At 52.4% G+C, this 69,288-nt stretch overlaps 3 protein-coding genes across 3 annotated transcripts in view; all 3 read left to right on the top strand.

Moving 5' to 3' along the window:
* KRT8 (keratin 8) overlaps nt 1–235 on the top strand; it is a 7,636-nt gene extending 7,401 nt beyond the window's left edge. Inside the window, exon 9 of the mRNA XM_043564028.1 lies at nt 1–235. This exon is cut by the window's left edge and continues 190 nt beyond it. Within this exon, the coding sequence (XP_043419963.1) occupies nt 1 (1 nt within the window). The 3' untranslated portion in view covers nt 2–235.
* A 36,737-nt stretch (nt 236–36,972) lies between these two features.
* Nucleotides 36,973–45,182, top strand: KRT78 (keratin 78). The gene is made up of 9 exons (XM_043564026.1): nt 36,973–37,346; nt 37,773–37,987; nt 39,030–39,090; nt 39,567–39,662; nt 40,735–40,899; nt 41,254–41,379; nt 44,139–44,359; nt 44,636–44,670; nt 44,752–45,182. Exons 1-9 carry the CDS (start codon nt 36,981–36,983, stop codon nt 45,021–45,023), a joined length of 1,557 nt encoding a protein of 518 aa, XP_043419961.1. The 5' UTR covers nt 36,973–36,980; the 3' UTR covers nt 45,024–45,182.
* A 5,399-nt stretch (nt 45,183–50,581) lies between these two features.
* On the top strand, nt 50,582–62,509 carry KRT79 (keratin 79). The gene is made up of 9 exons (XM_043564025.1): nt 50,582–51,239; nt 53,969–54,189; nt 55,500–55,560; nt 55,685–55,780; nt 59,636–59,800; nt 59,962–60,087; nt 60,726–60,946; nt 61,499–61,533; nt 61,810–62,509. Exons 1-9 carry the CDS (start codon nt 50,763–50,765, stop codon nt 62,010–62,012), a joined length of 1,605 nt encoding a protein of 534 aa, XP_043419960.1. The 5' UTR covers nt 50,582–50,762; the 3' UTR covers nt 62,013–62,509.
* The last annotated feature ends 6,779 nt before the right edge of the window (nt 62,510–69,288 follow it).

The following is a 69,288-nucleotide window of genomic DNA, read 5'->3' as shown; positions in this document are numbered from 1 at the left end:
AACAACCACTGTGGTCTCTCCCAGCCTCCCCGCTCCAGTGGCTGCCATAGAGCCTGTGGGGGAAGGAGCTGTGCAGGGGAGCATCGGGAACGGGAGGCCCACCTAAGCCTCGCCCCAGTCCTCGGCCTACCCTTAGGGGGAGTCCACTGCCCTGGGTACCCCCTCTTGCCCCCAGCTAAAAGCCAATTCAAGAGTCTTTTCCCAAATAAAGCCTCAGATGGCTCTGCCAATCCCACTTGGCTGTGTGCAGCCCGTGTTAAGGGGTGGGGTGGGGTGAGGTGGGGGAGAGGTGGTCGGGAGGCCTCTCTTGGGACTCAGAAGCTGGGGGGAGGGGGTCCTGGAAAGTAGGGGGCGCCGGGGAGGAAAGTCTGGCCTTCTCTAGGCTGTTCCCAGAGAGACTTCTTTGCTGAAAGCCAGATGACGCCTTGCCCATTAACATGCTCTTAAATACCCATTTCATTTTATCTGTGCAACAAAGCCTTCGAGGCCAGCAGAGCAGGTTTTGGGTGGTATTATCAGGAGAGAGTTCAGTTTCCTTTCTATAGCATCACAGGACCGCTTGCACATAGGGCCAAGTAACTGGCCCAGCTAGAAAGAGGAGGGTCTGGCATTCGAACCCAGTTCAGTTCCCAAGCCTCTCCTCTTCCTCCTCAGCCAGGCACATGGCATTTTCTCGGTGGCCACAGATGTCTTTTTACCATCGTGATTCCTTTGCAGCTGAGGACCAAGGAGTCCTGGTTTTCCCATCCCTTCAGAAGCCCAGAGTCCATTTCTAGTAACTGGGTGTGTGTCACACCTGCAATTTTTAGAAGCCAAGATCGTATAGGACTTGGCATTGATAAGTGGGCTCTTCCTGTTCCACTCACGGTTGCACCCACCCTACAGTGGTCTTTGCCCCCCCCCCTCCCCGCTTTCCACCCTTTTAAATGCACTTTTTATATTATAGACACAGCTGAGTATGCGAAGGGCGTGTGCGTTCTGTGTTTGCATGTGGAGGGTGTGCTGTGTGTATATGGGTGTGGATATATTCTGTGGAATGTGTAAAGGGGTTTGCCTGTTTTTGCTGAAATGCAGCCTCCAAGGTCTAGGGCAGGACCAGAGGTTTAGGACACAGCGAGGTGGGGCAGCGCATCCCTGGCCTGTGGTTTCACTGCCACGACCAGGGAGTTCTAGGCTGATATGTTGGCCGCCTAGACTAAGTGTGGACAGGCCCTTATTTACTTTCCGAAACACCAAGGGAGAATAAACAAGACAATACAGAAGTGTGGACAGCTGGCACTGGAAGTTCAAGTTCTGGTCCTGCTTGTGGGTCTCCAAGATTCTGTCCCCAGACCCTTGGTTTCCCAGCCTCTGGACTCTATCTTGCTACCTCCCTAGCCACCCACCTCAGTGAAGCTGCTTCCAGACTGATTCCCCTCATTCTAGTGCCCCACCCCTCCCGGGGCCAGGGTTCTGGACTCTGTTGCAATAAAGGACTTCCCTCTTCAATGATAAAACTAAGTACCATTATTTATTTATTTATGTATTTATTTATTATTTAAAAAAAATTTTTTTTAACGTTTATTTATTTTTGAGACAGAGAGAGACAGAGCATGAATAGGGGAGGGTCAGAGAGAGGGAGACACAGAATCTGAAACAGGCTCCAGGCTCTGAGCTGTCAGCACAGAGCCCGATGCGGGGCTCGAACTCACAGACCGTGAGATCATGACCTGAGCCGAAGTCGGACGCTTAACCAACTGAGCCACCCAGGCGCCCCACTAAGCACCATTATTTAGAACAGCACTGGGGTGCCTGGGTGGCTCAGTCTGTTGAGTGACTTGGGCTCAGGTCATAACCTCATGGTTCGTGAGTTCGAGCTCTGCGCCGGGCTCTGTGCTGACAGCTCAGAGCCTGGAGCCTCGGATTCTGTGTCTCCCTCTCTCTCTGCCCCTCGCCCGCTCGTGCTCTGTCTCTTTCTCCCTCTCAAAAATAAAGAAACGTAACCAAAAAATTTAGAACAGCATCGTCTCTCTAATTATTGTGGCAGCAGCTTGAAGTAAATTCATTTTTGTTGCAACTTGCAAATGTATATATACAACGCTAACCAGCCTTCTGCTCACGTGTGACTGACTCACCAGGTCCCAGGAGGTGGCAGGGTAGTGTTAGAGCCCAGAGCAAGCCCACCACGAAGTGAAAGGGACCTCTTGCCCACTGAGGCCCTGAGTCAATATTTTCTATTGTGCCCCCCCCCCAATCCTTCTTGAAGCTAGCCACCCTTCTTATTATTTTTAAAAAAAAAATTTTTTTTCAACGTTTATTTATTTTTGGGACAGAGAGAGACAGAGCATGAACGGGGGAGGGGCAGAGAGAGAGGGAGACACAGAATCGGAAACAGGCTCCAGGCTCTGAGCCATCAGCCCAGAGCCCGACGTGGGGCTCGAACTCACGGACCGCGAGATCGTGACCTGGCTGAAGTCGGACGCTTAACCGACTGCGCCACCCAGGCGCCCCGCCACCCTTCTTATTAAGCCCTGCCCCCCCCCCCCGGGACAGTGGGCATGCAGGGGGCAGCCAAGGGTCCCACCAGTAGCCTCCTGGAATTTCCTTCTACACCCCAGGTGTTTGTTCAGGGAAAGACAGAAAAGCTTCGGGGAGAATTCCTTTTCCCTCCCTCCCCCTCCTTCCTGTCCTAGTTGCCGTGTACCTACTATGTGATCAAGGTCACTCAGGAGATAACAAAATACCAGAGCTTAGACAAGGACACTGAGGAAGGATAGAAACGTTACTTCAATACCCACTTGAGGGCGGAGCTTGTCCATCACATTCCAGCCCTCCGAGGGGCCTGGGTATTAAAACCCCCATTTTATGCACAGATTTTGCATAAGGTTACCCTGTAAGTGATGGAAGTGATGTCTGATGCTTGGACCAGCGGGCGCTTTTTTGACGATACTCGATTTTTATCATATGTACACATGTCACACGCAGCTGAAAAAATTTAAGCTCGTTTTTGTTTTTGAGTAGATCTAAAGGTCCCCCCCACAATTCTAAGTACAAACGGCCTCCTTCCTCACCAGCCACCCGGTTTCTCGCCCAGAGGGTAACTAACATTACCTGTTTCTTGTAATTCATCTCAGCTAGAGTTTATGTACATATTAATTCCTTAGGTACATACATATATACAGGTGTACTTTTCTTTCACAAAGGGTTTTACACTATATGTAGTATTGTATGTCGTGCTTTGACATTCAGTCAGTGCCTGTTCTTCCATATCAGCATGCAAATTGTTGTCTTATGCTTTTTCAAAGCTGCATAATATTCCGCCTATGGATGCTATGTATGTATTAGTGTCAGGAAGTAAGTAAGCAAGCAAGCTCTATGCCCAATGTGGGGCTTGAACTCACGACTCTGAGATCAAGAGTTCCGTGTGCTACCGATCGAGCCAGCCAGGTGCCCCATATTACAAAAAAAATTTTTTAATTGAGTTTTTATTTATTTATTTTTTCAATGTTTATTTATTTTTGGGACAGAGAGAGACAGAGCATGAACGGGGGAGGGGCAGAGAGAGAGGGAGACACAGAATCGGAAACAGGCTCCAGGCTCTGAGCCATCAGCCCAGAGCCCGACGCGGGGCTCGAACTCACGGACCGCGAGATCGTGACCTGGCTGAAGTCGGACGCTTAACCGACTGCGCCACCCAGGCGCCCCTAATTGAGTTTTTAATTTTAATTCCAGGATAAAGTCTCATATTTTATTTAACCAATCCTCAAATTGTGGGTCTTTTCAATCTTCTGCTATGACAGCAAAGTTGCAGTTAATGACCTTGGATACATGGCATACTGTACATGATGAGGGTATCTGAATAATTCCCGGAGTTGCTGAGTCAAAGTAAATGTATTTTAAAATTTTTTTTTTAAGGTTTTATTTTTAAGTAATCTCTACACCCAGCATGGGGCTTGAACTCACAACCTCAAGATCGAGAGTTGCATGCCCCACCGACTGAGCCAGCTAGGCACCCCTGTACGTTTAAATCTTCCATAGATATTAGAAAAGAAGCTTGTGTTTTTTAAATTTTTTTTTTCAACGTTTATTTATTTTTGGGACAGAGAGAGACAGAGCATGAACAGGGGAGGGGCAGAGAGAGGGGGAGACACAGAATCGGAAACAGGCTCCAGGCTCTGAGCCATCAGCCCAGAGCCTGACGCGGGGCTCGAACTCACGGACCGCAAGATCGTGACCTGGCTGAAGTCGGACGCTTAACCGACTGCGCCACCCAGGCGCCCCAGAAGCTTGTGTTTTTATAGGACTGAATTTTAGTTTTCTAGAAAATCTATGGGTATAGAAGGCCCATGTTTGACTATCCCAGGGAAATCAGACATTGCTCCTCAACTCTCACCCCTCCAGGAATAAAATAATGAATCTTCCAAGCATTTGTGGGCCATTCTTCATACATTGTCGTTTCAAGGTTTGCTCTGCCCTCCGAAGGTGATCTGGGCTAAGATGGCCTGTGATCACCTTAGGTGATCTAAAGCAGGCTCAGGAGGAGGTCCGGACAGAACTAGGGTGCAAGGTGGTGGGAAGGGAGGAGGCCGCTGGGAGAAGTACCCCGTGAGGAAGAGAAGAGGGGGCTGGAGATCAGCTGGCCAGTGGGCCAGCCACAGGCTGCTTCTTTGCATATCCTGGTCAGTGTTAGCTGCTTTGCCTATCGGGCACCCCTTCTCCTGTTCTGGTAACAGAACAAAGACTCCGCCTACCTGGCCACTCCCACTGTATCCCCCTTCTTTTCAGGAACTGTCCTTTCCAGCTCTGGCCTGTGGTTCTGGTGGGCCTGCCAGTCACAGTACCTCTTCTCTGGGCCCACGGAGGGCTGGAGTCAGCCTGGCCAATCAGAGAACAAAGCCTTTGTTCCTTTTTTGCTGAAGTGTAACATAGATGTAATAAAAGGCAGAAAGGGCTTGATGGATTTCTGCTTATCTTCCCACATACAACATAGAACATTTCTTGTATCATAGAAGATTTCCTTGGACTCCTTGCCAGAGTGCGCTTTTTTTTCTTTTCTTTTTTAATGTTTATTTATTTTGGAGAGAGAGCACGAGCAGGGGAGGAGCAGAGAGAGAGGGAGACACAGAATCCAAAAGCAGGCTTCAGACCCCGGGCTGCCAGCACAGAGCAGGACAGTGCGGGACTCGAACGCACGAACTGCGAGATCAAGACCTGAGCCGAAGTCGGACACTTAATCCACTGAGCCACCCAGGCGCCCCCAGAGTGCACTTTTAAAAGTACAAATGAGGGGCACCTGGGTGGCTCAGTCAGTTGAGCATCTGACTTCAGCTCAGGTTGTGATCTCATGGCTCGTGAGTTTGAGTCCCGCGTTGGGTTCTGTGCTGACAGCTCAGAGCCTAAAGCCTCCTTCTGATTCTGTCTCTCTCTCTCTCTCTCTCTCTCTCTGCCCTTCCCCTCTAGTGTTCTGTCTCTCTCTTTCTCTCAAAAATAAATAAACGTTAAAAAAATTTAAAAAAAAGTACAAATGAAAAATAAAAGTACAGATCAGACTTGGTTACTCTCTTACTTAGAACCCTCTAATGTCGGGGTGCCTGGGTGGCTCAGTGGGTTAAGTGTCCAACTCTTGATCTCGGCTCAGGTCATGATCTCATGGCTCGTGGGATCGAGTCCTGCGTCAGGCTCTGCCCTGAGAGCGTGAAGCCTGCTTGGAATTCTCTCTCTGCCTCTCTACGTGCACACACGCACCTGTGTGTGTGCCTCTCTCTCTCTCTCTCTCTCTCCCTCAAAATAAATAAACATAAAAAAAAGAACTCCTTGATGTAGACACTCCCCACGTCCTGCCTCGGCCCACAGTTTGAGCCTGCTTGGCCTCTGCCTACTCCTCAGGCCTCCTCCTGGCCACTGTCTCCTGTGTTCTCGTTGACTCAGTGATGTGGGCTTTTTGGTGCTTGGTCACACTTCCTTCTGCCCAGGGCCCTTGCACACGCTTGTTCTGTCTTTTGGGGGACATGTTGCTTTTCTATGCACACATAGCAGTTTCCTATTTTTTCATGGTGCAGCACAATGCAGCTTCTGCAGGAAAGCCTTCTAGACACGTGGGCTGGGTGGGCTATTTCTTTAAAAAACAATTTTTTTTTTAAAATGCTGATTTATTATTGAGAGACAGAGAGACAGAGCATGAGCATGGGAGGGGCAGAGAGAGTGGGAGACACAGAATCCGAAGCAGGCTCCAGGCTCTGAGCTGTCAACACAGAGACGCACGCGGGGCTAGAACTCACAAACCGCGAGATCATGACCTGAGCCGAAGTGGGACGCTTAACCTCCTGAGCCACCCAGGCGCCCCGGGGCTATTTCTATAATAAGTTCTCAAAGTATCCTGTACTTTGTCCTTGTAGACTATCACCCTCTGCTCATCTGTAGTGATGCCTTACTCATGTCAGCCGTGCCTGTTAGACTGGAAGCTCCATTGGGGCAGGGACCACATCACATCTGCCCAGTTTTTCTTTATCTTCAGTACCTAGCAGAGTATCTGGCATAATGTAGGTGATCAAGAAAAAAAAATTATTAAATAAAAGAATAAGTGAGCCATTTCCCTATTGATGGTCATCTGTTTTTTATTTGTTTTCTGCTATTTTAATCCTTTAAAAGTCCTTCCTTAGGGCTGCCTATCGGGCTCAGTCAGCTGAGCATGTGACTCTTGATCTCAGGGTTGTGAATTCAAGCTCCCTGTTAGGCATGGAGCCTACTTAAAAAAACAATGTCAGGGCACCTGAGTGGCTCAGTCGGTTGAGTGTCTGACTTTTGATTTCGGCACAGGTCATGATCCTAGGAGTCGTGAGATTGAGCCCTGCACCTGCTTGAGATTCTTTCCCTCTGCCTCTCTCCCCCACTCATGTGCTCTCTCTCTCTCTTTCTTAAAAAAAAAAAAAAAAAAAAAAAAAAAAAAAAAGGTTAAAAAAAAAGGGTGCCTGGCTGGCTCAGTTGGTGAAGCACGTGGCTGTTGATTTTGGGGTTGTGAGTTCAGGCCCCCACTGGGTGCAGAGATTACTTAAAACTAAAACCTTAAAAAAAAAAAACCAAACAAAAAAATCTCTCCTTCTTTTAGGGGAAAAATGATCAATTTGCTCATACCTAGTCCAGAAACTGCTGATGTAGTGGTCTTTTTTTTTTTTTAAGTTTATTTATTTATTTTTGAGAGAGAGCGTGCGCGAGAGATAGAGAGAGCAAAAGTGGAGAAGGGACAGAGAGATAGGGAAAGAGAATCCCAAGCAGCCTCCCCCCACTGTCAGCGCAAAGCCCTACTCGGGGCCTGAACTCATGAACCGTGAGATCATGACCTGAGCCGAAATCAAGAGTCAGATGCTTAACCAACTGAGCCACCCAGGTGCCCCTGATGTATTGGTCTTTTGAAGCATGTCCCTTAGGGGCTCCTGGGTGGCTCAGTCCGTTAAGCATCCGACTTTGGCTCAGGTCACGATCTCGCTGTCCGTGGGTTCGAGCCCCGCGTCAGGCTCTGTGCTGACTGCTCAGAGCCTGGAGCCTGTTTCAGATTCTGTGTCTCCCTCTCTCTCTGACCCTCCCCCGTTCATGCTCTGTCTCTCTCTGTCTCAAAAATAAATGTTAAAAAAAAAAAAAAAAAAAAAAAAAAAAAAAGCATGTCCCTGCAAAGTGGCCTCGGCCCCACATCAGCAACTGTGGCCTTCGGTAAGTGCCTGGAAAGGAGTGGGAAAGCAGGCTTGGGACCAAACTTGGCCTAAATGTGCCTAGCTAGCAGTGTGTGCCTGGTGCCTGGAGGTTGGGGACGAGGATGGCAGAACTGAATCCAAAGACACCTACGACGACGACGGGGTCCTTGCCTTCAAACGACTTCCAGCTTACCCGGGAAGACAATACACAACCCAGAAAAGTCAACTTCACTTGCTCATTCAGCAAGCCGCTGGTCACCTGGGAGGAGGCAGACGGTCAGACACAGGGTGGAAGAGGGCTGGACGTTTGGCACATGGCAAGGTGAGAAGTCGCTGTGCATGATGGACTCAGTGATGATTTAGGGAGCATGGACCACGGGTGGTCCCCCAATTTGCGTTCTCTCCCCCTTTCCTCAGTAGTTTGGATGCCATTTTTAGGTGGGCACATGGCCACATAGACTAAAGACTGCATACTTCTGCCTTCCCTGCAGTTAGCTGTGGTCACGTGACAAAAGGATAGAAGTGGAGGGTGCAACTTCTGGGAAGTATCCTAAAAGGGAGGGAGTGTGAACTGCTCCCTTCACCCCTCCCTTCTGCTGGTGGGAATGCATACGAAATGGCTGCAGTTCAGCAGCTATCTTGGACCATGAGGTGACCTGGGGAATGAAAGCCATCCTTAGAGCAAAGGAGAGATGAGACCTGGGTCCATGGCACCATGGGATGCCATACTAGCCTTGGACAGATTATTTCCATGTCTGGACATTGGGAGAGAAATAGACTTCCATCTGCACTGAGGCATTGTTATTTATTTATTTTTTTCTGTTACGCATACCTGAAGCCAATCTTTTTTTTAATTAAAAACAAATTTTAATGTTTATTTATTTTTGAGAGAGAGAGAGAGAGAGAGAGAGCACAAGCAGGGAAGGGACAGAGAGAGAGGGAGACACAGAATCTGAGCTGTCAGCACAGATCCTGATGCAGGGCTTGAACCCACAGACCATGAGATCAGGACCTGAGCCAAAGTCGAATGCTTAACCTACTGAGCCGCCCAGGCGCCCCCTGAAGCCAATCTTAATACAGTGAGCATATTAGCCTGACTCAGGGGTATAGCTGCCAGAGGACCCTAGAAGATGATCAGAGAGGGGGCTGGCTGGGGTAAGCAAACTGGCTTCCAGCCCCGTCCTGCCTTTGACCTGCTCTGGAAGGTTTGGAAAATCTCTGTCTTCTCTAGGCCTCAGTCCGCTCTTCTTGAACGGGGTTGTTGGACTCTTTGGCTGCTAAGATCTCTTCTTCCCCTGCCATTTTAATCTTCTGGCTATTTCGGTGAGCCCTGGAGGCCCGGAATGCTGCGCTGGGGAAGTTGTACTTGATCTGAGAAGCAGTGGGGGTCACTGGGGATTTTTCCCGGTGGTGGTGGTGGGGGGGCAAGAAGTGAAGTGAAGGAGGAAGTGCTTTAGGAAGATGAACCTGGCAGCTCCTGGCAGGGACGCGTGGTGACATGGGGTGGGCACCGGGTGAGCGTCAGAAGGCCGGCTCTCCCCCTCACAGGGTCTGTGGACACCCTGCCTGCCCTCTCCGAATGCCAGTTTGGTGCTGGTGACATGGGAATGATCAACACCGTCCCGGGGGGGTTGGAGCTGGAACTCGGTAATGAACATGAAGGTGTTCTGTGAGCCATACATGGTGGTGCCTGCTCTTTCCCTCAGGAGACCTTTCAGGATGAGTCCTCTCTCTGCCTTCCCTTCTGTGTCTGTCGCTCACCCCCGTGACCCACTCCCCAATAAGACCGGGGAGCCCCACGAAGCATGGCGCTGGCATTATGGCCGAGGGGCCCTCAGGCAACTGCCCACTCCGGTCCCCTCTCCACCTCCACGCCCCAATTTCGCCCTCTCGTGTATCGATCGGGCTTCTTCGCAGATGTCAGAGAGCTTACGAAGGCTTCACTGGGTCTGGTTCTCACACGTTCTCTGTGAGGAAGGGTCACGTCTCATTTTACAGGCGAGGGACGGGGTCTGAAGTCAGGGAGGGAAAGTCGTTTCCTCAGGGTTGCCAGGCTGTTTGGTGGCAGAGAGTGGATTGGAAAAAGGAGCGCTAAATCTGGATTATTATTTGACCTGTCCAGACCCTTCTAACCTGGGGGGGGGGGGGGGAGGGGGGGGAATCTTGTGGGTTAAGAGGAGAGGACTGTGGAGTAGGCCAGGCTGGTGGGCCGCCGCGGGGCTGGGGGAGGGGCAGCTGGGCTTCTGTGACCTTGAGGCCCGTGCGTCACTTCGGGCAGGCTTCAGGTGCCCCCTGGCGGGCACTTTGGGGAGTGCGCAGCCAATCCGTTTCCTCGCTGTAGCCTGCTTCTGGCTTCTGGATGGTTCCCCTGACGCTACCTTTCCTTCCAGCTGCTGGTCTACCTGTGGGACTTATTGTAACAGTGAGAACGTGAGCAACTTGGAGGATTTTTTTGGTGGAGGGGGTTAAAAATTCAAATGCCAATGGGGGCCAGACAGCTAAGGTAAAAGAGGGAAGTTGGTCTGGGGTGAGAAATTGTGGATAGTCACAGGTTGTTTGCACATAAAAATTGCTGGGGTAGGGGCGCCTGGGTGGCTCAGTTGGGTTAAATGGCTGATCGTGGCTCAGTTGGTTAAGCAGCCGACTTTGGCTCAGGTCATCATCTCACAGTTCGTGAGTTCCAGTGTCGCATCGGGCTCTCAGCTGTCAGTGCGGAGCCTGCTTCGTATCCTCTGCCTGCCCCTGCCCCCCGCCCCTCCTCTGCTTGTGCTGTCTCTCTCTCTCTCTCTCTCAAAAATAAATAAATACTAAAAAAATTGCTGGAGGTATTCTTCACATTCACAAAGAACTATGCTTTCCCACTGTCTTTTTGGAAACATGCCGGCTGTTCATCCTCCCACTGTAGACTGAAAGATAAGCATAGGATGGGTTACTTTTCTTTCTCTATCTCATCTTTTCTCATTTTCTCATTCTTTTCTCTATTTCGTCTTTACCCTAAGATGGCCCAAGTATAGACATGGCATCGGACACTCAGCTTCAATATGGGGACAGCGAAAGGGCATGGTGAGGACTGTGGCAAACCAGAATTACTTACAGTACCTGAGCCAGAGGCACCCCTTGCCAGGCGTTTTGACAGCCCTGCTCTGTTATCCTCTGCCTGTGCCCCTGCATCCCTGGTGGTGAGTCCGAGGGGCCAAGGGAGTGTGCCCACCCACAAAGCCTGGGTCTCCCCATCCTGTCCACATGGCCCTAAGCTCACTTCCAGGAACTGCTTGGGCTTCTTCCCTGGGTCCTGCTCCCTTTGCACCTAGTCCTGGCGAGGGGATGGCTGATTTGGGGGTGGGGGAGTCTCTAGAGCTGCCCTGTCCCACCAGGCAGCCGCCAGCCACGTGCGGCCGAGAACTTCGAATGTGGCTAGTCTGCATTGAGATGTGCTGTAACCATAAGATACACACCAGCCCTTGAAGACAGTGTGAGAAAAGATGAATATAAGATATGAATAATTTTACATATTGGTTACATGTTGAAATCATATTTTGCATATATTGGGTTAAATAAATACACCATGCAAGTTATTTCTACCTATTTCTTTTTACTTTACGAACGTGGCTACTAGAAAACTAAAAATTCAGGGGAGCCTGGACGGCTCAGTCGATTAAACGTCTGACTTCGGCTCAGCTCATGATCTCAGGGCTGGTGGGTTTGAGCCCCACGTCGGGCTCTGTGCTGACAGCTCAGAGCCTGGAGCCTGCTTCGGATTCTGTGTCTCCCTCTCTCACTGCCTCTCCCCTGCTCGCACTCTGTCTCTCTGTCTCCTTCTTTCAAAAATAAATAATCACACACACACACACACACACACACAGAAAACTAAAAATTCGTATGTAGCTTGCATTTGTAGTTCACACTGTATTCCTGTTGGGTTGGTACAGCCAGCCCTTGGAAGAGTTGTCCTGGTGACCCCTCCAAATGTGGGGTGAGGTACGGGATGGACCTGGGTTGGAAGGGGAGGGGAGCTGTAGGCCTCCTTTTGTACCCTTTGGTGCCTGCCCAAGTGTTGGGGCCAGGCCCTGGGCAGCATCTTTACTCAGCCCCTGCCTGCTGTAGACATGCAGGGTCTAGAACTTTTATCCAGAATTTTCAGAACTTACAACTTTGCAACAGAAATTGGAAATCGGAATTTTGCATGAAATCTGATTTTAAAAAGTTTTTATTTTATTTTATATATATAGAGAGAGCACAAGTGGGGGAGAGGGGCAGAGGGAGAGAGAGAGAATCTCAAACAGGCTCCCCACTCAGCAGAGCCCGACGAGGGGCTCCATCCCACAATCCTGAGATCATGACCTGGGCCGAAATCAAGAGTTGGTATGCTCAACTGACTGAGCCACCCAGGCGCCCCATGGAATCTGATTTTTCAATGTTGACAGCTAATTCAAATGTTTAGGAAAAAACAGTCTAAGAGCACACAAGCCAGGGAAAACACAAGCCAGGCTCTGGTTCAAAGTGGGGAGACTGAGGTCAGAGAGACAAAGTTGGAATTGGTTCCCACAGCAAAGGAGCCCACACCACCATGCAAGGGACTGTGGGAAGCAGAGAAAAGGAGCTGGAAAATCTCCAATACCAGTCTCCACCCCCATTTGCCACACTTTGAGTCCAGTATTGATGTTAGGGGCCAGTGCAATGGTGGGGACCTAAGGGACGCAGAAAACCTTGGATTTTCATTGTTCCCTGAAGCCCACTGCTTAGCCCGTCTGGACCTTGGAAGACTGGGCACTAACACTGGGCCATAGTCTGAGGGAAGGTTGAATTTGAGCGAATAGAAGGTACCTCAGATGTCCACTGGGGGGCAGCAGAGGAGTAGGGAAGAAGCCCGTCCACACGCTCCTTAGAGCTGAGTTGGCAGGACTGCCCCGCCCTCCCCACTCCAGGAGCCAGACGGGGGAGGCCCCTGGGTTGCAGACCACCACAATCCCACAAGGTGCTCTCCTGCAAATCAGAGGACGCTCCCATCCTCCTGGGGGATTCAGCCCTGGGCACGGCTTGGTGAGTGGAACTTGGGGAGAATTTCAGTCCCCACTTACCTATGTCTTACACACTGACAACCTGGGGCCAATGCTGTGGTGGTGGGGAGCTGGGGGCCGAGGGCCCCCAGGAGCTGAGTGGGGTGTGTCCCCTGGTACAGGGCACTGGAAGGTTGAGTTCCATGAGAGAGGTGGCAGGGGCTCCCCTAGAGGGCGCCACACTGCCAGGTGCCAGTCCACTGGGTCCTGCCTCTCCAGTAGGTGGCAGGCTCCAGGTTCTGTCAGCAAAGCCAGCGGAGGCCAGGGTGGGAGGGCTATGCTGAGGAAGAAGGGCTGGCTGGTGAAGCTGGGGACAGGACCCAGGAGGATGTGCACAGCAGGCGTGGGGAAGGGGGACGGGTCTTGGTTCTGGAAGAAGGGACATCTACCCCATCAGGACATGGCTGCCCCCCCCCCCCCCCCCCCGGCCTGGTCAGCAGCACAGAGCCCTGGTACTCTTGTTTTGGAGGCTAAGAGAGGGAAGTCACTGAGTGTCTCAGCAGAGCCAGGGTGAGGACTTGAGTGTCTGTGCTCCCAGGCAGTGCTCCTGTCCCCACAGCACTCCTTTGGGTTGATTCTGATCACGTCGCCCCCCCTGGCCAAATCCCTTCATTGAAGACAACCGAGCCCCTGAGCTTGGCACTCAAGGCCCTGCCTGCCCTGGCTGAAGACCATCTCTGCAGCCACAACCCCTGCCATTCCCCACCCCCACCATTGCAGGTTCCTGGAGGAAGCTTCCTGGCGCCTCTCAGTCTTTGTGTGCGCTCTCCCCCTGTCCGCGATGTGCATCTCCTGTCCGGCCCCTCTGAGGCTGGGCTCCCTCGCTGCCCTGCACTCCACCACGTGGCCTGTGCACTGTGTTGCAGCTTCCTCAACAGATGGTGACGTTGGTGAGGGCCGAGTCGACCTGGAATGCATCCTGTGTCCCCGTGCCTGGCACAGAGGGAGCGATCGTAAATATCTGTTGTTTCAATGAAAGGGAGGCCTCGCCCTGCCGGCTGCAGCCTCGCCGTCACGGAAAGAAAACAGGCGTGTGCGTGCATGCGTGTGCATGTGTGTATGCGTGTGTGTGTGCACTTGTGAGCACACATGTATGTGGTGCAGCATACACACAGAGAGCCTCGGGCAGCAGAGATAGGGAATAATTCATGGGGGAGGCTGTACGTGCACAGGCACAGACAGGCACAGACAGGCACAGGCAGATGGCATCGACCCGGAAAGACACAGCGCTCTGTACGCGGTGGGGGATTTGCTTTTTAACCAATATTGTCTTTGTTGTATACCATACACACAGGGGCGCTCATGCCATAAGTATATAGCTTGATGGGTTTTCACAAACTGGGCGCCCTGATCGCAAAAAAGCAGGGCAGCCCCAAAGCCCCCAGTGGGGGCTTTTAAAATGCCTGTTGCTCGACTCTCAAGCCAAGAGAGGGAGGCAGAGAGGAGCGTGGAGAGGAGAGAGTCTGGGCCTTCAGATCGCCGCCTCTCCCGCTTGCAGGCTCTGGGCCTCCCAATTTTGCCAGAGGAGCTTTACTGCCTTTTGGACCCAGGCCCCGTCCCTGATGCCTCTGCCACCATTTTGTCACTGTCCCTCTTCCGTCAGCACCCGGCCTGCTGGGCCCCTGTGGGGGCCCCTGCCAGAGCCTACTCCTTTTCCTTGTCCATCTCAGGTACCAGAGGGTGTCTATGCTCAAATCAGCCCCCTGGCCAGTTTTGCTTCTCTTCCTCATGCCTGGGGGGGGGGGGCGGTCTGTGAGAGGGCATGGCTTCTGGGATGACATCCCCCAGCCCTCTGCCCTGGCCTGACTGATCAGAGCTGCAGAACAGGAATAAGGCAGGGATCACACGAAGCCCACCCCGAAGTCTCGGAAGTGCAAACACAAGGGGTGTGTGTGCGCGGAGCCCTGCGCCCCCAGAACCAGCTGTCTCGGGGCACAGCTGGCATGACCGTTCGGGACGATTATAAACACCCAGCGGTCTGCGCGAGTCTGTGTGACGGGCCACGCGCAGGGCACTGTTTTCGACCGTGTATATTTCCCGAAGGCTGCCTGAAACCCCGAAGGGGTTCTAGGTGACTGGCAGTGCCGGGGCCCCGGCTGTGATGGGCAGGGAGCAGACGACTGAGTGGTCGCGTGTGCGCGGCTGCATGTCGTGGGGCCATGAGACAGAGCGCTGGTTGTGTGTGTGCTTGAAAGCCCGCGAGTATGGACAGATGCCCGCGGGATAGGGGACAGTGTGATGGAGCTGTGGCTCTGGGTGTGTTTGCTCACTGCAGTCGGGAAGTCACTGGTTGCTAGGGGACCCAGGATTGGTGAGGGTCAGTCAGGGGCACCTGATCATCTTCAGGTCAGTCTGAAGGAGAAGGGAGCAGGGCGTTGTGGTGGGGACTCTGGAAGGGCTGTCCCTTTCCCCTAGGGTCTTGCCAGCAGGCCCTTCCTTGTAGCCACCCCCCCCACCCCCCACCGGCTCTGGGGATCAGGAGCTGTGCCGACTGCCTGCAGAAATGGGCTAGGTGGAGCCCAGGCTGGGGCCCAGATGCTGAGGTGGCAGGCCTAGGAGGAGGAGGTGGGGCCAGCGACATGCCAGAGCGGCAGCCGGGAGCTAGGGCGCCCTGCCCTGTGCTGAGCTGGCAGCTGGCGCTGGGAGCGGGCGGGGCCCCACCCGTGCAGGCCAGGGCAGGCCAGGCAGGGTCTGTCTCAGGCCAGGGAGGGGAGACAGCTAATGGGGCAAGCCTGGGCCTTGTTTGGTCAAGATGCAAGCTTGAGGGGCAGTGGTCCCTGCTGGGGGAATTAATTCCTTGTGTGAGGGGGGCGGTGTGCCTGCACCCTCACTCCTATTGTATGTGTGTTTGATTTACGTTATGTATTTGTGTGTCTGTCTTGCTGGGTGCGTGTATCCGTGGGCCGTGGGCGGTGGTGTGTGTGTGTGTGCGTGTGTGGCTGGCACCCAGGCATGTGTGCGTGAGGGTCTTGCTCGGATGTATCTGTGGACAGGCCGTGTGCCCGCACGACTGCTTATGTCATGCTTGTGGAAGACATCTGTGTAAGGCAGGGCAAGCTTTCTCCAAGGCCTGTGTGTGCGCGCGCATGATTCACGAAGGTTCTAGGTGCAGATTGCCGAGGGGCGGTGGTTGGCAGTGGCCTGTCCCCGGTGAGTGGGCACAGAGAGTGCAGGGCGCTGGGCTTCCTGGGTTGTTTGTTCAGGACCTGGAACCTGCTTGTTTCTGCAACAAATCCACATGTTCTTCCTGTCCCCCCATCACCCCCTTTTTGGGAGTTCTGACGGCGTGTGTGTGTGTGTGTGTGTGTAATGACCTACAAACCATTTACCATTCTGTGTAACCACTCCACTGGTTATACGTGTTTGTAGCAATCCTAAAAACCACGTGTGCCGCGTGCAGCATGTGAAATATACGTGTGTAAGTGTGACACATACCCCTGTGTGTCCATGTGCAACAGCCCCCACAAAACATCGGGTATGTGCGTGTGTGTGTGTGTGGCTCCCGTGCAGTATAAGGATCTAGCTGACCGTGTCCCTCAGCCTTCTCTCTGCTGGGAACCTGGCACATACATTCTGTTGCTCCTCCAAAGCCCACGTACCCTGACACTCAGCTTCTTTCTGTTCCGCTCCCTGGTCCCCACCCCACTCCCTCTCACAGCCCTCAGGGATCCTTCCCTGGGATAGGAAATTCTGGGCCCTTCTGTGAAGTCAGTGGTTTCCCCCAAGTGTGCCATGGTACAATGGGGCCAAGCGGAGGCTGCCGCCAGCTCAGGGGTTTAGGGAGCAGCCACAGCCAGCGGCAAGAGCATACGTTTTGCCGCCAGACATACCTGGGGTCAAATTCAGACTCTCACAAACTATACGTGTGTGACTCTCTATGCCTCAGTTTCTCCGAGGCTTATCTTTAGAGTTGCTGTGAGAAGCAATGGATGAGAGGGCTTGGCACACAGTAGTCTCTGGATATGGGTCCTTTTCTTGTCAGGGATGGCTTTTTTTTTTTAATGTTTATTTATTTTTGAGAGAGAGAGAGAGTGCAAGTAGGGCAGGGGCAGAAAGAGAGAGGGAGACACAGAATCCGAAGCAGGCTCCAGGCTCTGAGCTGGCAGCACAGAGCACGACGTGGGGCTCGAACTCACGAACCATGAGGTCATGACCTGAGGTGAAGTCTGATGCTTAACCGACTGAGCCACCCCGGCGCCCCTCAAGGAATGGCTTTAAAAGCACTGTGAGATCTTGTAGGTAAGGCCCAGGGGATGGAAGGATGCTTTGAACCTCATGTGCAGGGTAGCATCTGGTCTCTGACCTCCAGGGGCCCTGTAGCATGGAGGTGGGCAGAGCCGGAGCCGGAGAACTCTCCCAACATAGCCTCTGACAGACTAGTCTGGGCCTCTCTGAACCCAGGCCTCAAAGAGGCGTGGAGGTGGTGTCCAGGATGTGTTTGGAGGGCCTTGCGGGGGGGGGGGGGGGGGGGGCGGTGCAGAGATGATCTTGAAAGGGTGGTAAGGGAATGACACTCCAAATGGAGACTCAAAAGAGTACCATAAACATCAGCGGGACCCACAAAGATCTGGGAGAGGGAGACACAGACACTTCCAGAAGGATAGGCACGGCTTCCCGTTTCAGAAGGACAGAAGTCCCCACCACCCCAAGGGTAGACACTCGGATCCCCCAGAAAACCAGACACCAGACTGTGCGCCCTACAAAGGACCCAGTTTAGATGTCCCGCGCGCTCTCCCTGCTGAGTCAGGCGGGCCTAGCTTAGCAGCGGGCAGGTGTTGGCTGGAAGCTACTGGGCGTTCGTCCAACTCCAGGGGTGGGGGATGGGGGTTAGGGTGAGTCACCGAGAGGTGCCGGCGGGAGCTGCCCTGGGCCCTGGGGCCGCCGTGGGAGCGCTGGGGCCCAGCCAATCACCGGCTGCCACCCGGCCTGGAGCTCTGGCCCCGCCCCCGCGGGGGTGGGGGGTGCGCTGGCTTCCCAACTCCCAGGGTCCTTTGCAGCCCAAGGCACCTTTGATGAGACACCTGGCCCGATCGTATGGTCAGTGCTTCCGGAGGGGGGCTGTAGGAGACAGCACTGGGCTCTCAGGGAAAAGAGCTCCCAGCCGGAGTCAGCTCCTGTCCCAGAGGCCCCCTTCCTGTTTTCGCAGGGGTTGGTTAGGGAACCGGCCAGGGGTGGGATTGCCCCCTTCTTGCTCTGAGTCCTTCCCAGGTTGTCTCTGCAGGGCACTCAGCCTCTCTGGGGAGGGGACAGACTGCCCTCGTTTCCCAGGCTAAGGGGCTGTGCACTGGCATTTCCTCCAACAGTCTCCACGGCACAATTCCTTGGCCCGCAGTCAGGCACACGGCTGTATTCAGAAAACACAGGCATTATTTTCTAGAGGGTCATTGTTCCCGAGGTTCTGGTGGCCCCAGCTACTGAGCCTGGCTTGGCTGGGGCCTGGGCCTTGACACAGACCCACGTGCAGACATGCATAGACTCCCTGAGCAGGTATGACTGTGCAGATACATGGACACATACAGACAGATGTGCAGATGTCATGTCTCGTATATCTGAGAAAACACACACACACACACACACACGCACACTTTGAGCACAAGAGGCAGGCATCCCAGCTCTGTCCCTTACTAGGGACTTTGGGTCAGTTATCAAATCTCTCTGTTTCCCTACCTGTGAAATAGACATTGCTAGAATACCTTCCTTAAGGGTCGTTGAGAGAATTAAAGGCAATAAGAGGTGGAAAGTGCCCCATGCATTGTAATAGTTCCATAAATGGCAGCTATGATGATCACTGAGGCCCACACGAATATACCCACACAAACACGCTTAAGGACACATACCAAGGCACGCAGACACATCAAACCTCAGACATCGATACATACATAAGGACCAGGTGTGTTTGCACATAGATACACAGACACAAACAGCACCCCCAAGGAAAACAGCAACCCCCACGACAACCATAAAAGCAAGTTTTACTGCTCTGGGTGTGATGGGAACAGTCAGCCCTGCTGGGTGGGGGGCGGAGGCCTCCGCGTCGGGCGGTGCCTGCCGAGCTCCTGCTCCCACTCAGCCCCAGGGAGAGGACGCTTTCATTCTTCCAACACGCCCCTCTCTGTCCCCCTAGAGCAGTCACCCTATGCTCTCTCCACTGTCATCTGAAATCAAACCCCACCTTCTCCTAACAGCCTGAGTCCCAGGGTGGGGCCCCCAAGGATTTGGGCTCCGGGTGGTTAGTGGTCGGGCATGATGGCCTGGCTTCCTGGGGAGGGCTTGGGGGTTGTCAGGGGTAGCCCTGTCCCCACCACGTCTCTGGGCCGGTGGGTTCTGGAGGGTAGTGGTTGTGGGGATTTGGCTGCTGGGTCCTGGAAGCAGCCAGAAGTGGACCACCTGCAGCGGGGGACACCCCTCTGGACTCAGGTCCCCTTGGGCTCTGGACAGGATTCGGATAGCTTCTCTCTACTTTTTTATTTTCTATTATGGTAAGAACTCTTACCATGAGATCTACCCTCCTAACCTTTACATGTTCAGTACGGTATTGCTAACCAAAGGCAGAGCCGTGTGCGACAACTCTCTAGAACTTACTCGGGGGCCCAACTGAGCCACCCTCTACTTTGCCTTGTGCCCCCTGTCCCCAGCTCTTGCCTGTCTTCAACCCTCCCCTGGACCGAGGACATTGGAAAATGGGTCTTTAGTCTCAGGGAAAGCTAGAAGGAATCCCTGACCCCAGCTTTGGGAGTGAGAGTCCTTCCCTGTGGAGTCATGGCCACCCCAGCCTGGTTTTCCACTTAGTGCTTTGCCGTTTCACTGGAGTCCCCTCTCCTCATGGATGCATTAGGATTCTGGATAATTTTAGTACCCCAGGCTGTCGGAGCTGGAAGGAACTCCCAAAGTTACTGAGTCAAAACTGGAGATGCAGGGCCTCATGTCTGAGGTCACACAGTGATTCTGTAAGGGCAGCAGTGGGATCATCCAGAGGAACCCCACTTCTAAGTGCTTCTGTCTCCCCTGCCCCTCCTGTCCATTTTCACAACGAGCAGGTCTGAGCTCCTTCCCCGACCCCCTGGTCCTAGGAGCTGTGGTTGGAGACTAGAGCAATGGGGGACTCAGACTCTGTTCTCTGGAGCTCCAGCCTGATGGCGGAGGAGGGTGTCAGATCCAGGGAACAGAGGCACATGCCACAGCTGGGACTTGAACATAAACACACACCAGACTGGAAGGGTCTCACAACCCCTGGGAGGTTTATCAAGCAGTTGCCTGGAGGAGGGTTTTGGGGGGCATGGACAAGTCCAGGGGATGGCCTCCAGACAGTGGGGCTGGGGGTCTTGAGGGAAGATGGATGAGGCTTGTTCTATCCACTTAAGGAGTAAATCTCTGCTGCTTCTACCCTGGGGACTAGAATCCGGGGATTGACTGGGTGACTCTTTGCTTCAAATGTTTGGCGCAACTAGAATGGCCAGAGAGAGGCTTGTATGTCTCACCCAGGCCTGGACCTGGGCGTAATGCCCTGTAGTGTAGGACACTGGAAACGTTCAGGGATTGGTCTCACTGGCGGAGCTGGGAGCAAGGAGATGATGGTTCCACCAATTCCTTGCCAACTGCCACTCGCCTGCTCCAGAAAAAGCCAGTCCAAACTTCCTGGAGGCATGCTGGCCCTTGGTTGTGGCCCTGTCCTGCTGAGGGGTTTTCAGAGGACTGAGAAAGCCTTTCAAACACCCAGGCGTTCAACAGACCCCTTCCTTCCCTGCTCTCAGATTTCCTGCCCCTTTCTGCCCCCAGGGCCTGGATGAGCCAGAAGGGTGGGGCTCCCAGTTGGCAAGACTCAATTTTGCTGGCTGGGAGTTTTTCAGGGTGCTAATTAAAAGGAGCCACCCAGAGAGAATGACTTCACTTGTTCACACACACACCCTTCTGCCCTGCCCTCTCCTCTGCCCCCATTCACACGCCCAGCCAAGGCAGGGGCGGCAGGCAGAGGGAGCCCAGCGGCGAAAGCAAGGGTTGTGAGTATGTGTAGATGTCAACAAGCAAACTGCAGGCTCAGAGCATTTTTGACATTTTTTTTGAGAGTCAAATGTTGCAGGCACTGCATTTCTCCGTGGCTCCCCTCCCATCGGAACTGAACTGGCAGAACTGACCTGGACGGGAAGATAGGTGTCTCCCAGAGGCCCCCAAAGAGCCCCATTGCTGTGGGGGAAATCCTCCCCTGGCTTGACCTCAATGCAGCCAGCTGCTGCCCCTCCCTAGTGGTTTCATCCCCCATGGGCTGAGGCCTGGGCTGGAGAGACCTCGGCCTTGGCTGTGTGAAGCTCTCCCCACTTCCTCAATCTTCTCTGTATTCCCTAAATTCTTCCAACAGTGAAACCGCGACCCTTTCTGTGGCCGGGGCCGCAGGATGGGGGCGTGGGTGCCCAGGTGGCCACTGGCGCAGATCCAGGGGTATCTGGGGCCACGGGTGATGCCGACAGCTCAGAGCTCCCAGTGTTTCTGCTTTGGTGCTTGCTACAACCCCGCTGAGCCCTTGGTCTTGGCTCGTCGGGGGCGAGATGTGAGTTTCCAGATTCTATAAAGATCTAGTGGGGGACGACCCTCAGTCTCCATGGGGCCGGGGAGCATTGGGGCGCCCGGGAGGCTTAGGGGCTGGGCGGCTGCGCCCACGTGGGGCCTGGAGGGGAGGAGCGGCCGCTCGCTCTCCCTCCTCCCCCTCCATTCTGGGAATGCCCTGCAGGGGTCGCCCTAAGCCAGGCTTCCTGTCGGCGGCCGGCGGTCAGGCCCTGTTGAGAGGCGGGGTCCCGTCTCAGCCCCCTGCAGCCAGCACCGGCTCTCTTCTCCCGCTGGGGTCCTCCAGCAGTGTAGGAAGGGCCAGAGGCACCATGGGGCCCAGGGACTCTGAAGCGACGGGAGTGACAAATGTCTGGGGTGGCCAGACAGAGAGCTTGCAAAGGACATGCAAATGAGCCTGGCTAGCGCGCCCAGGCCTGAGCCAGCGGGTGTTTGGGCCCAGGCCCCTCTTCCCTATCGGAGGGGTGTGGAAAGAAGTTGGCCGCCTGCTGTCTGCCGGCCCCCGTGGGTGTTAGGATCCCATCCTGGCTGCTTGCGCCTCCGAGAAACTGTGCCAGGCACGCGCTGGGTGCTTTAGATGCTGTGCTTACTTGTCACGATAACCCACTGGCAGGGAACGTCACCCTCATTTACACCCGTGGGCTTGGCATGAGGTTTCCCAGTCTCTCCCTTTTTCCTCACAAATCAGCAGATACCGAATGGGCTGGAAAAGAATGTGACGCGGCCCCACCCCCCACCCTCTGGAGAGCTGGGTCCTCCTGGGAGGTCCCTGAGAAAGGGGGCTTCGGTTTGCCCTTTGCCACAAAAAGACTCCTGGGGGTCAAGCCTGGGAGAGGACTCTAAAGAGGTCATCTGAGCATTCCCCTGCCTCTGTGGGGCAGCCTCTCCCGGCCTGATTCGGGTCTCCCAGCCCCCTCTCCCAATGCTCCTTGACTCTGACCTTTCCTCATTGTCAGCTGTCTGCCCCCAGGCACCCTTGCTGCAGCACTAGCCCCTTACCCTGGCCGGGCCAGGCTTGCCAAGGAACTTTGAAAAGGGGTTATTATTTATTTTATTTTTTAATTTTATGTTTTAAATTTGCAGCCAGTGGGAGGGGGCTAAATGGGAAAAGGGATTTTGATACAGTTTCTCTGCTTCCTACTTGCAAAGCGCCTTCGTGAGGCACGGGTCGCTTTCCGGGAGTAGAGTCCCAGAGAGGGAGGGCCGAGTGGAACTGATGCTCTGGCTCCCTGGGTTTCTGACACGGGTTCTCCCTGGCACTTGGCTGGGCCTGGACAAGCTGGAAGGGGGCTGGGGTGGGGCCAGGGGAGGTGTGCCCTCCCCCCTCCCCCCACAGTGCTTTGCCTCAGCCCCACCTCAGCAAGGATCCTGTGCCAGGCTTCCTTGGCACCGCTCCCCCCATGTTCTCTTCCCTTCACTGTGCCTTCCGGTCCCTGTGGATCCCCTTTCTCCTGAATCTTTACCTGGGCAACCCCTCCTCCAGGCCTGCCTCTCTGGGCACTTTGGATGGTTACTCTGGAGTCTCACTGAGTTCTCCTCCCCACAAGCCCAGGGGCTCCCGTGCTCCTCCCTGTTGCTGGGAACAAGGCAGCTCGAGGAATGAAGCTCTGGCACATTCCAGAATTTGAAGGTGCTCAGTGGCTCAGCGCCTGGGCTCCCTGGGGTCTGAGACCCCTGGCTCGGGAGGGGTCAAGAGGCAGATGGCCCAGGCTTCCTTAGGGGGAGTGATGGCACAGGGAGACGGGTACTTTGGGGGCTCAGCCACCAGGCCTCAATTCTTACCTTCTCTGTTCCCCCCTGTCCTCCACCCTGCATGCAGCCATGCGCCCACCCTCCCCAGCCAGGTGTCACAGAGGCCAGAGTCCTCCTTCTCATCCCTGCTTCCCTCCACTCAACAATCTTTCCCCCTTGCTTCCTGAGCTCCCACCACTCTCCCATCCTCTGCAAGTCTTTGCCAACAGCCCAGCCCCCCATTCCCCCTAGTTGTTCTGTCTGGTCTGAGCATGTTTCTGTCTGTCTTTGGGTCCCCCCCCCCCTCCGCCCCCATCCCCTTGGAGGGGGAGGAAGAACGGAGGTGCCCATTCTGGCTGAGAACAGACAGGAAGATGAGAACAGGGCCTAAGAAAGGGTCCAGACTTTACAGACAGACCTGGGTTCTAATCCGGACTCTGTCACCACTGATTGTGTGATCTGGGACAGGTTATTTAACCTGACCGAGCTTTAGTTTCCCGGTCTATAAAGTGGGGTTAATTAGAGGTCCTATATGCAAAGCATCTGGCATTAGTAGTTGTGCATTAAGTGATGATTACTGTTAATGCATATAACACCGTGAACTATCGAGACAACTTCCTGGAAGAGAGGTCTTCTCTGGAACCCCGAAATGAAGGGAAGGACCCCTCTTGATGTCTGGCCTCTGCATCCAAGTGACCCTTCTTTCTGTGATGTCCTCCCCACCCACTCCTGTATTGTGGTTTTGCCTTCTCAGGAGATGCAGGGTTGGGTGGGGTGCCTGCCTCCTGGGAGGGGGTTGGTTGTGGGCTCTGAAGTTGTTCCCCCCACCCCAGGCCCCAGTTCCCCTCTGGCAGGGAGTTGGCAGCCCCCCCCCCCCCCCATAAGGATGGCTGGGGCAGGGAGGCAAAGTGCTCTCAAAGCCTGGAGAAGGGCTTAAGCTTTCTGTCCATGGCTGGGAGCTGCCCCAGGTGCCCTCAGAGGGGCTGCAGTTTGGTTCACAGGGAGAGGGTGTGGGTCCAGCAGAGCAGCGAGTGGGAAGTGGGGGGCGAGGTGTGGGTCCTGTGCTGCCAGGAGCATTCCACGACAGGGGTGGGGGTGCAGGGTGGAGATGCTGGCGCTGGTTTTCTTCCCGAGTTTCGATCAGTGGGGCGGGGTTTAAGGCTGGGCTCTGTTGAGCTAGCAGCTTCTCTAGGAAACGAGAAGAGAGAAAAACAATGAAGGCTGTTCCCCGATCAGGTCAGGGACACTGTCCCCTCAGCATGGGGAATTTGTGTCTCTGGTGGCCCCCTCCCCAAGAGCCGTGTGCTTGGGGTGGGGCTGGGGAGCATGGACATTCACACACAGCCTTCGCACACACACATACCCTTACGCACTCACAATATACCACCTGGTACACCCCCTTACATGCTGATGTGCACGAGTATCTTCTATGATGTTCACAGAGCTACGTGTGCACGCTCCCACCCTTATACATGCACGGCTAGCTTCCACAGTCGCGTGTGAACCATATATGCTTCCAGGGCCCCTACACTTTGACTTGTGCACACACATATTTTGTCCTACGTGGTCATCTGATCTCTGCACATTCACACTCATTGTCCTGCATTCAATTAAAAGCTCCCCACGATGCACTCCCCACATGTCCCCCCCCCCCACATGTCCCCGTTCTCTCTCTCTCTTGCCCCAGGTTGTCCTCAGAGAACGTGAGAGCAGGAGGAGTCCTGGGAAAGGCAGCCTTTAGTAGGCCAGGGCCTGGCTGGCGAGTGGGGGCTGAGAAGATAGTAATCAAAGCTAATAGTTGATAGACACCACCCTGTGCTTGGTGCTGTTCTGGGCACTACGTGTATCATCTTGTTTGACATACACAGCAACCCTATGAAATAGGAATTATTATTCCCTTATTATAGTTGTGAACATGGAGGCACAGAGAGGTTAGGTCACTTGCCTGAGGCCACAGAGCTAGTCAGTAGTGGAGACAGAACCTGAACCCAGGCAGTCTGACTGATGCTCTTAACCATCAGCCTATAGGTCCTCTCTTCCTGATCCTGACCCTCAGGTCACTCTTGGGCTCTGCCCAAGGTACCCCGAGGACCCCAGGAGCTAGCTTCCAGGGAGTCCGTGTACTGTGTGGGTTTCCCCAGGGCCAGCTGGGACTTCACCATGTCCAGAAAAACACCCAGGAGTCCCTGGTGGTTTACGTTCCCATTTGGGGGCCTGTTTGGGGGCTCTCACCTTATAACCCCATCAGGCACCACAGAAGTGGTGGCAGGGAAGGCACTTCAGGGAGGTCCTGATCAGCCCCTACTCCTGTTTCACGAATTGCTGTGGGGCTGGCTTCTGCCTGGCTCCCAGACCCTGTTCTAGCTGTGAGAGCCCCGGCTGCCTGCAGGGGGAGTGAAGAGCAGGAGAAGCCAGGCCTGCTTCTGCTCCTGCCTGGAAGGGAATACCAGGAATGGGTCTGAGCCCTGGAAAATCCTGGAAAGATGTCTGGGACCAGGACTGGATTAGCCTGCCCTGTCCAGTGACTTGCTGGCTGGCCCCCGCGGGAGACAATGTATGCATGCATGTTCGTGTATGTGCGTACGTGCGTTCAGACGGGGCTCCCAGAGGTTCACGTGTCCTCTGGGAAAGAAATCACACAGTGGACCCAGTGGAAAGCCCCGAGGATCCTTGCAAAGGAGTACCCAACCATTTACAATACTCTGATCTACATTTATTGATACAGACAGGGTGAAACTGGCCACAAATCCATATGTGTAATCTGATCCCACCTCTGGGAAATACATATTTATATGAATAAGTGGAGCTTTTGCTAGAGTAGCATACAGCACTAAGCTAGAAACACGCATATATACATATGCCTTCAGATATATGCATATATATAATTATAACACACAAACTCCATAAGGGCATGGATCTTGATCTGTTTCGTTGGCTACTTTATTGCTAGATAGTACTAGAACAGTACCTGGCACAGAGAAAGTGTCCAATAAATATGGGTTGAAGGAATGATGAAAGATATTTACATGTGGAAAAAGTCTGGAAGTTTAGGCACCAAAATGTTGACAGCGACTACCTCCAGGTTGTAGTTTTTGGAAGAGTTTTTATTTTTCCTAACTTTATTTCATTATCTGTCGTTCTAAAATTTTCAGTGATGAACTTGCATCATTTGTATAAAGAAAAGGAAATGCCACAAGCCTTACAATCCGGAAAGCAACAAGTGTCTGGGCAGGACAGGAGGGGGTCACAGAGCCAGTCTCCCTTCCTGGAGGACAGCATTCTTAGGTGGATGGGATTATTTGTTGTATCTGAAACACCTAGCACGGTGCTTGGTGGTGAAAAGTGGCTGGGTAAATGTGATGGGTGGAGGATAGCCTTCATTGGCTTGCTGGGGTGGTGGGAGTGGGTAGGTGACTGGGGGCTTGGGGTCCTCCTCCGTGGGTCTCTATCCTAGACTCACGGCTCTCTATAATGCGGGATGAAATGAGTCCTGGCTTAGTGGGTTCTAGTCCTATCCTTGCTGTGTGCCCTGGGTAAGCTGCTTTCCCTCCCTGAGCCTCAGTTTCTTGTGCTGTAAAACAAGGGTATTGAACAAGATGACCTCTTAGATCTCTCTGCTCTGACATTTTACAACTGGCAGGTATTATATGGGGTATTTTTGTTGTTGGGTCACTCTCTGGTTGTGCGTTATTGTGGTCTTTTATTTTTTTAATGTTTATTTATTTTGAGAGAGAGAGAGAGAACACAAGCAAGGGAGGGGCAGAGAGAGAATCCCAAGCAGACTCTGTGCTGACAGCGCAGAACTGAATGTGGGCCTGGAACTCACGAACCGTGAGATCATGACCTGAGCCGAAATCGAGAGTTGGACGCTTAACCGCCTGAGCCACCCAGGTGCCCCTGTGGTCTTCTTAACTGGAGTCTACATTCCTCAAGGTCAGGCATATGGTCTGACCCAGTCTGGGTGGCTCACAGCAGGCCCACTGTCAGGCCCCTTGGGCCCTGTCTGTGCTCAGCCTGCTGCTGTCTGCTCTTTCTCCAGCCGGGCCAGCCTTGTTCTCCGTGGACCCAACCAAGGGTTCCCGCCCTCATCACTGTCATGACTGAGTGGTTCCATGGATGAGGGGGCCATGACTCTTCGCTTTGGGGGGTGGGTGCGCTGCAGGGCAGAACATGCATCAGTGGGTTTAGGGATTAGATTAGATATTAGAATTTCCTAACCCTCGGGATAGATTGGGAGAGCCCCTTACCCTCCGCTTTCCCCCTTCTCAAACCTGTTTTCATTACCTCCTTCTTCTGGAAAAGCTTCCCAGAGGAAACCTCTATTTTCCCATCCCCCATCCTGACAGCTAACGCTGCTCCTGGTTCTGGTCTTATTTCTTAGGTTTGTGTGTATTTGGGTGTGGGACCACTTCTATCAGAGAGTTTCTTAAACGTTTGTGGACAATGATCCCTAGGAAGAAATTCATTTTATTTATTTTTATTTTATTCTTATTAAAAAAATTTAGATGTTTATTTATTTTTGACAGAGAGAAAGACAGCTCTGTCATGAGTGGGGGAGGGGCAGAGAGAGAGGGAGACACAGAATTTGAAACAGGCTTTGAGTTGTCAGCACAGAGCCCGATGTGGGGCTTGAACTCACAGACCGTGAGATCATGACCTGAGCCAGAGTCAGATGCTCAACCGAATGAGCCACCCAGGCGCCCCTATTCTTATTTTTTAAAATGTCTATTTATTTATTTTTGAGACAGAGAGAAAGAGAGAGAGAGATAGAGACAGCAAGCAGGGAAGGGGAATCCCAAGCAGGCTCCGCCCTGTTAGCACAGAGCCCAATGTGGGGCTCAAACTCACAAAGGGTGACATCATGACCTGAGCAGAAACTAAGAGTCGGATGCTTCACCGACTGGGCCACCCAGGCGCCCTGGAAAAAATTCATTTTATATCACAGTTCTGTACACACTTACACACACACACACACACACACACAGAACAAAATTTCGTGGTGCCTCACTGTGATGCACGCTGATAGGCTGGTTGAGACCCATTCAATTGATTTCACAACCTCCTGCTGGGTTGTGACTTGCAGTTTTGAAAATACTGTTCTCTCAGACTGAAGTTCCTTGGGGGGCGGGGCAGAAGATTCAACCCCCATCCCCAATCCCTCCCGTGGTCCCGGTACAGCTCTGCAGATGGCCAGGGGAGGGATGCTGGTGAGGGGGATGAGTGGGGCGGGGGTGGGGGGGTGGGGGGGAGCTCATCCGGGTAGCCCCCCCCCCTTCCCCCACTTCCCAGTCCAGGACTTCTGGTGAGGCCTTACCTTACTTTCCCCAGCGCTGTAGGAATCCTGGGAACTTTCCCCTAGAAATTGCCCCATGGGCCTTTCACCCTCTGGGGTGTTAGGAGGCTGACCTTAGCAACACGTCTCACAAATATTTACCACATCAGGGGCACTTGGCTGCTAGCGACAGGGCACCCAACTGGCTGAACCTGATTGGTTCAGAGTGGCGGCACCTGCGTGCTGAGCCCTGGACGGGCAAGTCTGGACTCCCAGGTTGTCTGGTGTGAACACCTCCCTCTTCCCTCGGTCCGGCCTTGCCCCGTTTCCCTCTCCCAGGCACCACTGGTTTGCTCCCCGATGCCTGGGAGGGTCTCTCTCACCTCTGCTAGTGGCGTGCTGAGCCAGCTTGTGCAAACGCAGGGGAGCTAATTGTGCCCACTTTGTCCCGGCTCTGCAGTCACTGGCCCGAGCGCCATGCCGCGGGCCTCCTGAGAAGACCTGGGTTCGCGTCCTGCCTTGGCGTCTTGCTGTCTTTGAGATCTCAGGCGCTTGCTTTTGTGCCTGTAGCGTAAGCAACCATAATGCTCGCTTCTTGGATTCTGGAAACAAGATGAAGGATCTGCCAAGGCCTGGCCCAGGCACAGCGATGGTGCCCAGAGGGTCCTCAACAGGCGTTTGAGGAGTGCCTCATGAAACGTGATCAGGTTTTATGTGTAAAAGGTTATTATTCCAAAGTAGGAGTTGGGGCATTGTCCCTTACTGCCTCTCTCTCTCAACCCTGAACTTGGGGACATACATTTAAATTCGGAACTCCCAGGCAAAGCTTTGCAAATCCCTGCTCTCCCAGGCCTCTGTCTTGGGATTGCACTCCCTGTGGATTTTGGGGCCTCATTACCTGGACTTGGAGGGGTTGCGGGGCTGTAGCTTGGTGCAGTAAGCCCATTTTCAGGGTGCCTGGGTGGCTCAGTCGTTTGAGCGTCTGACTTCAGCTCAGGACACGATCGCCTGGTTCGTCGGTTCCAGCCCCGCGTCAGGCTCTATGCTGGCAGCTCAGAGACTGGAGCCTGTTTCGGATTCTGTGTCTCCCTCTCTCTCTCTGCCCCTTTCCCCCCCTCTCAAAAACAAATAAACAAACAAAAAACTAAGCCCATTCTCTGGATGGTGCCACCTTCCTCCATTGCCAGTGAAGTGAGGAGGACTTGGGCCACCTGTCCCAGCGGGCAGGAGGGTACTGAGGCAGGGAATGCCGGAGTGTGCTCTGCTTGGCCTGGAGCAAGGGACTGCCTCTTTAATCTCCTCCCTCTCCTTTCCTGCCCCACAGGCCACCAGAGATGTTAATTACAGAAACTGGCCACATCTGAAAAAGTGCTGCCCCCTCCTTGTCCTCACTGGCTTTGGGCAGCTTCGAGCCTTCCAGATTTTTCTTTTTTTAAAAGTTTTTATTTGGGGCGCCTGGGTGGCGCAGTCGGTTAGGCATCCGACTTCAGCCAGGTCACGATCTCGCGGTCCGTGAGTTTGAGCCCCGTGTCAGGCTCTGGGCTGATGGCTCAGAGCCTGGAGCCTGTTTCCGATTCTGTGTCTCCCTCTCTCTCTGCCCCTCCCCCGTTCATGCTCTGTCTCTCTCTGTCCCAAAAATAAATAAACGTTGAAAAAAAATTTTTTTTAAAGTTTTTATTTATTTTGAGAGAGAGCAAGAGAGAGTGTGCGCATGAGTTGGGGAGGGGCAGGGAGAGAGGGGGAGAGAGAGAATCCCAAGCAGGCTCCTTGCTGTCAGTGCAGAGCCTTATGAGGGGATCTATCCCAGAAACCTGTGAGATCATGACCTGAGCTGAAATCAAGAGCCAGACACTTAACTGATTGAGCCACCCAGGCACCCTGAGCCTTCCAGCTCTGATGCAGGAAGCAGCTCCAGGTTGAACTGCGTTTCCTGTGTAGGCCATTGGCACATGGATGAACGTGTGACATTTTAATAGCTCTATTTTATTTAAATATGAATTGGAAAAGTTGGAACTACCACACAAAAGCCATGATTTGAAGGACATTACTGGCTAGGGTCAGAATAAGAAACAAAGTGAATTGATTTAGATTTGATTTAAAGAAAACTATTGGGGCGCCCGGGTGGCTCAGTCGGTTAAGCATCTGACTCTTGATTTCAGCTCAGGTCATGACTGAGCCCCTTGTCGGGCTCTTGGCTGACAGTGTGGGGCCTGCTTGTTATTCTCTCCTCTCTCTCTGTCCCTCCCCATTGACGCTTTCTCTCTTTCAAAACAAATAAATAAAGTTAAAAAAAAAAGAACACTATTAAGTACATGATGGTGAGGATCGCATGTGCGAAGGACTGATGTTCTGGATGTTCTGGGTAAGAATTTGGCATGTGTTTCTCAGCCGTGAAGGCCAAACTGAGGGAACCTTCTGTGACTAACAGAGAAGTCATGGGCTGTGCGTGGTGGGGGGTGGGGAGGCTGGCTGAAGACAAGTGAGGGACACTTTTCTGTCCAGTCCCCCTCAAACAACAGGACAGTAACCAAACCCTTCATTGCCCTGCAAAAGCCAGGAAAACCAGAACAAGTGTGGGCAGCGCAGCCTCGCCTTGACCCCAGGAGAGGATTATCTTCTTCCTGAACATGTCACGAACACGAACACCTGCTGCTGCTTCTAGAAGATCCCCGGGCCCCCACGGTATCCTGTACATAGTAAAGCGACACCTCCAACACCTCTGTTGCATTTACTGGTTTTCGCATAGATTCCCCACCAGACTGCAAATTCCTCTAAGGCAGGGACTTCTCGGTATTCTTTGTTTCATCGAGTCTAGCACCCGGTAGTGCTTAATGAATGTTGATAATTGATGTGGAGGAATGACCTTTACCTTTGCATCTACTGTGTGATCTCAGGCAAATAGTCCTACCTCTCTGGGCTGCAGCTGGATATGGTGTCCTTCAACACGGATAGTTCCAGGTCTCTGAGAGCATCATAGCGTGGTGGCCAAGCACAGAGACTCGAGAGCCCAACTACCTCTGTTCACGTTCTGGCTCTGTAGCATACTAGCTGCGTGGCCTTGAGCAAATTGTCTGTTCTTTTCAGTGCCTCAGTTCCCCTTTCTGTAAGATGGTGATACTAAGAGTCCCTACTTCATAGAGTTGTTAGGATTAAATGCTTCATATACATAAAATTCTTAGAATGGGGCTTGGCACGCAGGCCCCATTTGGTGTTTTATTGTTGTTTAAAATAGTTCACTGACAATGTTACCTTGATAGTTTTTTGGGTCAGACAAAGGTTTTCTGGGATTCAGTGAGATTTTTTTTTTTTTTTAAAGTGGCCCCAGCACAGGGCTTGACCTCATGATCCTGAGATCCAAGACCTGAGCTGAGATCAAGAGTCAGACACTTAACCGACTAAACCACGTAGGTGCCCCAATGAGACATCTGATACATTTTCTGATCTTCTTGTAGAGAGACAGGAAAATGGGGTCAGGGTAAAATGGGTGCAGGGAACAGGGACATACAGGCCTCCAGTTATGGAATGAATGTCACAAGAATGAAAGACACAGCACAGGGAATGGAGTCTATGTTATTGTGATAGAGTTACATGGTGACAGATACCTACACTTGTGGTGAGAACAGCACAATGTGTAGAGTTGTGGAATCACTGTGTTGTACACCCGAAACTGACGTTGTATGTCAATTCTACTTCAATTAAAAGAATTGGATGCTGGATTAAAAATAAATGGGGTCTGGAGAAAAGTATGACTGGGTAGATTCCCAAATAGCTGAGCATAAGACCCAAAAGCACAGACCCTGGGAGGATGTAAAGGGAGGGCGTCCAGTGGCATGCTACCTGAGTCTGCCCTTGCTTTCCTCCAAGACCAGGACCCTGGGTCAAGGTTCTTCCAAAAGAGGAATTCCCCACTGTTACGCCAACACACCAACTTACAACCCGGTGCGGCCCCTCTCAGACCACCTCCCATTCTGTATTCATATGTGTATCCTCCGTGGGACTACATATTCCTTCAGAACGGGGATGGGGCCTTATCCATTTTTTATCTCCTGTATCATGTAGCTCAGTGCTGACCCAAAGTAGGAGTTCAATAAACACACACACACACACACACACACACACACACAGACACACAGACACACGACCATGTTTCTCAAATGCATTCATGCCCCCCACCTTCAGTGGTCGGTTGGGGATTGACTAATGCTTCAGAGAATTAAGAGTCACAAGGACCTCCAGAGGTTGAAAGATGGAAGGAAATCAATGAAACGAAACTGAACGGGGATCCATTCATTCATAAGGTATTTATTAAGTGCCTCCTGTATGCCAGGCACCATTCTTTTTTTTTTTTTTAAGTTTATTTTTGTTTATTTTGGGAGAGAGACAGAGAATGGGTGGGGGAGGGGCAGAGAGAAAGGTAGAGTAAGAATCCCAAGCGGGCTCCGGGCTGTCAGCGCAGAGCCTGATGTGGAGCTTGAACTCACAACCCACGAGATCATGACCTGAGCTGAAATCAAGAGTCAGATGCTTAACTGCCTGAGCCACCCAGGCGCCCCTGCCAGGTGCCATTCTAAGTGCAGAAGATACATAAATGAACAAAGGGGCCAAATGCCTGCCCTCATGAGGCTCACAGTCTGCTGTGGGAAGGCAGGTGAGCAAAATGAATAAGTACATGGAATGTTAGGAAGTGCCAGGAGCTAAGTGGAAAGAAAGAAAGCAGAGAAATGGCTAAAAAGTGTCAGAGGAGGGATAGACCCAGGGTTGCAATTGTGGTTTTAAGGCAGCAGAGAAGGTGACTTTTAGGCATGGGTATCGGCGGAGGAGCATTCCAGGAAGAAGGAACAGCAAATGCAAAGGCTCTGAGGCATGAGTGTTCCTGGCACGCTCAAGAATAAATCAGGGGATCAGCTAGGTTAGGCCTGTCTCATGTCGTATACTTTTCTTTCCTTATTGTAATTGCAATGAAATACTTGTCTAATTACCTGTTCACTGTGTGTGTCTCCACGAGACTCTAGGCTTTCTTGGTGCGGGGGCTGGGCTTTGCCCTCTGCTGAATTCTTAACCTTCAGAACAGGCTCCCGCACACAGTTGGTGCTCAATCACATTTTGTTGATACAAAATTGAATAAATGTGAGTAACGAATGGCATTTGGGTCAAGAAATTGCGCAGGCAGGACAAGCTTGAGCCAAAGAGGTTGGGGAATTCTAGCGGTGGCCAGGGGCGAGCTTAGGGCCCCCGGGAGTTACAAGAAGCGGTGCCAGCCTGGCACTTTCCTGAAGGTGGGCCCAAGTGGTCAGGGGCTACAGAGCAGGAGGTGTGGCTGAGGAGGGTTAACCAGGAGCAGGGAGCCTGAGGACAGCCGTAACCGTGACCATAACAGTGACCCATCAGAGCCTTCACACTCCCGAGTTTGGTGTGAAGTCCGTGATTCGAGCTGTTTGTCCTTCGGCTGCTGCATGAATTGAGACCTCTCTGTGCACCTTTGTGTACGGGAGCAGATCGCTCAGGCCGTGAGGGCCTCGCATTCAAATCTCTAAACTGCGTCAGCATTCTCTCCATCACTGAATGATTGTTTATTTATTTATTTCAAAAAAAATTAATGTTTATTTTTGAGAGAGAGAGAGAGACATAGTACGAGTGGGGATGGGCAGAGAGAGAGTGAGACACAGAATCCAGAGCAGGCTCCAGGCTCCGAGCTGTCAGCACAGAGGCCCACGAGGGGCTCAAACCCACCAACTGCAAGATCATGACCTGAGCTGAAGTCGGACGCTCAACCGACTGAGCCACCCAGGCGCCCCTACTTATTTATTTATTTATTTATTTATTTATTTTTGATTTCTTGATTTTGATTTTATTTTTTTAAAATTGTTTTTAATGTTTATTTAATTTTGAGAGAGAGAGAGAGAGACTGAGTGTGAGTTGGGGAGAGGTAGAGAGAGACATAGAATCCAAAGCAGGCTCCAGGCTCTGAGCTGTCAGCGCAGAGCCCGACGTGGGGCTCGAACTCACCGACCATGAGCTCATGACCTGAGCTGAAGTCGGGTGCTTAACCGACTGAGCCACCCAGGCGCCCCTTATTATTATTTTTAATGGAAGGAAACAGCAGCATTTGAGAACCGGGGCGATTCAAGAAGGTCCTTGGGTGTGACAGTCACGGATAAGGACTCATGTCTTAAAACAAATACTTATTGGTGCCTAGCGTATGCCAGACCCTGAGCTGGATAGAGTGGTGGACAAGTTATGACCAAGGGCTTAGTGGGTTGCTCCGTGGGATGGTGGCCTGAGCTGAGTGGTGGTCCTGGCTCCAGCCTGATCAGCTGTGTGGGTGGCCTTGAGCTAAAGTCACTCAGTTCACGGAGTGATGGGTCAAAGCAGGCTTAGGGGACATCTGGTGCCATCTCTTAGGTTACCCAAGGGTGCACAAGTCTCTGCACCCTGCCCTACACCCTGTGGGGCCTCAGTCTTTAAGTGTAAAATGGGGGCATTGGTCAGATGCCCTTGAAGTTCACTCTGGCTTTACTATTCTGTAACATTACAAATATGAGGAAGTTCTAGGGAGGTGGATTTGGTGCCATCCCACCGTGATCTCTGTCCTCCACCCTTAATGCCAGGGGGAGGGGTGGTAGAGTCCAGTTCACAGAGATGTTTCTCAAACACATTCACGGAGCCCGGAAGGCAGGCATCTGGCTTTCCTTGTTGCTGCAAGGTGGTCCCCAGGGGGGAGGGTTTGGAGGTGAGTCCTCAGTGGGATTCAGCCCATTTCCCCGATTCTCTTTCTAGACCCCAGAGTGGCTCCACGCTGCCTCCCTCTCCATGGCACACTCGGATTTCCTGCTGGGATCTTTTCGCTCTTCTTCTCTTCCTCACCTGGCCCCTTAGCGCTTTGATCTCCTTTGTTCTCCCCACTGAAGGCCCCACTACTTCTTCCCCTTGAGGTCATCTGTGGTTTAGCTTCGTGCAGGGGTGTGCCAAGTGGGGCGAGAAGAAGGAGGAAGGGGCTTCTAATCCTCTGGAGGGAGGGGAGACTTGCTCACTGTTGTCTGGCCTGCGGGTAGGGCAGCCACAGGATGGTTCACATTGCTAGGACTGACTTCCTCATAGCATGTCCCTTGAGTGTCCACTATGCCGAGTCCCTGCTTATTCTTGCTTTGAGTTGCATTATCAAAGGCACAGTATCCTAGTATCAGGGGCCATCCGGCTCTAGGAGCAGGCGGGTGGCGGGGAGGAAGAAATTGCCCTCCCACCATATAAAGAAGGAACTTTAGAAATTTCTAAAAATCCGAGCTGTCCAATGCTGCTCACCAGCAGTGGAGGAGCTTCAGGGAGCTTCAGTGGTGGTGGCTGGATGCCCCCTACCAGGCGTCCTGGACCTGGTGGGAGGCTCATGGAATACCAGAGGGCAGACACAGAATCTATCCTGGGGGGAGCCCCGGACTCCCGTGTCTGCTCCCAGTACCCCAAGGGAGTATTTTTCTTTTTCTTCTTATTTTTTTATTTTTTCTTAAAAAAAATTTTTTTTTAACGTTTATTTATTTTTGAGACAGAGAGAGGCAGAGCGAACGGGGGAGGGACTGAGAGAGAGGGAGACACAGAATCGGAAACAGGCTCCAGGCTCCGAGCTGTCAGCCCAGAGCCGTCAGCCCAGAGCCCAACTCGGGGCTCGAACTCACGGACCGTGAGATCATGACCTGAGCCAAAGTCGGACGCTTAACCGACTGAGCCACCCAGGCGCCCCTCTTCTTATTTTTTTAATATGAAATTTATTGTCAAATTGGTTTCCATACAACACCCAGTGCTCATCCCAACAGGTGCCCTCCTCAATGCCCATCACCCACTTTCCCCGGGAGTATTTTTCTAAATACATATTTTACTTCAGAGCCCAGGTGCCTCTGATCTGTAAGCTGATACACTCAGTGTGTGACCCAAGTGGATGGGCCTGGGCTGCGTGCCTGTGGAAGGAGCGGGGACATAGGCTGGGCTTGGAAATGCGCCACTTGCCCAGATCCTGGATGGAGATGCCTGGTTGGAGTGGGGTGGCGCCTCATGGATGATTGCTGGGTTGAGCAAGAGAAGGGACTTGGACACCCTGTTTTTCGGTTTCATTTCCAAATCCTGGAGCGTCTTTCAGCCAACGATGACAATAACACCTCTATTAACCTCGTAGTTTCTCCTAGTGCCACCAAGCGCCTTCCTTCTCCAATTATTGCAGGTAGATTCTCCCTCGAGAAGCTTCACTCTCTTCTGTCCAGTGTCTCCTGGGCACTCAGACGCTCCATCTGAACCCTGTCTCTCCTTTCCCACCCCCCCATCTCCTTCTCTGGGAAGCCTTCCTTGAATGACCCACAGTGACTGCTCGGGGCCATCGCTCCTACCCCCAGCCCCGGGGTCCAGGTCTCGGGCTGCTTCCTTGTCTTTGGGACGGGCCCAGCTCTCCTGCTGGTCTGGGAGCTCCGAGGGCAGGGTCTGGGCCTCCTCCTCCCTTGGGCTCCACACGTGTTGGGCCCCTGTTCTCCAGCCGTGTCCGAATAGGTCAGCTGGAGCCAGTGACAGATACAGTCAGGCCAAGAACATCTTGCTCCCCAAGGCCCAGCCCAGGCATGGGAGGGGATAAAAGTCTCGTGCTGGGGCCTCGGGGCAGGAACTCACACACTTCGATTATTGTCTGTCTGTCTGCCTGCAGCTGTGTGACCTTCTGTCTCTACCATGTCTCACCCCTCCTGCCAGGCCCAGAGGGGCTTCAGTGTTCGCTCGGCCTGCTCTCCTCGCTCTGGGGGCTGTGGCAGAGGCAGCTTTAGTAGCAGGAGCTTCGGTTCTTTTGGGGGGCGCAGGGGGGGCTTTCGTGGGAGGGCCTGGGCATCAGGGGGAAGGCTAGGGGTGTGGCTTGGGGAGGGCCGCTGTGGGCCTGGGCTTTCCCTGTGCCCTCCGGGGGGCATCCGGGAAGTGACCATCGACCACAGTCTGCTGACCCCCTTGAAGATTGAGATTGACTCCCAGTTCCAGGCGGTGCGGACTCAGGAGACCCAAGAGATCAGGACCCTCAACAACCAGTTTGCTTCCTTCATTGACAAGGTGAGGGTCAACTCGGCTAAGCCCCTCTCTCTGGGCCTCCCTTGGAGGAACTGTCCTCGGTGGGTTTCGGAATGGAGAAGTTTCCTTGGCTACCACTTTTCTAATCACTTCTGCAGTGAGGAAGTCCTTCCAGTGGTTTAACTGCAGTCCTGATTAGGCTGAGGCCCTGCTGTTCTATGGTTGGGGCACAGGGATAGAGAACAGTTGTTCAACAGTGGGAAGCCCCTCCCCTGTTAGCCATCCTGATCATTTTGATGTGCTCAGAGCCTCATGCGAGGGCGTGAGGCTGCCCCTGTCCAGGCTGGATTTGGGAGGTAGGGGAAAGGTGGGCTAAGTGGTGGTGGGGGGTTCCTGGGGCTTGACTTTCCAGAGCCTGTGGCCAGGGAGTCCTACTGGAGCCTCAGGGACCCTCTGTTTGTGCTGCAGGTGCGGTTCCTGGAGCAGCAGAACAAGGTCCTGGAGACTAAGTGGCACTTGCTACAGCAGCAGGGGGTAAGCGACAGTCCCCAGGGCCTGGAGTCTTTCTTCGAGGCCTATGTGGCCCAGCTCAAGAGGTGGCTGGAGCAGCTCCAGAGAGAACGAGGGGCCCTGGATGCCGAGCTGAAGTTTTGCCAGGACCAGGAGGAGGAGTATAAGGCCAAGTAGGCAAACCCCAGTGCCCCCGGGGGCCCGGGTGGGGTCCAGGAGGATTTGGATCGGGGCTGTTGGTTGGAGGGTCTCCCACATGCTGAGCTCCCAGAGACACATGGGTGGCCTCCCTTCTGCATCCCAAGCCCTCTGATTCTCAGGGTGCCCTGCTGTCACAGGTAAGGAGGCCCCACAGTGCCTGATGCCCAGGTCTAGAGAGCCTCAGTTCCAATAGATCCAGCTACAAGGGCCATGTGTCCGGTCAGGGCTGGGAGGGGCCTGTTTAAACAATGCTGCAGTGGGTTTTTCCTCGATAAATCCTGTTGAGCAAGCTGTGGGCTAAAATGACTCAGATGTTCTCTGGTCTCGGTAGTGGAAGGGAATCCATTTAGGGGGACCATCCCCAGGCTTGTGGCATGATTCACAGTTGGGCTGTGTTTCTGGGCTCCCCACCTAGGTCACCTGGTGGTGTGGAGAGAGCCCTGGACTAACCAGAGGCTTGGGTTTGGCGACTGTGAGCAAAGGGTAGCTGTGTGGCCTTTTACCTTTGCCGGCCTCAGTTCCTTACCTGTAGGTTGGGAACATGTCACCTGCTCTTCTCATCTCCCAGAGCCATTGGGAGGATGGCTTGTGAGGCGGGGTGGGTCCTGCAAAGAGCCCAGGATTGGGACCGGGAGAGCTGGTCTTAGATCTGCTCGCGCCACCTAATTATCTACGACTTGGGCAAAGTCACGTGATCTCCCTGACACAATCCAAAATGTCCCCTTCACATGACGATTGTGAGTAGTGAGGAGAGGTGTGGGAATGTGCCTTATAGACGTGAAGGAAAGTGGCCTCATGTGGTCGGGTGGACACGGGCTGAAAGAGTGGAGAGGTCATAGCCAGATTGTGACAATGACCTCCTGATAGGGAAGGTAGGGGAGCTGGCTGGTGATGTGTCCTGCTTGGAAGCATCTAAAGGCAAGAGGGGCCTTTCCTGGGAGGTTGTGCTTGGCGGAGGGGCATGGGTTCTGATCTCACCACCTCAGGCATCGTCCTTCTGTACGTATTTGACAGGTATGAGCAGGAGGCCTACAGGCACGCCACACTTGAGAATGACTTTGTGGTCCTAAAAAAGGTGAGGGGGGGGTGTCCAGCTGCTTCCTGCGGATCCTGAGCATCCACCATGCACCTTTAAAGCCCAATTCAGGGCTGGGAGGGCAGGGGGTGGGAATCCTAATGCAGCACATGATCTCATGCAGCCTGTAGGGGGCCCCAGGGAAATGAGACATCTATGTAGACAGAGGGACCCCAGGACAAGATCGGATGGAAGGACTGCATGATGAGCTCTGGGTGTCACTGTGGGAGAGGGTGGGGAGGGAGTGGAAGAAGCAGAACTGGTTGAGAGTAATCCGGGAAGGCTTCCTGAAGGCAGTGTGGGTCAGTGTCAGGCAAAAGGGAGAACAGGGTGGGGCGGGGTTGGAGGAGGAAGGAGTGGGTCTGCGGGGAGAGCTGTGGATGAGTATTGGGCAGTGCGCGACCAGAATTCCTGAGCCAGAGTGGGACCCACAAGCAGGAAGTGGGAGTACATGGCTTCTGTCTTCCTGTCCCCAGGATGCAGATGGGGTTTTCCTGAGCAAGATGGAGCTAGAAGGCACACTGGAGTCTCTGCAAGGGTACTTCTGCTTCTTGAGGCATCTGTATGAAGAAGTGAGGATCCACCGATGCGGGGTGGTGGTCTGCTGAGGGCAGGTGGGAGTGAGGGGAGGGGATGGGGCCGGCAGGCTCCCTGGCGACAGTGGGAGTGACCAGGAGGCGAAGCCTGGTTAGGGTGACTTGGATCCAGTCATGCAGACATTTGACAAGCAAATACTGAGAATGTACTGTGTGGATTGCTAGGTCCTGGAGATGCACTAGTCAATAACCAGACACAAATCACAACGCCTGCTTTCTGTTGGGAGACAGGCAATAAACAATAGACCTACTAAAGAAGTAAATTGTAGAGTACGTTAGAACGCGATCAGTGCTATGCTATGGCCAACAGGAAAAATCAGAGCAGGGAAAGGGGGCTTAAGAAGGTGAGGAGGGGGTAAGGCAGGTGGCAATTTCAGATAGGGTGGTCAGAGTGGCCTTAATTAATTTTTTTTTTTACGTTTACTTTTTTTGATAGACAGAGAGACAGAGCACAGGTGGGGGAGGGGAAGGGAGAGAGGGAGACACAGAATCCAGCACAGAGCCCGACGCGGGGCTCGAACTCACAAACCATGAGATCATGACCTGAGCCGAAGTCGGACGCTTACCCGACTGAGCCACCCAGGCATGAGGGGCCTTATTTGGAAGACAAAGTTTGAGAGAAGATCAGAAGGCTGGTGGGGAAGTTAACCAGGCAGGTGGAACCGGGGAATTGCAGGTGGAGCGCAGGGCCGCCAGTGGAGCACTGGTATCTTCGTGGAAATGAAGAGGCTGTGGGGGTTGGAGCAGAAGGAGCGAGAGGGAGGCAGGTGTGATAAGAAGTCAGGGCAGTGATGGGGACCAGGCGATTTCGAGCTTGCAGGACATTTACCTTTAATGTCCACGCTGCAAGAGTCATCAGACATCACCTCCTACAACCCTCCTTTTCAGGAGAGGAGACAACAGAGGGCATGCTCAGCACCACCCAGGGGAATGAGGGCTGCTCCCTGACGGAGTGTGGGCAGAAGTCAGGCATCCTGACAACCTGCCCGGGACTCCAAGGGGGAAAGGGAGCAGGGGCAGGTGGACACTGAGTCAGTCTTCCCTGCAGGAGCTGAACCAGCTCCAGACCCAGGCCAGCGACACGTCCGTGGTGCTGTCCATGGACAACAACCGCTGCTTGGACTTCAGTGACATCATCGCTGAGGTCCGTGCCCGGTACGAGGAGATTGCCCGGAACAGCAAAGCCGAGGCCGAGATGCTGTACCAGACCAAGGTGCCAGGGCCCGGGGGCAGCACCGAGCTGGAAAGGGCTGTGTCTCCATGCCCATGCCCCAGGGTGGTCGTCCCCCTCCGTCCCCTTGGGGCAGTTCTGATAACCTCCTTGGGGCTCCAGGGCTGGGTGGGCATGGCCACTTCCCCTCTCCAGGAGGGGGGCAGTGAGGGAAACCAGGGGACACCAGCCCAGACTGGCGTGGGCTCGTCCCACCATGTCCTGCCTTCAGCGTTTCACCTGCATTCCGAGTGAGGATGCGAGGAGGTGAAGAATTGGGGACACGATGTTTCTCATGGTCTTGGGGTCAAAGGTGAAGGTCCTCTCAACTAATGGTGTCACCTCTGTCCCCCTCAGTACCAGGAGCTTCAGGCGTCCGCCCAGCTTCACGGGGATAGCATGAAGGAAACCAAAGTCCAGATTTCTCAGTTGCAGCAGGCGAGTCAGAGGCTGCAAAGTCAGATTGAGAACCTCAAGAAGCAGGTAAGGCTCCCAGAGCTCCCCAAGCCCTCCTGGTACTCTCTTGGTGCCAGGGTCACTGCTAGGTTTGTGTCCAGGTTTGAGTACTGGCTGAAGCTTTGGATAATTTGGGTGGAGAGAACCTCAAGCCCCATTTCGGAGGAATTTGACCTCCCTCTGAATTCAAGCCTGTGTGTGTTTTGCACTGAACAACTCCAGGGGGCGCTGCTCGCGCTGCCTTTCATGGCCAGGTGTACATTTGGCTTTTGGCTCCTTGGGGGAGAGTGTTAATCCATCTGTTTTCTAGTCTTTTCGTTTGAGTCTTACTTCTCAAGCCCAGCGGAGACTCTAAGGCTAGGTGCTGACTTTCTGGGTCCCGCGTTGGGGAGTGTGAGAGCCAGGAACTCATGGGGCAGGCGAGATGGGAAGTGGAATGGGGGTGCATGGGGGGGCAAGCCCTCCGTAAGCAGATGCTTTAGATGCTATGTGTGGGTTGGAGGTGATGCTGTAGGTGGCTGGTGTGGGCTGGCAGGGGGAGAGGGAGAGGGCAGCAAGGAGAGAGACATGGTTTCCTGCTAGTCCCGGAGACCTCACTTCTAGACGTGAAGGATTACAGACTCTTCAGCTCTCAGTATCTTTGCACCCACTTTCCCCAAACCCGAAGAATCGGTTTTGGGATCGGCAGAGGGTTGAGAGCCGAGACGGCAGATCAGGCGGGCTCCTCACGCACTTCAGCTTGGCAAGCAGGGCGCGCGTGTGACCCGTCCACTCCCCGGTGGGGCCCCCCCTGGGAAAGCCCTTGGAGCTCAGGCCATTCAAAGCCCAGACGCAGTCTCCACCCATCCTCACCTGCTCTCCTGTGGGATGTGATTCGGGACCCGAGATGAAGGTGACCAGGTCCTATTGTTCAATTTGCTGCCAGTGTTTTGTCCATAGATTTGAATTCCTTGCTTGCGAATGCCTCGGCAATGTCTGTTAAAATGCAGATCCCTGGGCCTCTGTCAGACTGAGGGAATCAGTATCTAAGGGCAGAGCCCAGATACTTTCTAAGCTCAGTTCGTTCACCAGGGTGACTGAGGGTGCGGAGCCTCAGCCCAGCAGCCAGTACTTAGGAGTGCTACTCTGTCCCCACATCTGGGCCCCACAGCTTCTGCCACACAGCAAGGTGCCTGTCCTGCGAGAATCCCTCTTGGGAATTCTTCCCACCCGGCCCCATTTTCCTGCACACACATGGTGGACTGGATATCCTTCTGCCAGACCTAGGGCAGAGCCCCACAGTCTAGGACCAGACATCAGCTGTCCGGGGTTAGGGTCCCAGTTCTGCCCCTCACCGCTTTTCTGAACCTCAGTTTCTTCATTTGTAGGATAGAGATGATATTTCTCAACAACAAGGTGCTTGTGAATAGAATACAAAAGAAAAGAATAGAAAAACATAGAATAGAATAGAATAGAATAGAATAGAATAGAATAGAATGGAATGAGACTACACTGGGACTACAATAATGAGAGCCTTTAGGGAATGCCTTCTTTCCTGACCCAAACAGGAAGGTAAACCCACTGGATGGCAGATTAGATAGAGAAGTTGTTCCCCTTCTGGGAGTTTTCTATCAGATCAGAGAGGTAAGCACAGAGAGTGTATTTCTCAACCCCCAAACCGAGGCACATGGTTTGATATATAGTAAAACCTTGGCTTGCAAGTAACTTGTTCTGCGAGCGTTCCGCAAGGCGAGCAAACATTTCTAATATATTTTAACTTGACAAACGAGCGATGTCTGCCAATACGAGTAGTATGTGACACTGAATGTCACATGATCACAACGGAGCCAATGGTTCTTGAAATTTGCTTTGATATAGGAGTGCTTTGGATTACAAGCATGGTTCTGGAATGAATTACACTCCCATACCAAGGTTTTACTGTACTTTGATAACAGGACAAAGTGTTTGAAATGGGGCTGTTCTCAAACCATCAAGGATGGTGGTCACCCTCAAGATGAGACTTGTAGATACTGCTCCATACAGGACAGGAAGGGCATTAAGTGCCTGGGTAGAGCTAAAGTGCCTCGGGTAAGGAGCTAAGGGGCAGGAGTGGGAAGAAATAGGGGAAGATCATCGGAGGAGGTGAGACAGGAAGCAGATGAGTTTGCTGTGGCTGCCGTAACAAAGTACCACCAACTTGGAGGCTTGAAAACACCAGACCGTGTATTGTCTCAGTTCTGGAGACTAGAGGCATGCCATCGGGTGTTAGCAGGTGCGCTCCCTCTGAAGGAGCTGGGCAGGGGAATCCTTCCTTGCCTTTTCCTAGCCTTTGGCGGCCCTGGGACTCCTGGGCATTCCTTGTCTTACGGTTGCATCACTCCAGTCCCTGCTTCCGTTGTCACAAGGCGTCATCTCTCTGTGCTTGTCTCCATGTTCTCTTTTCTTTTTCTAGGGACACAACTCATTGGATTTAGGGCTCATCTTGCATGCAGGATGCTATCATCTTGTGGTCCTTAATGCATTACGTTTGCAAAGACCCTCTTTCCAAATAAGACCACAGTCTGAAGTTCTGGGTGGACATGACATTTTTGGGGACACTATTCGACCCACTCGGGGAGTTAAGGAAGCAGAAGAGGCAATGCGTTCCCTTAGGATGAGAGCAACGGGGAAGTGGGGGTGACCATGGATACTTTGAGCTCATGAGATTGTGGTCTACCCTGGGCTTTAAGCTCCATCCACAGCAGGTGACTTGGGAGGCTGTATTGGGCTTGCAGCCACTTTCTCCCTCATTTCTACACCCATCCCAGAATGCCGACCTGCAGGCCACCATTGCTGATGCTGAGCAGCGTGGGGACCTGGCCCTGAAGGATGCCCAGGCCAAGCTGGAGGAGCTGGAGGCTGCTCTGAGAGCGGCCAAGCAGGACTTGGCCCGGATGCTGCGGGAGTACCAGGAGCTCATGGGCATGAAGCTGGCCCTTGATGTGGAGATCGCCACCTACCGCAGGCTGCTGGAGGCCGAGGAGTGCAGGTGGGGGGCCTGGGAACTCAGCTGAGGGGGCAAAGGGCGATGGACTGCCACTGCAGTGCTCTCCTTGCTGAGGGGGATTCTGAGATTTCCTGGCACTCTGAGCCACTAAGGGCAACCCATTCTGCTGGGGGGCGGGGAGGCAGAGATTTAAAATTGGGACTGTGGGTTTTATCTGCTGATTGGGTATGTGAGCTGCTCCAAGAAGCTAAAAAGCATAGGGAATGCATTCTTTGCAGCCCTTCTTAGCATTTCCTTCTCTTGTCCTTTCTCCATCAGGATGTCTGGGGAATGCACCAGCCAGGTCACTGTCTGTGAGTATCAGGGGACTTGGGGAGAGGGGTCCCCGTGGGGAGCTGAGGACCCTGCCGTGACTCTGGCGCATTTCTTGGCAGCTGTAGGGGGAGGCAGCACCATTGTGTCTGGAGGAGCTGGTGGTGACCTGAGGGGCGCTTGTGGACTCAGAGGCGGGAAAGGCAGCTTCGGGTCTGGCTGCTCCAGCATCGTGACCGGAGGCTCCAGCGTCACCCTGGGCTCTGGGCAGGGCCCGGTTTGGGGCCCCTGCTCTGTGTCCGGCTCCGGCTTCAGCTCTGGCTCCAGCTCCGGCGGCCACACCATCCTGAAGAAGACGGTGGAGTCAAGTCTGAAGACGTCCGTCACATACTGAGTGACCTGGCAGCCACTTGCTCCTCTTGCCTTCCAGAACCTTCTCAGCCCAGTTCCCACCTCCACCGCCCTTCCTGGCCAGCTCTGTGTCACTTGCCCACAACCTGAGTCAGCTCACAGGGGACTCTGCACAAGTCAATAAAATCATGCCTGCCCGCTGTTCCGAATGTTTGCCCAGTCTCCCTTGCTCTGCATACTGACCCACATCTCCTTTGCCTGCTGTCCACCCCAGGCCAAGTCCACAGCACCCTGTCCTCTAGCCAGCCAGCCTTGTCCTCTCCTCCCCGCAGCCCTCAGGAGGAGCTGGGAACCCTCTGATGGGCTTGGCCAGCCAAATATTGTCCTTTGTGGGGAGGGGAGGGGCCTGAGGCCCACTGACCAGAGCCTGCGGGCTGGAATCACAGGCCAACCTGCCTACTCCTCTTCCCCTGTCTCTGGACCATTTCTCTAGCTCTTCTGTGACATGAAACAGCACCCACTTCTCCCTGAGGGGTCATCTTCCCTTCTCTCTCTCCCCTCTCCCACTCCTTCCCTTTCACGAATTCTACTGAGTGCAAACCATACTTGAGGCACTGTGCCAGGACTGGGCTATGCTGGCAAGCTGGATCAATCCCAGCCTGCCCTCCTAATGGGTTCAGTCTCTCTTTCTCTCTCTTTGAGTAAATTCTATGTCCTATGTGGGGCTCAAACTCATGACCCCAAGATCAAGAGTCACATGCTCCATAGACGGAGCCAGCCAGGTGCCCCCGGGGTTCAGCATCTTCCCCGTCCCCTTCAGTTTCTGGGTTCTCCAACATAACCCTTCCCACCTATGAGAGCCAGATCGTCCTTCCAGAGGCCTTGGTTACCAGGGCCAGAGGCCAGCCTCCTGTAGCTAATTCAGACAGCCTCCGTTAGGGGATGGGGGTTTCTGGTGAAGTTCCCTCTGTGTCCTGCCCCTTTGTACAGTCTCCTCCAGGGACACGCTGGCTCCAGCTCCATCCGAGGTAGCAAGCTGGGTCCTGTTGCCTCAGCCCCACCTCATCTCTGAGCTTTAACCTGGCCCTTCTCCTGGACAGCAGTGCCCCCAGGAGATTAACAATTCAGCAGTGATGCTAAGCACTAGCTTTAAACAGGTGATCCAAGGGCATTTAGAGGGGAGGCTGAAGGGCAGAGATGAAGGTGCCCTGTGGCGGTGTGCAGTCTCTCTGCCACTCCCTCTGGCAATTCAGCTCGGCCCCCAGGCTTGCACCTCACCCAGTAAAACAGAAGCAGGCCTGCTGCCCAGCCCATGCTCTCCGCAGAAGTCAACCTGGGAAATATCGATCACTGTTTGGGAATATCCAATGGGCATCCCACACCTCATCCCAATCAGCTCATCAGGGGGCTTCTTCCAGCCCTCTGCTCTGCTCCCTGGGATGTCCTTCATTCCCTCCATCTCTGCTGATGTTTCAGTATCTCTTCTAGCTTGTTCCCTGGTAAATTGGCTGTACTCCTGACTGAACACAGCCCCTCATCCCTGTTCTTCCTTCTTCCCATGTCTGCACCGGATTTTTCTCCTCCTGGAAACCTTCTCTAATTCCCTCGGTCTGAATGCGCCAGACCCTTTCTGTCCCCGGCCCAGCCTGGCTGTACCCGTAGCTATCCTTGGCTCTGTCTCTGTCTGGTTCTTGCCTGGGACCCAGCTTTCCCATTAGCCTGGGACCCGTGGGCAAGTTCTTCTTCTGCACCCAAGATGGGGACCAGCTGCTCGGCTTGTGCAGGGGGGCTCTGGTGGGCACTTGGGACTGAAACTCAGCCCATCCCCTTATCTCTTGACTCTCATCCCACCACCGGGCCTGTCTGAACATGAGACTGGAAAAGTCTTCTTCCCTCTTCAGTGGGAAGCTCTGCAGGAGGCCAGGAGTGTGGGCATCAGGGCCAGGTGCTAAGACGGTGGGGAAGGTCACCTTCTCCACCCGGACCCCTACCCCAGCAGCCCATCGGCTCCTGCATGGCTCCTCTTGTCTCCTCCCTCCCCATGTGGCTAACACCAAACTCCATGGTCTTGGCCACAGGAAGTCAGGCCGTTCCCCACCCCCCGTCCCAGGTTTAAGGGGAGGTCAGCCCTTTTCTCAGACCTGTGGATCTCTCCATCAAAAATGTCTGAGAAGGAAGCTTTTGAGCCTTCTTTAAGGGAGACAGGGGTTGGGGGTACACGGCTCAGGAGCCAGGATTCCTGGGCTTGTGTCCCAGCTCTGCCACTTACTAGTGGTGTGACTTTGACCAAGCTGTGGAACCTCTCCAGTTTCCTCATCCGTGGAAAGAGATTAATAACAGCGCTTGCCTCACAGGGCTGGCAGAGGGGCGTGCCATTTGGCGTCCCAGCAGGAAACGAAATTCACCCGAAAGGTCGGCTAAATGGACTTTAATGAAAGGAGTACCTATGGAGGTGTGGGCGTGGCTAAGGACACAGAAAGGATGGAGGGGCCCAGAGGCTGGGAGCAGTGGGAAGCCACTGCCATCCCCAGAGATAGCGAGGCTAGTGGTTTGTCCAGGACTGAGCCTTTTTCCAAGACGTGGGGCTTTATGCTAAATAAGGACAATCCTGGAAGAACCAGGGTGAGGAGGCCACCCGGTGTAGAGCCGAAAGATAGGAGGAAGGAGTGACAGATGAGACAGGAGCAGGGACTCTTGGGGGGATCACTTGGAAGAAGCCATAATCATGGAAGAGGCTGGGGAGAAATACCAGTCCTCCCTTCCTCTCTCCCAGATCTCCTACTGACCCCGCCTCCCGCCCCCCATCCCCTCTGCCTTGGCCAACCCACCTGGAAGCCGGAGAGCAAGGGAGCAACCTACAAGGGTCTAGAAGGTAGATGACTGATCTGGGGCAGGAAGGAGGTGGACGGAGCCTACCCATCATGGACGTGAGATGTGTTACTGCACTGATGTGTCTGCCACGTAGGAAGTGCTCAGTAAATGCTGATTATAAGAACCATTGCTGTTAGTTTAGAAAGTCCTATCCCTGTATGAGGGCTCCCAAGGGCAGCACGTGTTTTCTTTACCCCGTATCTTTCCTTTTTTTTTTCTTTTTAAAGTTTGTTTATTTATTTTGAGGGGCACCTGGGTAGCTCAGTCGGTTAAGTGTCCGACTTCGTTTCAGGTCATGATCTCGCAGTCCGTGGGTTCCAGTCCCGCATTGGGCCCTGTGCTGACAGCTCAGAGCCTGGAGCCTGCTTCGGATTCTGTGTCTCCTTCCTTGTCTGCCCCTCCCCGGCTCACGCTGTCTTTCTCTCTCTCTCTCAGAAATAAACATTAAAAAAAATTTTTAAAAAAGTTTATTTATTTTGAGGGGGGAGGGGCTGGGAGAGAAGGAGAGAGAGAATCTGAAGCAGGTTCCCCACTATCAGCCCAGAGCCCAGCCCTGCGAACCATGAGATCATGACCTGAGCCAAAATCAAGAGTCAGACACTTAATGGACTGAGCCACGCAGGTGCCTGGCACCCGTATCTTTCCTACCGCTCTGTCCCCAGCCTGGCCTATGTTGGGTGCTCAGCTGACACCACCAGCCATCTTACCTTGTCCCTCCTGTGGCAGCCTGCCATCCCCTCTGCTCTTGTGTCCTGCCACAGCGGGGGGACCCCAGGCAGGTGACAGTCTGCAGACACAGAAGCCCTTGGTTGGAACGGCAGCAGAGGGGAGGAAGTGATTCTTAAGCCACAGAAAGAAGGTCTAAGCTTGGGTGTTCGGTATGAAAGCAGAGAGGACAGTCAAGGCCCCAAGAAGAAGGTCCCAACGGTGGCTGGGTTGGGACCCGTGAGCCCCCCATCCCCCCCACTGCCTAGGAGGGAGCATGTCTCCAAGCAGTAACTCAGAGAACAAGCCCTGGGCGGCCTGTGCTGCTGTCTGTCACCAGCTTTCAGCACAAAGCCTGGCTCAGCGTGCCAGGTCAATGACATGAGGCTGTCATTCCTGGGGAGCGGTGGAATGTTTGTTTGTAGCCGACGCTACTCCCACCTCCCCGGCTGCCCTGACTCAGACCTGACATCACTCCCTTCCCCACCTTCCCCAGAAGCCCCACTCCCCGCATCCCCTCCCGCCTTCCCCCTCCCACACCCCTGCAGGGAGAGATAAAGGAGGCTGAGAAAGTGATCACAGCCTCGGGGACTGCAGGCAAAGGTCAGTGGGAAGTAATGGCTCAGTCCTGGGATGGCTGGCCAAGGCTTTTTGGAAGGATTTCCCCTGCGGGCTCTGCTTATAGGCAGAGGCAAAGGAGGCCCAGAGAGGTTGAGAGAGCAGCCCCAGGACACACAGCTCAGTAGGGATTCCGTTCCAGCCTGGCTTGCCCCAGTGCCTTGTATCCTAGCTCCCAGCAGGGAGGAAGAGCCTCTCTTGGGGAGTAAGGGTCTAGTTCTCTGAGTGCCCTTCACCCCATCCCTCCTGGGTGTTAGGTTTGACCTAACTTGCAGCCTCTCACAGTGGTCCTGGGAAAGAGTCCCACAGCCTCCCCTGGGCCTGGAGTGGGCCCGCTCTCCGCTTGACTTCCTTGGGCTGTGGAGCAGGCCATGTCCTTTCCTTTGGGATCCTGGGGACACAAGTGGCCACAGCCCCAGCTCCTTGCCCAGCCACTGTGGGAGGAGCACGGCAAGCACTGCATCTGCTCCTTCCCTCAGGAGAGTTTCTCTCGCCTCTCTGGGCCCATTTTCCAGTTTTCCAGCTAAAAGCTCAAGCGGGGAGGAGGGACATCTCTGAAGTTACCCCCTCAACGTTGTCTCAGTCCTAACGGCTGACACCTCCAAGTCTTCCTTTGGGGCTGTGCCTGGGACTGTGTGAAGTGATTGAAAAGCCTCCGGCCCTTGGGATTCAAGCATCAGGATCCTTGGGGGCTGGGAAGATGAGAATGTTGGGACGCTCCGTGGGCCTCTTGTGGTCTTTGTTGAACACATACTTCTCAGATCTGTACTTATGTCCAGTCCGAATGGGGCCTCCAGCCCCCTCCAAAGTGGCTGGGCCCTTCTGGGGATGCTCAGCTGCAGGGCAGAGGGTTGGGGGTCTCAGGTGATGGTCAAAGCCCTCCATCTCTCTTCGGTCCCTAGAAGAATGTGCTTTTCCCCACTCATCTCCCTGGTCTCGGGGACCCCACCCAGCAGACCATCTGCCCATGTATGACTGAAGAGCAGACTGCTCCCGCCCCCACTCTGTCACCTGTGTCCCCCACCCTGGACCTGCCAGGAGGCAGTGAGGCCGTGGGTTGGGAGGCTGGGACTGGAGCAGGCCTGGGCACCCTATCCCCAGCCCATTGCTCAATGTTCCTTCCCTTACCGCCTGTGCAGCCATGGGCCCTGGGGCCTTGGCTTACGACAGGGGCCTGGGCCAAATCCCACAGAACAGAGCCCCATTGATGGCGGCCATCAGGGCTGAGTAGGAGGAGACCAAGCCAGCCACTGGGTGGTGGGGGTGGCCGTGGGAGACTGTATCATCCTGTTCCAAGTCAGGAGAGCCCCGGGGGGAGAAGGTGGCATCCTGCCCCACACAGTCTCGGCTCAGCCCCAGCTCTGGAGCACAGGTGATAACTGGGCAGCCCCTCCCTCCCACTGGGGGAGAGGGGACTCCCCTGGCCCCCGGGGCCCCTCCCTCTCTTCCTGGGGCAATGGGGCAGGAGTGTCTGTGGAGCCCAGGAGCCAGCCCAACCGGGAAAAGATAAAAAGCCCTTCAGTGTCACAGAAGCTCACTGCGTTCCCTCACAGCTCTCTCAGCCTGTGCTCCGGCCCCTCTGACAGCCATGAGGTCCTCTATGTCTCGGCAGACATACTCCACTAAAGGAGGCTTTAGCTCTAACTCTGCAGGTGGAGGAGGGGGGTCCCGGGCCCACACCAGCTTCAGCTCGGTGACGGTGTCCCGGAGCAGTGGCAGTGCTGGGGGAACCCGCTGTGGCCCCAGCAAGGGGGGCTTTGGCAGCCGAAGCCTCTATAACTTGGGGGGCAGCAAGAGCATCTCGGTCAGTGTGGCTGGAGGGGCCTCCTCAGGGAGGGCCCTGGGGGGCTTCGGCTTTGGCGGTGGGGCCTATGGGGGCCTGGGCGCCGGCAGGCAGACATTCGGGCCTGCCTGTCCTCCCGGAGGCATCCAGGAGGTCACTGTCAACCAGAGCCTGCTGACCCCTCTCAACGTGGAGATAGACCCGGAGATCCAGCGGGTTCGTACCCAGGAGCGGGAGCAGATCAAGACCCTCAACAACAAGTTCGCCTCCTTCATCGACAAGGTGAGCCTGGGTGGAAGGAGGCCGGGAGGGGCCCTTGGAGTAGAAGCAGGGTCCCTAAGAGAGGGTGGGCTGGGCAGAGGCTGATGTAGCCCATGTGCAGTGTGGTGGGGTTGATGGAATGACTTTTAGAGTTCTCCCACCTGCGCCTGGGATGCCCAGACGTGGATGGGTGGAGACAGTCTTCTGGATCTTACTGTCATTGCTCAGGCGAATCTCAATTCTGCTCAGGAGGTCTGCGGCCAAGCCCACCTTGACTGTGGTGCAGCCTTTTCTCTGGCCATCATTAACACGGTCACACAGCAGCCTATCCCACAGTGAAGGAGCAGACTGTCCTCACTGCTCCTCTTAACAGGGTGGTCCTAATCGCCTCTTGTCATTTCACCGCTGGGAAAACTGGCTCAAAGGTCACACATGTTATCCAAGGAGCCCCATCTGTTTCCTGTTCTCTCAGTTTTGGAGAAGGCCTAAGGACAAAGATGTGATTGGGCGCAATAGAGGGGGTTGTCCTGGGAGAAGTCACCTTTCTCTTCTATTCCTACTTGCTCTTCTGGCCAAGAAGCTCAAGTGGGGATGGACGGTGAAGAGGGTGGTCACCAGAGCTAGGGGTATAGAGTTTAGTCTGTTCCAGATCGGGGGCGTCCTGACTCTTTCCCTGGCCTCCAGGCTGACCGCGTGGCTCTTGTACTGCCCTCCGGCATTTTCAGGTCCATTTCACTGTATCGTCTACTTCTACTCCAACCCCCCAGGTAGAGGGACCATGATGGGGAAAATCATGGCGGATGGCCACACCTTGGTGATGTGTGGGTTCCCAGAGAACATTCATGTCCTTTTCTGACGTGAAACCTACAGTGTTCCATGAGGAATCAGAATAGGTGATGTTGTGTCTATTTTAAAGAAGAGAAAACAGAAGTCTAGAGGGGTCAAGACATTTCCCCAGGCTCACACGGATACTTGGAGGCAGAGGTGGGCCTGAAACTCAGGTTCATGGGTCCTGTGGTCCTTGGCATTAAGAGGCCCTGTCACCGCTCGTGGCAGGTGCACCTGATGCATAGTTCCCAGGCCATGTGATTTAGGGCCTGGGGTGCTGTGGAGGTGGGACATGGAGAAACCAGATGGTGGAAGGTGAAGCAAGCTATTCCGCCCACCTCCTCACCTTCTCCCCTAGTGACTTTTGGTCCTCCTGTGGGACTGTCCCAGAGGTCAGACAAGCAAAAACCTCTCCCAGGCTCTCAGCATCACAGTCTAGGACGTGGTCTGTGTGGTTGTCTCTGCCGGCCGGGCAGAGAAGCCCCCCAGAGCCCACCCCTGAGCTCCCTTCTAAGTCTTTAGAGATAGGACTGGGCATCTAGAGTTAAAATTTAAAAAAAAATGTCAAATTTACAGAAAAGTTACAAGCACAGTACAACATATTTCTAACTATTTTTTCACCCAGATGCACCCATTTTTAAAATTTAATTTAATTTTATTTCCAATACAGTTAACCTACAGTGTTATATTAGCTTCAGGTGAACAGTATAGTGATTCAACAGCTCTATACATCACCCTGTGCTCATCATGACAAGTGCCCTCCTCAGACCCTGTCCCCTACTTCACCCGCCTCCTCTCTGGTAACCATCGGCTTGTTCTCTCGAGTTAAGAGTCTGTTTCTTGGTTTCTCTCTCTCTCTTTCTCTCTCTCTCTATTTTCTTTTCTCGTTTGTTCTGTTTCTTAAATTCCACATATGAGTGAAATCATATGGTCTGGTCTTTCTCTGACGGACTTATTTTGCTTTAGATTCACCAATGTTTACATTTTGTCACATTTGCTTTCTCTGTATATGTGTGCGTGTCCACACGTCCATACATACATGTTTGTATATATGCATACATACATTCACATACAGTATATATGCATTTGCATTAGAAAAAAAATTTTTTTTTATTTAAAAAAAATTTTTTTTTCAACGTTTTTTTATTTATTTTTGGGACAGAGAGAGACAGAGCATGAACAGGGGAGGGGCAGAGAGAGAGGGAGACACAGAATCGAAACAGGCTCCAGGCTCTGAGCCATCAGCCCAGAGCCCGATGCGGGGCTCGAACCCATGGACCGCGAGATCGTGACCTGGCTGAAGTCGGACGCTTAACCGACTGCGCCACCCAGGCACCCCAGAAAAAATTTTTTAATGTTTATTTTTGAGAGAGAAAGAGACAGAGTGCAAGCGGGGGAGGGGCAGAGAGAAAGGGAGACACAGAATCTGAAACAGGCTCCAGGGTCTGATCTTGTTAGCACAGAGCCTGATGCAGGGCTTGAACTCACAGACCGCGAGATCACGACCTGAGCTGAAGTCGGACACTTACTGCCTGAGCCACCCAGGTGCCCCTATCATCTGCATTTTTAACAGATGATTTTGATGCAGAATGAGGGTTCACAAACATTGATCTAGTCCAGTGTAATCAGTGTAAGTAGGAAAGGGAGATGCAGAGAGAAGTGACTTGACCATCACCAACCACCAAATGACTGAGCTGGGGCTTTGATGGTTTATTAACTCTTTAGAGTCTTGTCATTGGATTGGACTGTCTTTTTCCAGCAAAGAATGTTTTCTCAGGAACTCCTCCCCTTGGCAATGTGTAGTCTGCACTGGCCCTGTGATGTCCTGCTCGGGGATGGGTTGTGGTGATGGGCCCAGTCCTGGGTCCCTCCTGGGGCCAGAGGAATGGTACCAGCCCACCACCCTTCTTGCTCTGGCTCAGGTGCGGTTTCTAGAGCAGCAGAATAAGGTGCTGGAGACCAAGTGGGCACTGCTGCAGGAGCAGGGCCAGAACACGGGTGTCACCAGGAACAACCTGGAGCCCCTCTTTGAGAGCTACTTGGGCAACCTGCGGAGGCAGCTGGACAGCCTCCAGAGCGATCGGGGGAGGCTGGACTCAGAGCTGAGAAATGTGCAGGATCTCCTTGAGGACTTCAAGAGCAAGTAAGGAGGACTGGACAGGCTGGGAGCCTGTGGGGATGGGGAGGGGACAGCGTGGGAAATCACCCCATTCCCAGGCTCCTGGGACCCACCCGGGGCAGTGCCCAGACAGAGCTACTCCCCTTGGGTGTCCAGGCTCTGGACCCATTGCGCCCTGGAGAATTGTCCCACTTACTTGTGTATTGTTCCTCATTGTAAAAACTCTAAGGTAGGGAGGACAGTGCAATGAACATTTATGTCCTCATTACTCAGCTTTAATAATTCTTAACTCGTAGCCCATCTTGTTTTATTTCTACATCTACTTGATTTTTCCCTTACCTTATTGTCTTGAAGCAAATCCCAGCCATCGTGTGATTCCATTCACAAATATTTGCTGGCTATATTCATAGAGCCTATCTGCATAGCTTGACTTAATGAAACATAAACACAATGCCGTAATCACACCTAAAACTTTAAAATTAAAAAAAAAATTTTAATGTTTGTTTGATTTTTGAGAGAGAGACAGGGACAGAGTGCCAGCAGGGGAGGGGCAGAGAGAGAGAGGGAGAGAGAGAGAGAGAGAGAGAGAGAGAATCCAAAGCAGGCTCCAGGCTCTGAGCTGTCAGCACAGAGCCCGACGTGGGGCTCGAAATCATGAACCGCGGGATCGTGACCTGAGCTGAAGTTGGACCCTTAGCCGACTGAGCCACCTAGACACCTCACACACCTAAAACTTTCAAAAGAGTAATTCTTCAATATCATCGACTGTCCGTTCATTATGAATTTCCAACTGTCCATACATGTCCTAAGTTTTAAAAATACAGTTTGTTTGAATCAAGGCCCAAATAAAGTTCACATATTATGATCAGTTGATATGTATATTTGTCATTTTAGGGCCCAATCTTCCATAACTTTTCCAATAACTCGATACTGGCAATTTCTAACCCTTCAAGTCTCAGCAAAAGCAGTTGGAGAGAAGTTAGTTGTTTTAAAAGATGTCTCGTCTGTTGAAAGTGAAAGCAAAGATGAGCCACTGTGGACACATCTTTGCCTGTTCTTATAAAAGCCTCCTCAGAGCTCTGATCCAAAGAGATAGTTGTTCTTGGTCACCGTATTATTGCACAAATTCTGTGTCCATTTCCTCAAAGGGGGGCGGGGCAGGAATATTTAAAGACTGTACCCCAAGTTTCTTCACTGGTGGGCTGTATTACAGAACTCCTTCTCAAAGGTGTTCTTAGATAACGTGGGACCCAACGGGGCTTAAAGCCGAGTGGGTTAAATGTCCCAAAAGGCGGAACCTGGCTGAGCCTGGCCTGAGTCTTCCTGTGTAACAGGTATGAGGATGAAATCAACAAGCGCACTGCAGCGGAGAACGAGTTTGTGGTGCTCAAGAAGGTGAGCAGGGTGGCAGGGAGTGGGGGAGGTGGTTTTTGGGCTTGCCAGGGTGCTGGGCTGACTCAGAGGGAGGTGAGAGTCCTGGGGGCTGAGGCATCTGGCCTGCTGTCTCTCTTGCCCCCAGGATGTGGATGCTGCATACATGAGCCGGATGGATCTACACGGCAAAGTAGGCACCTTGACCGAGGAGCTCGAGTTCCTAAACCACCTCTATGAACTGGTGAGATGGCAATGGACAGAGACAATTACATTTACATATGGCATTGGGGATTCCCCCCGCAGGTCTGATCTGAATTCACCAGTGCAATTTAATTGAGGGAATATAGAACCTGGGCCTTTAATTAATACAGGCTTCCATGTATCAGGTGCTGAGGATGGGTCAGACACTGGGCTAAGCTTTATATGATCCTCTCAACAAAGCCACAATATAGATACCATTATTGTTTCCATTTTATAGTCAGGGACACTGAGGCTCAGAGTAGCTTCCTCATGGTTACATAGCTAGTTAGATGCAGTGCTGGAAATAAAGCCTGGTTCTTGGACTTCTTCAAAGTCTGACTCTTATTCCTGTGTTAGACCGTTTTCCTTCTAGACCATTTGTAATGGAGCAAGGGTTAGAGGAGCAGAGATGGACAGAGAGGGGATGGAGACTCCAGGTTGGCTCGGGAGTTGAGGTATGGGTAGTGGGTAGATTGTAGAATCCAGGCCGGGTCCCAGGAAACAAGGCGCTTTGAGGACCAGGCTAAGAGGGCTAAAGTTAACCCGAGTTGATCCTAGCATCTCAGACTCAGACTTGGAAGGGACCTCGTGGCCCCCCTTCCCCTCCATGCTGGAGCCCTTCCTCAAACATCGCTGATAGGAGTCATGTAGTCTCGACTTGAATGCTTTTAGTGGCAGGGAACTCACTATTTTTTAGGGCAGGCATTTTCATTGTTGATCAAATTAGAAAGCTGACTTCAATCTTCTTCCCGTGACTTCTGTTCTTGATTGGGCCTGCTTCTGCCCTCCAGGCTGCACACATCCGTGTGGCATGTGTCTTTCATATGGCAGCACTTTAGAGGTCAGGATGCTTAGGTGACTGCCATCTGTGGCCTCTGAGGAAGCTGAGGAAATAGGGTTCTGATCTCAGACTTTGGAAAACAGGGGGGGTAGGGAGGGCGGTTACAGACTTGCATTCCTGCAGCCTAATGTCGCACTAGTTTATGTGTCATCTTTAGAAGTCACTTCACGATATTTGATCCTTCATAAAAACCCTGGAGTTTTTCACACGAGTGCTTTCAAGTGAGGTATGTATCTGTTTGCTTCCAGCTTCCAAAGACAGGAAGTTGGCCGTTGAATTTTTGTAACTGAAGAGTTAATGAGTCCCATTTCTCCTGTGAAATGTCATTGTGGTTTCATCCCATTGTCTGGGCAACTAGACACTACTGGGCACTTTGAAACTTGATTTCCCCCATCCATATGTTGGAGATACCCAGTTGGGTAATTGGATATGTTTATTGATGATGCCCCAGCTTTGGGTTCTCTGTGGACCTGGTCAACTTTCAGTTCAGTGGGGTGATAACATTTCAGTGTAAGTGACTGGTAAGCACATTAAAGCAGACGGGGCCAAGAACGGAGTCCTAGTGCAAGACCTAGGCCTTCAGTGGTGACTTTCTCCCAGGCTGACTCACTCCACCAATCAATAATTTATGGTTCAAGTGGCTCAGCTACTGTAAAATCTAGGTGACCACATCATTATCTGGCTCACATCTTTCTGTCTTGTGTTCAAGAAGTTGTTGGTCAAGCAATATCTGTGACGGTCCCTTAGCATTTTAGTAAGACAACCATAGTAGAAAGTGAAATCCATTTGGCTTGGCCTTTCCTTAGGGAAGTCTTGCTGGCTCCTTGCCTCTTACTTATATTTTGTATTTCTAGAGGTTCATAGGAAGTTGACATCAAGTTTAAGTTGAAAAAGTCTAAATATCATCCCCTCAAAGATGAGGACATTTGCCGTGTCTGGGGTTCTGGAACCTGTCCTACTCTCCATATTTCTCATGGATCTCTGGGAGTGTTCATCCCCTTGGCAATGCCATGGCCTTCTAGGATATGCTCCTTTGGCCTGGACCCCTGAGATCCCCAACAAGGCCAAGACCTCTCATACTCTCTGTGTCTGTCTTGGTTTTCCATTTCTTCTCCAGCATGCTGCTCTTTCTAGGTTGATGATTGTTCTCTTTGATGGGAAAGAGGCAAATGATGTAGCAGTTGAGTTATTGGTGTTTTGGGTTAGTTCAATGCTGCCTCTCTCTTCTTTTCACCTAGAGCTTACCTACAGCCCTTGTCTACTGGCCTCAGCATTTCCCCTGGCTCATCTATGGCTGTGTTTTTCTCCTTCCAACATCTCCATCTGCCCTGTCAGAATGGAACTTGTTGGGGAGTGTTCTGTGCCATCACGATGATTTCCTAGGTGCCTCCCCACTTTTTTCCTTGCTGGACCACTGATGGTCATTAATTGCTTGTGGATTCCTCATTCTCCTCTCTTAGATTCTTTTCACTTTTGGGCCAGGTCAACGGTGCCCACCCCCTCTTCTCTGAATGGACAACAGTTGGCTTTCTTACTAAGACCCATGTCTGCATGCTCAGTGTTTCTTTCCTTTGCGGTCCCTTATTCATTTAACACATATTATTGAGTAGCTTCCACATGGCACCAGAAGGACAAAGTCCCTGCTTTGGGGGCCCTGTATCTCCAGTTACCATGTGGTGAGGCCTGGCTGGGACAGAGACAATGTATATGGAGCAGGCTGAGCCTGATTCTTCCTGGGAGAGCTGTGGGAGCTTCAGAAGAGGTGGGATTTGAGACGAATTTTGAGGGAAGGGCAGGAATTCTAAAGGAAGAGCAGGAAGGGCCTGCTAGCCAGGGTCCAGCCTGCACAGTGACACAGAGGCAGCATAGAGCGCCTTGTGTTTGGGGAGCAGCATGGATGTTCACCCCTTCCTCTTCACCCATCCCACATTTTTTTTTAATTTTAGAGAGAGAGATAGAGTGAGTGGGGGAGAGGAGAAGAGGGAGAGAGAGAGAGAGAGAGGGAGAGAGAATCTCAAGCAGGCTCCACACTCAGTGCAGAGCCTGATGTGGGGCTTGATCTCATGACCCTGGGGTCATGACCTGAGCCAAAATCAAGAGTCAGATGCTCAACCTACTAAACCACCCTGGCGCCTCTGGATGAGATATTTGTTTGGCGCTGGGGTTTGGGCAGTTTGTTGGCAGCCCAGGGCAGGAAGGACCATGGGAGAGACGGAGGCAGAGCTCAGCTGGGAGCCAATGCACATGGCGTAGCAATAGAGCTGAACCCAAAGCCAGAACACAGAAACTAAGCTGCTGTTCATGACATCTTTAAATGCCTGTTTATATGTCAAAGTTGATGGTCCTAGAAACCCAGGAAGGGTCCAAGAATATCACCATGGTCTATAAATGTCAGTATATTCTAGAGGAAACGATTTGGGATTTGTCGCTCAACTGACTGGTTCCAGTTGGGCTCCAGGACAGGACTGGATGACCTTGGATGTGTCACTTCTCTTCTCCAAGACTCTTTCCTCACCAACTTCCGTCAGGACCACCGTGAATGATGGTGCAGGTTGTTAACTGGCTGAGTGGAGAGTGGGGTTCGAATCAGGCCCACAGTCAGCTCCCTGGGCCCCACCAGCTGCTTCCACTCAGAGGGGAGACTTTTCCTAATTTGACAAAAGCACCTTGTGCACCAGTCATGGCCTTGCCTGCCTCCCAGGGCTTTCTGATGATGAAAGAGACTGGTGGACGTGCTGGCCGAATGCCTGGCACCAGGGTTGAGGGCAGTAAGTATGCATTTTTTCCCCCTCTTTAATCTCTTGGAAACTTGTAAATGCACAAAAAGAAATGGTATTTACCAAAATGAGAGCGCCATTTCACAGCCGGGGAGAATGATGCTTTTCCTTCTAGGCTGGAGCCTGGGGCAGAGCACAGGCCTCCTGATGCCACGTGGGGACCCCATCCTTCACCCTTCAGCTGTCTCCTGGGGGCCTGGAGCAGGGGCACCGCTGGCAGCTCTCTCTTTTTCCGCAGGAGCTGAGCCAAGTGCAGACCCACGTGTCTGACACCAATGTCATCCTTTCCATGGACAACAATCGCAGACTTGACCTGGATAGCATCATTGCTGAGGTCAAGGCCCAGTATGAGCTGATTGCCCAGAGGAGCAGGGCTGAGGCTGAGGCTTGGTACCAGACCAAGGTGAGGAGAATGGCCGGTCAGGTGTATGGGCTGGGACTGGACACAGAACATCCCCATCGTGAGAGGCCTGGGGCCAGACACACCCAGCCTCCGCAGGGCCCCTAGTCACCCAGGAGGGCCGGGAACTGACAGCTCACAACAGCCATCTTTTTGGTCTCTAGTATGAAGAGCTGCAGGTGACAGCCGGGAAGCATGGGGACAACCTGCGGGACACCAAGAACGAGATTGCTGAGCTCACCCGCACTGTCCAGAGGCTGCAGGGTGAGGTGGATGCAGTTAAGAAGCAGGTGAGCCTTTGGCTGGGAGCCTGGGGGTCAGGCCTGGGTTGGCGGAGGTGGGGACCTTCTCACTGTCATGCTGAGGGGGTCAGAGCTGCTCTTTTCCTGATGGATGGGACACACTCAAACGTTGGATCAATGTACTCCTTTTACAGGATAGGAAACTGAGGCCTGGGGAAGGTCACATGACATATCAGTGGTAGAGCAGTTGGGACAACGTCCTCCAAGGAGGTTGGTCCCATCTCCAGGGGGTCAGAGCAGGAGGCTGAGGGTTCACGTGTTCAGGTCCTAGATGCTGATTCCATTTAGGGCGTGGCTAAAAAAGCAAGGACTTTTCCCCGTATCAGGGTGAAGCACCTGGTGAACGGGGAGGTTACATTATTTATTTTATCTCTTTTGAGGCACTGGGTTGAGTTGCAGCAGGAAAGGCTAAGGTTAGACTTCAGTAAGGACTTCCCCAGTGGTGCTACAAGACCCTGCTTGTGTAATAGTATCTCTTCTCTCAGAGGAATTTTTCTGCTTTCCTTCCAGCTCGGTTAGTCAGGGTGGGTGGGGTGGGTGGGGGATGGTGACGTCTGGTTTGAGGGCAGAGAGGTGGATGTGATGACCCTGGAGGGTGTCCCCAACCCCTCTCATCCCCTGGGCAGTGCCAGCAACTGCAGAATGCCATCGCAGAAGCGGAACAGCGTGGGGATCTGGCGCTGAAGGATGCTCAGAAGAAGCTTGGGGACCTGGACACGGCCCTGCACCAGGCCAAGGAGGACCTAGCCCGGCTGCTGCGTGACTACCAGGCCCTCATGAATGTCAAGCTGGCCCTGGATGTGGAGATCGCCACCTACCGCAAGTTGCTGGAGAGCGAGGAGAGCAGGTGGGGGCCCCTCCTGCTTCAGAGGGCTTCCCAGCCCTGCCCTGGGGGAGAGCTTGACCGCCTCTGCCATGCGTTTCCTCGGTTGGCACAGCCATCGGTAATCCTTAGGGTATCTGGAATCCCTGTAAGAGTGAGCCTTCTCCTTCCAACACCAGGTGCCACCACCTTTGGAGCTTCGAGAAAAAAATGAATCATCTCTGTCCTTGGGAAGGCACGAGATGTAAAGAAATTCCCCTCAGCCAGAAACTGGGTGTCTTTTGGCATGGGCTGTTTGCTGTCCATGGTGTGCGTGCAGAGGGAAGTGAGGACGGCGCAGGACGGGGCCACTTGGCTCGCCCTGGCTCTGCTTTCTCTGCAGCGGCGGCTGGAAGGGCCACGACGTGTTTCTCGTGTCTCCTGGTCTTGTCTTGCGGGCCCTGGCTCGAGAGATGACCCACTGAGTTGACCCATTGTAAAGGCAGAGAGTGGGAAGGAGGGAGTCGGGGAGACAGAGGGTTTTCGCTTGGGCTCCGGGGACCCCTGACCCTTCTCCTGGTCTTTCTGCTTCTGCAGGATGTCTGGAGAGTGCCCCAGTGCAGTCAGCATTTGTGAGTATTTTGCTGCCTTCCCCTGCCCCAGGCCCAGCCCCGTCCTCTGCTCAGTCCACTCAATCTATCCTTGGCCGGGAGCCCATGTTCCCCCCGCCTGAGCCCCTGGAGACCAGTTGGGGGGTTCCCAAAGAATGAGCTTCCCGCCCCACCTTCTCCATCAGTGTTCCATGGCTCCACGGCCTGCGTTTGTTGCTGTCCCTCACTGGTTTCTCCAAGTCCCTGGCCCTCCTCCAGCACGGCTGCCCTACCTCACCCAGACCCTTTGTCTTGCAGCGGTGACTGGCAACTCCACCACTGTGTGCGGAAGCGGTGCCGCCGGCTTCGGGGGTGGCATGTCCCTGGGCGGGAGTGGGGGTGCCGGCAAGGGCGGGTTCAGCACCAGTGTGGGCTACAGCACCAAGGGAGGGCCCGTCTCTGGAGGTACCTCCATCCTGCGGAAGACCACCACGGTCAAGACGTCCAGCCGGAGGTATTAGCTGCCCAGCCTCGCAAGCGGGGCTCCTGCCGTTTTCCCCTTGCTCTACTCACCCCACCTCTGCTGCCCTCCCTGCCTACCTCCATAGGAGCAAAAACAGCCCCCGGACCACAGGTCCAGTGTTACTTGCATGCCAGACTCTTTGCACGTGATCTGCATTTTGGGAAGGCTCAAATCTGCCCAGGTTTTCTCCTTGCTTCTGCAATGTGATGGGAGGGGGGCGGGGGTTAAGGCTACCATCTTGAGTGATGTATTTGAGTGCTTTGGGAGTGATCTTTTGACAACCGAGAGGAGGCTAGATTTCCCTCAGTTCCTCTGCTTGTCTGCTCTGCACTTGGGACAGGCTGGGAGAGGAAGGAGGGAAGTTGGGAATGGTCCCCGAAGGCCTTTCAACCTCCCCGGGCTCCCACCAACCCCCAATCCCTTTCCAAATTTACCCACCCCACCTCCCCTGTCTGTGCCTGTGATGTATCTCAATAAATGGTAACTGCAGCTAGATGTCTGTGGCTCCAGTCTCTCCTGCCCCGGGGAACTGAAATTGTCAACCACATGCTTATTATGCCCCCATGCTAATTACCGTGTTAAAAGCACATCCACTGATAACCATCACCACTGTAGGCCTGGCTCTTACTCTCTCCCTTGTGGAATTCACAGGGGGAGACTTGAGGGAATATCTAAGTTGTTCAAGGCAGAACCCAGCCACTGAGCATCTGCCTATTACCAGTCCATCCCCTGATGCTGTTGAGCCCTCTGTTAAGGGGCTCAACTTGGCCTTCAGAACTGGGCCGACTTGGCTTCAAATCCCAGTTCTGCCACTTACTGTGTGACCTTGGGCAAGTCAACCGCTGAGCCCCAGTTTCCTCCTTTATAAAAGCAAGGTGTGATGAGAACATGTGTAAATCACCTGGCTAATGAGGGTCTTAACAGGAACCAGTTCTCTTCACTTGCTTTCCCTCTGGCTCCTGGTTTCCCAGGTAATTCATCATCGTGGCGTCAGATAGCTTCTCTCTCAGCCCTCATATCTGGTCATTAAGAAAAATCCACGTTTTTCCAACAACAGCAGAATACACATTTTTCTCAAGCACACACAGAACAATTTTCTAGGGTAGATCATATGTCAGGCCACAAAACAAGTCTTGGCAAATTCGGGAAGATTGAAATCATACCAAGTGTCTTCTCTGGCCACAATGGTATGAAACTAGAAGTCAGTAATAGGAGGAGAACTGAGAAATTCACAAACACATGGAAATTAAACAGTAGTTTCCTCAACAACTAATGGATCATAAAAGAAATTCAAAGGAAAATAAAAAAGTATCTTGAGACAAATAATAATGGAAAAATAATGTACTAAAACATGGGATACTGCAGAAGTAGTTCTCAGAGGAAATTTTATAGCTATAAACACATATGTCAAGGAAATAAGAGGGGCTCATGAGTGGCTCAGTTGGTTAAGCATCTGACTTCGGGCCAGGTCATGATCTTACGGTTCATGAGTTTGAGCCCCATGTTGGGCTCTGTGCTGACAGCTCAGAGCCTGGAGCCTGCTTCAGATTCTGTGTCTCCCTCTCTCTCTGCCCCTCCCCTGCTCACGCTCCGTCTCTCTCCCTCAACATTAAAATAAACCTTAAAGAAAAAAAAGAACATAGAAAGACCTTAACTAAACCACCTAACTTTACACCTTAAATAACTAGAAAAAGAAGAACAAACTAAGCCCAAAGTCAGCAGAAGGAAGAAAACGATAAAGATTAGAGTAGAAACAAATGAAATAAAGAATAGGAAAACAATAGAAAAGACTAACCAAACTAAGAGTTCTATCTTTGACCCTTCAAACAAAATTGACAAACCTTTAGCTGGACTTCCCAAGGAAAAGAGAGAGAGGATCCAAATTAACAAAATTATAAGTGAAAAAGGAGATACAATAACGGATCCCATGGAAATGCAATGGATCATAAGAGGCTCCTCTGAACACTCATATGACAAAAAACTGGACACCCTGGAAGAAATGGCTGCATTCCTAGAAACATACAACCTACCAAGACCAAATCAGAAAGAAATACAAAATCTGAACAGACCAATTACTAAGTAAGGAGATTGAATCAGTAATCAAAAATCTCCTAACAAAAAAAAGTCCAGGACCAGATGGCCTCACTGGTGAATTAAACATTTAAAGAAGAATGAATGCCAATCTTTCTCAAACTCTTACAAAAAATAGAAGAGGAGGGAACACTCCCAACTATTCTACCAGGCCAGCCTACCCTGATACCAAAGGCAGACAAGGGTACTACAAGAAAAGAAAAACACAGGCCAATATCCCTGATAAACATAGATGCCAACATTCTCAAGAAAATTCTAGCAAACTGAACCCAGCAGCACATTAAAAGGATGCTACACTATTGGGGCTCCTAGGTGGCTCAGTTGGTTAAGTGTTTGACTCTTGATTTTGGCTCAGGTCATGATCTCATGGTTCAGAAGATCAAGTCCTGGGTTGGGTTCTGCACTGACAGCATGGGGCCTGCTTGGGATTCTCTCTCTCTTCCTCTTCCCTGCTTGTGCACATGTGCTGTCTCTCAAAATAAATAAATAAGCTTAAAAAAAAAGGGCCTTACATTGTGATCAAGTGGGATTTATCTCTGGCATACAAGATTGGTTCAAAATACACAAATCAATAAATGTGATACATCACATTAATATAATGAAAGATAGGGACGCTCGGGTGGCTCAGTCAGTTAAGCGTCTGTCTTTGGCTCACAGTTTGTGAGTTCAAGCCCCACAATGGGCTCTGTGCTGACAGCTCAGAGCCAGGATCCTGCTTCAGGTTCTGCCTCTGTTCTCTCTGCCCCTCCCCTGCTCATGCTCTGTCTCTCTTTCTATCTCAAAAACAAATAAACCTTAAAAAACTAAAAAAATATATAATGTAAGATAAAAATCATATGATCATCTCAATGAATGTAGGAAAAGCTTTTGAAAAAACTCAACACCCATTCATAGTAAAAACTGTCAGCAAACAGGGCCACATATAACAAGCCCACAGGTAGCATCATACTCAATGGTGAAGAATTAGAAGTTTTTCTTCTTGGATCAGGATCAACACAAGGGTGCCCTCTCTTACCATTCCTATTCCACAAAGTACTAGAAGTCCTAGCCTGAGACATCAGGCAACAAAAAGAAATAGAAGCTGTCAGAATTGGAAAAGGAAGAAGTAAAATGGTCTCTCTTTGCAGAGACCAAAAATGGTCTCTTTGCAGATGACATGGTTTTACATATAGAAAATCTTAAAGACTCCACCAAATAACCATTAGATCTAATCAATGCGTTCTGTAAAGTTGGCAGGGCACAAAATCAACATACAAAAGTCAGTAGTGTTTCTACACACTAATGATGAATTATCTGAAAGAGAAATTATGAAAATGATCTCACTTACAATAGCATCAAAACCAATAAAATACTTAGGAAGAAACTTAAGCAAGGCAATGACAGATCTGTACACTGGAAGCTGTAAGACATTGATGAAAGAAATTGGATAAGACCTAAATACATGGAAAGATATCTGTGTTCATGGATTGGAAGAATTTAATATTGTTAGAATGTCCATACTACTCAAAGCCATCTATAGATTCAATACAATCCCTATCAAGATTCCAATAGTAATTTTTTTTTTTACAAAAGTAGAAAAAACAGTCATAAAATTTGTATGGAACTACAAAGGAATGCAAATAGTCAAAGCAATCCTGAGAAAGAAGACCAAAGCTAGAGGCATCACACTTCCTGATCTCAAAGTATACTATGAAGTTATAGTAATTAAAACAGTATGGCACCAGTGTAAAAACAGACTCAGAGACCAATAGAACAGAATCAAGAGCCCAGAAATAAACCCATTTATGCATATACAGTCAACTAATATTGATAAGGGAGCCAAGAATACTCAATGGAGAAAAGACATTATCTTCAATAAATAGTGCTGGGGGAATTGGGTATTCACATAAAAGAATAAAACTATCTCATAGCACCCACAAAAGTGAATTCTTTAATGGATTAAAAACTTAAAGGTAAGACCTGAAACCATAAAACCATAAAACTCCTAGAAGGAAAAACAGGGAAAAAGCCTCTTGACAGGGTCTTGGCAATGATGTTTTGTGGGTTTGACACCTAAAGCATAAACAACAAAATAAAAAATAAACAAGTGGGACTCTATCAAACTAAAAAGCTTCCACACAGCAAAAGAAACAATCAACAAAATGAGAAGGCCACCATGGATTGGGAAAAAATATTTGCAAATCACATATACGATCCAAATTATATAAATAACCTTTACAACTCAAAAGCAAAAAAATCCAAATAACCCAATTAAAAAATGGCCAGAGGACCTGAATAGACATTTTCCCGAAGAGGAAATTAAAATAGTCCACAGGTACATGAAAAGATGTTCAATGTCCCTTATCTTCAGGGAAATGCAAAGCAAAACAACAATGAGATATCACCTCCCACCTGTTTGAATGGCCCCCATCACAAAGGCAAGAGATACAAATGTGGGCAAGAATGTGGAGGATGAGGGAAACCTCGTGCACTGTTGATAAGAATGTAGATTGGTGCAGCCACTATGGAAAACAGTGTGTAGTGTCCTCAAAAAATGAAAAATAGAACTCTCCAGATGATCTCGTAATTCCACTCCTGGGAATATATTTGAAGGAAACAAAATCACTATGTGGAAGAGATCTCTGCACTCCATGTTCATTGCAGCATTATTTTTTTTAAGTAAATGTTTATTTATTTTTGAGAGAGAGAGAAAGAGAGAGAGAGAGAGAGAGCGCGCATGGGAAGGGCAGAGAGAGAGGGAGACGAGAATCCCAAGCAGGGGAGGCTATTAAGGCTCACGGAAGCTAACTCTCACACCAGCAGCCATATGGCTGGTTAGTGGCTTCTAGGGCTGCTGATGTCAAGCCGTATGTCCCTTTCCTGTGAGGCTATCTCTGTCCCACCCCTGCTTCCCTCTCTCTCTAAATCTTCTCGTCCTTCCCCTATCGTGGCTCTCAGAGTCACCCTTTTCCCTCTTCATCTCCACAGCTCCCTACTCTGAGCTTGGACCTCACTCCTCAATCTATACCCAACTGGTCTATGCCCTCCACCCCCCCAAACCTTACTACCAAATCAGAAGAGTGGCCTCCTGTGTTGAGGCTATCATTGTATCCACCCCATCCCGGACAACCTTAGACCTCCTGATGATTCATCTGAACCCCTCTTGGTGGATGTCCCCTGTACTCTGAGCCTGGTCACCCCTTCCTCCTTGGAAGAGCCCAGACATGCTCCATGAAACCTTCCTCTAGGGTTACGGGAAGGTCCGCAGACGGGCTGTGAGCCAAACCCTAAACCACAGCTTAGGAACACAAAGACTTAGTGCTCTGCAAAACCAGTTCCACCTTACCAAACTGGGTGGTCTCCAGCTTGGGAAGACAGTCACACTTTCAGAGTGATGTTTCTCATTGCAGGGGGTGGATCGTAGGCCACCCCTGATGTCCAGCACCTTCTAGGAATAACAGCTACTGTCCCCTGAGTGCTTACTGTGGGCTGGAGCCACTGTCAACGCTCTAGCCGATTCACTCCTCCCAACAGCCTCTGATAGAAGTACTGTTATCATCCTGATCTTGCAGATGAGGAAGCTGAGGCACCGAATGGCTAAGTAACTTGTCTAAGGGCACTCGGCCAGTAAGTAGCAGAGCTGGGCATGGAACCTAAACAATCTGATTCCAAACCCCAAGTTCTTAACAGCTGAGTTATGCTGCTTTTACGGAGAAAGATACAGAGGACGGGATGCCGAAGCTGGAAGGGGACTTTGGATGCGATCCAGTCCAAACTTTTGATTTTATATGTAAGAAAACTAGGGTTGAGAGCTGGGAGGACTTGCTAATGGTTGAATAGAACAAGCAAACAGTTTTACTGAAATTATATTTACAGCTTAAAAACTCGAGATATTTGGGTTATCATGCAATAAAACACAAGGATTCTATCACTTGTCCGGAAGGTCCACTAACAACAACGTGTTCCTTAGAAATACTTGTTGAAGGCTGGGAATGACCAGCACACAGGGGTTCCCACACAGAGTTCCTGGAGCCTGAAGACCCCAGGGACCGCTTGGGGTGGGAGTGGGGTGGGGTGGAGGCTAGCCCGTGAGAAACCCACACTTCCCTGCTCATAACAGCAGTCGGACAGAGTATGTCTCCTTTTGTCTGTTTTACAAGTGGGGCTATGCAAGTCTTGGATGGCAAGAATGGTTTTGCCATCCATATGTGTCAGGTCGTCCCGGCTTGCACGTGCCCAGGGTGGGAAAACCTCCCCTCCCCCATTCTAGGAGTCCTCACCTCTCACTGTTCTTCCTGGCCCCTTCCTTGAATGCCGACTGCTCCTTTCCTACCAAGTCTCTGATCCCCAAGTTGACTCTGGCTGCCTGAAGGGTGACTCAGGCCCAGTGTGCGGCCGAGGTCCAGTGACAGCGACTGCAGGCACAAGGGCACGGATCGGCCAGGGAGGGCGGGGGTACTTTCTCACAGTGCCAGCCAGCTTTGGGGCTGCGTGAACGACCTTGGGATCTCTGTAATCCCAGGCTGAATGCGAGTGCACACCTGCCTCACTCAGAAAGCCCTAAACAAACACACCCTCCTGCCCCTGCTCCACACCCCTGTCAGCGAGCCATCCTCTTTGTAAGTGTTCTCTTTTTTAAAAAAAAAATTTAAAGTTTATTGCTTATTTTTGAGAGAGAGAGAGAGAGAGAGAGCAAGTAGGGGAGGGAGGGGCAGGGAGAGAGGGAGACACAGAATCTGAAGCAGGCTCCAGGCTCTGAGCTGTCAGCACAAAGCCCGACGCGGGGCTCGAACCCACTGACCCTGGGATCATGACCCGAACTGAAGTCGGTGGCTTCACCATGGTTAAGCGTCTGACTTCAGCTCGGGTCCTGATCTCCTGGCCCAACAACCTCTTTGGTAAGAGTAGGAACAGTGGCTGGAGGACAAAGGGTCACCGAGGACAATAGCGGAAGCTGGGGGGTGGGATGGCAACCAGCTTTTAGACTTCGCTGTCTGGTAGAGTCACCTTGCTCCACCTCCTGAGTCCAGCCTATGTGGGCAGCAGACGTCTCTCCCTTTTCTAGGGAAAGACCCTCATGTGTGCTTCTGTCACTCCAGGAAAAATCTGCCCCTGCAGACGGGAGGCATGTCTACCTTCGGTTTCCCATGTTACAGTTTGAGGGGTTTGTGAACTTCTGGCAATTCTGACTTAATAAAGGCACA

Source organism: Prionailurus bengalensis, chromosome B4 (assembly GCF_016509475.1).
Source record: "Prionailurus bengalensis isolate Pbe53 chromosome B4, Fcat_Pben_1.1_paternal_pri, whole genome shotgun sequence".
Classification (NCBI taxonomy): Eukaryota; Metazoa; Chordata; class Mammalia; order Carnivora; family Felidae; genus Prionailurus; species Prionailurus bengalensis.
The sequence above is the reverse complement of the archived record's forward strand: the minus strand, read 5'-3'. Positions and strand labels throughout refer to the sequence as shown.

What these genes read in the sequence shown, in the direction of transcription:
- KRT78 (XM_043564026.1), top strand. Translation starts at nt 36,981, where the DNA reads ATGTCTCACCCCTCCTGCCAGGCCCAGAGGGGCTTCAGTGTTCGCTCG. An exon ending in GAGGAGGAGTATAAGGCCAA is followed by an intron (nt 37,988 to 39,029) that starts GTAGGCAAACCC and finishes CGTATTTGACAG; the next exon opens with GTATGAGCAGGAGGCCTACA. An exon ending in TGAGGCATCTGTATGAAGAA is followed by an intron (nt 39,663 to 40,734) that starts GTGAGGATCCAC and finishes TCTTCCCTGCAG; the next exon opens with GAGCTGAACCAGCTCCAGAC.
- KRT79 (XM_043564025.1), top strand. Translation starts at nt 50,763, where the DNA reads ATGAGGTCCTCTATGTCTCGGCAGACATACTCCACTAAAGGAGGCTTT. An exon ending in AGGCTTGGTACCAGACCAAG is followed by an intron (nt 59,801 to 59,961) that starts GTGAGGAGAATG and finishes TTTGGTCTCTAG; the next exon opens with TATGAAGAGCTGCAGGTGAC. An exon ending in CTGGAGAGCGAGGAGAGCAG is followed by an intron (nt 60,947 to 61,498) that starts GTGGGGGCCCCT and finishes CTGCTTCTGCAG; the next exon opens with GATGTCTGGAGAGTGCCCCA.